This window comes from Poecilia reticulata, chromosome 15, assembly GCF_904066995.2.
Source record: "Poecilia reticulata chromosome 15, P_reticulata-male-v2, whole genome shotgun sequence".
Lineage (NCBI taxonomy): Eukaryota > Metazoa > Chordata > Actinopteri > Cyprinodontiformes > Poeciliidae > Poecilia > Poecilia reticulata.
In genome coordinates, this window is record NC_088844.1 from 1,643,266 (window position 1) to 1,715,354 (window position 72,089).

At 39.6% G+C, this 72,089-nt stretch overlaps 1 protein-coding gene and 2 long non-coding RNA genes across 4 annotated transcripts in view; all 3 read right to left on the minus strand.

Annotated features, from left to right (window-relative positions):
• The window catches only part of LOC145555143 (uncharacterized), a 4,120-nt gene extending 3,343 nt beyond the window's left edge, over nucleotides 1-777 (minus strand). For both annotated transcript variants that reach the window (XR_014091231.1, XR_014091230.1), the window contains exon 1: nucleotides 1-777. This exon is cut by the window's left edge. This is a non-coding gene — a long non-coding RNA (uncharacterized LOC145555143).
• Nucleotides 778-33,256: 32,479 nt separating this feature from the next.
• On the minus strand, nucleotides 33,257-33,992 carry LOC145555152 (uncharacterized). Its single transcript, XR_014091248.1, has 2 exons — nucleotides 33,709-33,992; nucleotides 33,257-33,623 (listed from the first exon to the last, which is right to left on the minus strand). It is a non-coding gene; the product is annotated as an uncharacterized LOC145555152 (long non-coding RNA).
• A 20,601-nt stretch (nucleotides 33,993-54,593) lies between these two features.
• On the minus strand, nucleotides 54,594-58,862 carry LOC145555180 (uncharacterized). Its single transcript, XM_081616603.1, has 12 exons — nucleotides 58,149-58,862; nucleotides 58,002-58,061; nucleotides 57,885-57,920; nucleotides 57,726-57,786; nucleotides 57,533-57,639; nucleotides 57,166-57,438; nucleotides 56,976-57,069; nucleotides 56,728-56,795; nucleotides 56,403-56,645; nucleotides 54,970-55,035; nucleotides 54,748-54,882; nucleotides 54,594-54,662 (listed from the first exon to the last, which is right to left on the minus strand). The coding sequence occupies exons 1-12, from the start codon at nucleotides 58,224-58,226 to the stop codon at nucleotides 54,594-54,596; spliced, it is 1,290 nt and encodes a 429-aa protein (XP_081472729.1). The 5' UTR covers nucleotides 58,227-58,862.
• Nucleotides 58,863-72,089: the final 13,227 nt, after the last annotated feature.

The following is a 72,089-nucleotide window of genomic DNA, read 5'->3' on the forward strand; positions in this document are numbered from 1 at the left end:
GCAAAAATGTGCAAAACGTCAGCAGGGCAAAGACTTGGTTCTGTGATGGCTTGTGATAACAAATCTCTGTCAGCCTGAGACAATTCATCAGTTTTTCCTTTCACCCGAATTCTGTTCAGCATCTCTGCAAACGCAATATCATCTTTTTGCCTCATAATCTCAGTTAGAGAGGTCATTTGAAAATGTTCCTGCCACAAGTCAATATCCGCTGGGTCGTGAACACAAAGAGGTGTAGATTGGCGAATTGGTTTCAGCTGAGCGTAATCGCCGAGCACCAATACAGATACATCTCCAAATGGTTTATGACTTCCTTTGATTTGTTTGAGCCGTGCATCCACATAAGCAAAGAGGGGCTTAGAAACCATTGAGATCTCATCAATGATCAAGATTTGAACGTTGAATAGTTCTGACCTGATTTCATCCAACTGATTGCCAAGACCTTGAATTGGAGGTTTTAACGACCTTGGAAGTTTAAACAAAGAGTGCAGTGTTGTTCCACCGATGTTGAAAGCTGCCGTTCCAGTGAAAGAAGTGAGCAGAACAGTTGGAGCAGAAATATCAGCATCCTCTGAGAAGCGTGGCAGCCTGCTGAGTATTTTGCGTGCCTCTGAGTAAATGCATCGAATCAGATGCGACTTTCCAGTACCTGCCCCACCATTTACGTAAAGAAAAAATGGCTCTGGTTTCAGACCGCACACAAGTTTAAGGCAGAAGTCTCTGATGGCATAGAAGATACAGGCCTGCTTCTGGTTCAGGTTCTGATACATTTGTCTCAGCAAAGTCACCATTAGTGCTTGCCTTCTCTGAACTTACAAACCTGCAGGTAGCAGCGAAATCAGCCAAACACATTTCCTCATATTCGGGTATTTCAGGCCTTGCTTTGTACTTATCCGTCAAACTGGTCATCCATATATTGCAGGAATCCGATGGGATATCCTCCAAGAAAGACAGTGGCTGACTCATCTTTACAGGATTATCGTCTGTGGGTATGAACACAACACTGCGGGAACAGTTTTTCATCTTTAATCCACAGGCACGAGCAACACACTCCTGAGCACTAATTTCTCGCTTTTTAGAGTACGCTTGCATGATCGCTTTCATTTCATCACACTCATTGACTCGGTCCATGTTTGAATTGTCAATCACTGTTTTCAGGTACTCTGACAGTCCACTTTCTTTCTTTGTGATGTATTTTGTTAGATACTGTATGCATGAGTAGGCATTTAGTATAAAAGACACATCAATGTTACTGTCCCAAGCTTTAAGCAGATGTGGATTGTAAGCATTTATCCAGCAATCTTTGGGACCACGCTTCAAGTAGATGGCAGTCTTTTTGTTCATGGTCTGAAGACAAGATTCATACTCTTCTAGTGTCAAGTGACACCGAGAAAGAATCTGCTCTAAACTCATGGAAGCGACTTCAGGTTCGTTCAGGAGTTGCATCAAAGGTCTGAGTTTGGCTTTGGCAGTTTCAGTGTCATTGTTCTCACCTGGTCTGGAGATCATTGTGTTTCTGCAGGGGGGCTTTGGAAAACCAAATCGACAACCAGAGTTCACACTCTTGAAACAAGACCTGGTGTGTTTCTTACTGTGCCTCTGAACTTCAGAAACTTTCCGATACAGTTCTGGTTCTCTGTCTGGATCAGGAAGCTGTGCCGAGATGTATTTATCAACAAAATTACACACAGTTTGATCGTCTGACTCATCCAGCTGTGGAGCTCCTTCAACCCATAGCATCGCATGGATGTGTGGACTTCCTCTGTGCTGAAACTCAACTCTGTAAAAATAGTCAATCACTCTTCCCAAAGGCTGAGCATCTGACAGCAACAAATCTCTGAAAAGTGCCTCAACTCGCTTATCAAATAAACGCATGCAGGTGACAGGATTGGATCGCAGAATCTCAGACTTGGCGGTCCAGTCAAGAGCGTCGACATCAATTTCCTCACCTTGTTGTCTCTTTATGGCTTGAATGATTTCAGGCCATCTGAACTCCGCAGCTGAAAACGTGACAAAAAAACAGGGGGTGCCAATTTGACGAATTATACTGAACAAGTCTTTTGTTGCTTTATTCCAGTATGCTGGAGTTCCTCTCAGAGGTTGCATGAATCTCATGGCGTCTTTATTTCTCACCAGTTTCTCAACCTCTCGTTTGTCCTGCAGCATACCTGAGGTTATTCTGCGACCATCTCTGGTTCTGGTCTTTCCTTTTCGTAGCTGAATTGTCATGCTGTTGTTAGCCAAGTGTATCTCAATCACAAACTGTGCAAAAAACAAATATGTTGGGTCTCTGGCAAAGCGATTATCAACATGAAATAGCCGTGACTTGAAATATCCACTTGGTGTGACTTTAATGAGTCTCTTTGTGTCTAAAGTGTTCTCTGATGTTGGAAATTGTACCGGAAAGCTCATAGATTCCAAATTCGGGGTCTTAAAAAAGCTGACGGGTGAATTTGATTGTGCCGGCGCCAAGCAGTATGTACTTTCAGAGAAACAAAGTATCTCTTCTGATATGTCAGGAGGCTGAAGGCATGATTCTATAGCAAATCCTCCATTTGGCAAATCACCTTCTTCTCCGTCATTTATCTGTTGCTGGAGTTGTTCACAATCACTGTCCTGATCATTTTCAGCCTCACATAAAGCATTTTTCTCATACTCGTCAATTTCCATCAGATCTGCTTCATCATAGTCATCCTCATCCATACTTACTTCGCTATCGTCATCATCATCGTCATCATCATCAGGAAGTGTAGGGTCACAAAGCTCAGCTTCATGTCTAATATTTATGTCCCGATACTCTGGATGAATCTGCTTCAGTTTTAGTAATGCAGAGATTAGTTTAGACCAGGTTACTGTCTGAAAAAGTTGATGACCTCTATAGGACAAACGTCGCTTCAATTTTACTCTCATCACTTGGGACTCACTCCGAAGCCGGGGCAAGGCATTGACTGTCTCTTGGAGCTCTGATGGTACACACACAAAATTGCCCCTTATTAATCTTTGTCTGCCTTTTGGAAGAGGAATGATCTTTGCGAAAGGTATGCACTTAGCAATCAGGTGTCTTTCCAGAATATTCAAATCTGACAGTTCACTGGGAATTTCTGCCAAGTCAAGTTTGTTAGCTGCTGCTAGTGGTGGCATGTATCCTTTCTTTAGATGTCTGTGGCAGGTGTGACAAATCCACTCTTGACTTCTCTCATGAGGTACTGTACACTGTCTATCCGTGCAGCTTTCATCGCAAACATGGACATACTTGCCTGTTAGACACTGTTTAACCACATCTGGTTTCTTTATATAATTCGACCTTTTACAGAGTTCAACTTGGTTGGGAACGAGGACTTGTGACACACAGTGCACACATAAGTAGGGCCAGCCTTTATATTTAATCTGAAAACTGAAATGGCTTCATTAATCAGTCTGTTCTCTGGCGTATCAGTTTGTAAAACATGCATTTTAAGGTTCTCTGTTTCTCTCTGAGGGAATCTTTTCATCTGTCTGTATCTTTTTTTAATTTAATTGCGCATCTGATGTTATGCATTGTCCTAAATGAACTATCACCATGGTATCTGTCTGTCATCAGTTTTTTCATCATCTCTTTGTGTCTCAGCCTGAATTCTTTGTTTTTTGCGTAAAGCTCAGTCACATGAGATCTCTGTCTCTGTCTAAATGTTAGATTTTGGTATGAATTTCTGATGTAGCTTTTCTGTCGTTCCTGAAACGTAGGATTATTTCTATAACAACTTTTGATATAGTCTTTTTGTCGTTGTTTAAAATTTTCATTATCCCTGTATGCTGTCCTGATGCGTGATCTCTGTTTTTCTTTAAACTCAGAACTCTGTCTATACAGATTTTTCATGTACAGGTTTTTCTTTTGTTTTCTTTCAGGGTTATTTTGAAACTTCCTGCGAGAATAAGATCTTTTCTTTGCTCTGAAGGACTCCCTTAACGCATAGTTTTCTCTTTCCTTCCTCTTCTGATTCTCTTTTCTTTGTCTCGGTTTCTCAATCATAAGTAGTCTCATCTTCATCTTTTTTCTCTTCACTTTAGGGCACTTTGACAGTTTCAAAGACATTTCCAAAAGTGCACTTGTTGCATTTCTTTTTTAACTGGTACTGGGTAGTACTGTATTTTCTTGTGTCACAGATGACATAAAACTAATGGCATTTGATGCACCTTCAATTACAGTATCAGAAGGACTACTTGCAACAAGATACGTGACTTCAACATTGATGTTTGACTCAAGAGCAGGAATGTTTTGTGTAAGGGAAGCAGACTCAACCTGATGTTGAACAGCACTTGGTGTCTCAGATTCATATAACAGTGGAGATGTGCCAACTGTGTCTGAAGCACCTCTCTGGTAAAATGAGAGGGGCTGGAGTTCAAATACACAAGATGATGGTATGTTAAGCAATTTGTAAATTGACTTTAATCTGTGAATCATGTCACTAAGATGGTTACATTTTAGCATCACTGCTGTGCCAAAGTTTAAAAGACTGAATGTCATTGGCTTTCCATTTTTGTTCCTTGTGTGCGGGTCAAAGTATCCATATTCGCCAGATCTGCTTCTGAAAACAGCAATGGCTAAGCCTGACATGATCAGCAGCCCATATTGTACATCTGATGACAAATGGTTCAAAGCTTCTTCCAGGCTTGGATAAGCCTGTCCACCTACAAATGTACCACATACTGGCAATGGAGTCATGCCCACCTGATATCTTGACCTGCGTTCAATTACCTCATTTGGTAGTTCATCAGTTGCCAAATGGATGCTACAAGGAAATCTTTCTCTAGCCTGTCTGTACACAGCATCACCTTTATCCAGAACAAGATCAAGATCTGGTCTGGTAATTGTTTCATTTTCGTGGAAACAAGCCAGAAACACCAAACTGTTGGCCATACACTGACTGTTCCTGTATTTTCCATATTTCAACGAATCCTGACTCCGTGAGGCACACACATGTGTCACTGATGGCTGAAGTTCTACATTAACTTGAGACTGCCGAGCTGAACCACATCCCCTTTTCACCGAGTCAGCATAAGAGACCTGTGATGCACTTTGCTTTGTATCTCCTGCATCATGCTGGAAAGCTGTTTTGGTGTCAGATAGTGCTACCACAGAAGATAAACTGTTTTCACTTCTATCATTTACCTGCTGTCTTTCAAAAGACTCCCAACACACATTGCATCTCTAGCAAGCTGTCTCTGTGTAACATCAGCGTACGGTATATTCTGAAACTGCTGGTTGTTGTTCTCAGGGTCAGTACCTGTCACTTGATTACTCTGAGACCATTTCTCCTTCTGCCATCTGAGCTTCTGAGCTTGAGAACGCCGACCCTTTCTAGGCATTGTTGATTCAACTTCTGGACAGGTCAGGCAGAAAACAGCAACTCCAATGGTCCTTACGGATCTTTTTATCTCAAGATAAGCAGATACAATACAAAACTACACCAATGTACATACAATAAATGTATTAGTGTTGAATAGCTAGTCAGTACAAACCTGTGAACAAACCTGAAGTTCAGTCCAACGTCAGTAGCAGTAAGCAGGAACATGAATTAGGCAGCTCAGATAAGAAATGAGCTTTACTTCAGTCCAATTGGAATTTTGTTCAATATTTAGCTCAGTAGATTAATTTTGGATTCTGTTCTTAAATGTATACAGATCAAGTATTTAGCTGATCTGTTTCAGTAATTATTTAAAATAGAAATTATAATCCAATTTTGAAATAGAACTTTTTTCAAACTTCAGGTCCAAATCAGATTACTCAAAAAGACGTCTTAGAAATACCAAACTTCAAAGTTTTTTCTTTTTACCGTTTTCAACTTTATGCCAATAATGGTCTATTTGTCTATTTCGCCAGACAAGACGAGAGCTTTACTTAAGTCCAAATAGAATTGGAGTAATGTATTTCAGTAGAAAACAATTTTTGTTTTCAATCCAGATCAAGTTTTTAGTTGACCTGTTTGAGTAATTATTTATTTTCAGCCAATTTTGAAATGGAAGCTTTTCAAACTTATTAAATTATTACTCAACAAGACGTCTTAGTGTCAAGCTTCCCAGTTATTTACTCTTACAGCGGAGAGAGGTAGATAGGAAAGACAGAGCAGTGAGAGGGGAGATTCTCTCAGGTTCTCAATAGATAGTCAGATGAGTTACTGGTAAACTCAGTTCATGAAATGATTTCACATGACATGAAATGCATTTATGATAGATGCCACGATATGAGATTCAGAAAATGGATGCCACGATATTCAGAAAATGGATGTCACAACTGTTCAGAGGTCACAGGACGTAAGATGTGAGGGGAAAACAGATCTAGTTACTGGTAAACTAGATTAAGAGAGACAGGCAAACATCAATTTGGCAGTAAACTGATGGTTGAAGAAAAAAAGGGAACTCTGGTTACTGGTAAACCGGCTCCTGAATTCGGAAAAACCAGGCCACCTATTGGGATGCTGGTTTGTGGAAATGCTTGTCAGTTTAGAGATGGGATAGAAAAATGCACAGAAAATGGTTTTCCAGATATGTTGGAAGGAAGAGGAAAGGAAAAAACAGTTGGAAAATTAAAATGCTTCCGACAGTGGTTAGAGAAAGAGGGTCCGTGGAACACCTGCGAGACAAAGAACAGCCAATAGACTTCAAAATGAAACATTCTCATAGAGCAGTTTCTGGGTCAGATTTCATCTAAGGTTCAAGCTATGCAGAGATGCATAGCTACTACTATTGGGAATTAAGCTATGTGGTGTGAATTGGGTTGTTGCTGTGTTTTCATTACCTTTATTGAAATAGTTAAATGAATGTAGATTATGATATTACTGATTCAATATGAAATAAGATGTATCCCAGCATACCAACAGATAAAAGAGCCAGCAGCTGCTTTAGAAGAATTTAATGTTGCTTTGGACCTTCTTGATAAGAGCTTAAAGTGAGTGACAGAAAACCTCATCAAGACAGAAAACCTCATCATTAGTCCACAAAACAACTCAGAGGGTTGTTGCTGTACTGAGTCATGCTTCTTACAGGGTTTTGGGCAACAGGGTCCTCATGTGAGCACAACCAACATATCCTGTTTGGATCCAATTTAAAGCAAATGTTTGTAGATATGATTTTATTCAAATTGTGTGTGAGTCAGGTTGGATCAGCTGTGACAGCTCGGCTGATCCACGTTGGAACATCCGCTCACCAGGGAGGAAGGTGTCTAGGTCCACTTCTCTCTGTGAGGGAGTGTAAAAACGTTTTGTTAGTAGCTGATCAGAAAACCTTCAGGAGTCCAGAACACACATATCCGGTAAGGTTCTTTGTTGTCTGTTCACAAGCTGCTTTGATCTAAACATTTCTGGACTTGTCAGCTCATAACGCCCTCTTGGAAGATTAGCGTATCATGTTCAGAACCAGCACCAGGTTCTATTTTTAAGTGACAACATACACCTGTCTGATTAGAGATGTCTAAGTGACATAAATTAGGTTATCATCAGATATTCAAATCAGATCCAAATACAAACATTCCTTTCTCAAACAATTAAAGGGTGTTATTTTTTATGTATTCTTTGCTTACTGTTGACATTCACATTTTTTCATGTGACACAATAAAGAGTATTTCTATTCTTAAAAAAATGAAAATGTTCCATTTAGCTTCTTCAGTTAGTCCTAGTCCCAAAAGACGGATGCTGTGCATCAAACGCAAGTCAAAGCATAGAAATTCTGACCATGAATGAATTCAAACATTCTGATGAGGATCAGACACTGATTTAAATATAGAAACATGGATGTCATTATATCCAGTTGCTGATCTAATGACTTTCAGCAGCTGTCTTACACAGGTTTAAAGATGCTAAATTTAACTACGTACACAACCCTCAGTGTTTTTTATACAATCACTGAGGTGTTCAGTGACAGCTAACTTTTTTAATCAAATAAAGCCACATGTTGCTAGTACTCACCTTAATGAGCAAAATTTGGGGGCAGTGTCTGGGTAGTCTGAAAGGAGGGAAAAAACAGTTGAATTTATTGAATTTATTTGACAGAGGCACATAAACAAAACTGACAAACTTATAAAGCAGCAGTCCTGTCATTCTGCTTCTGCTGTGAGTGTTTGTCCCTAATTGGGCCTTTTCAATAGTGCATCTGAAATTCTATAGCAATGAAGATAAGAGTTGGGAGTGACACTATCAACTTATTTATTTTCTCAGACAGAGTTCTGTCTGAGAAGATTTGCTTTAAATGCATCGAGTCTGGTTTTAAGATGCTTTAAATTAACAGGAAAAAAAGACAAATTTTAGTCTAAGATTTTAATGTAAATGGATTTTAGACAGCCCATAAGATCACCACCACATTACACATTGGTTTACTGCGCAAAGATGGTAGCACAGTACAGAAAAAAATATTTCAACAAAATGTGGAAGTTTGCTAAAAAGCTTTTAAGTTTCTCACGTCAATTTGTGAGATTTCTGTGTTCATGAAATGTTAGTTCAGAAGGAAGCTGTCAAACATTTTCAGGTTTTCCACATTGTCACTATCTGGTTATATTTTCATTCTTTCCAAATAGAGAATGTTGTAATGTAGTTTGCTGATGTGATCTAGAAGCAGTTTATCTTTAAAAAATAATGTACTTACCAGCCAAAGGACGTCAGGACAAGATTCTGTCTGAGAAAAGACACATAGTCAAAGTTATCCAAGGGTCCACAGACACCACCAGTACGACCGGACACATTGGTAAATGGATACTATTCACTATTTGCTGTTTCACTTTGAATATTTACAAGAATTTAAAAAGTAAATATTATTAAGAAACATGTTCATAAATATTATGAATCTGAGTTGCAAATAGATCAATATTATTTAACATATGTATTAGGAGCAGTATAAAATGTCCAGTCTTGCCTTGATTTATTGTTAAAAGCATTTGTGCTCATCAGGCTGCTGAACTTTGCAATGTACTTACCAGCCAAAGAACGTTGGTGAGCAGTTTTCTTTCAGTCTGTGAAAAGACACTGTGTGTTATCTCACAATTATTGACTTGATCTAGAAAAATATACAACACGTTGGAAAGCAGTTCATTATTCGCTTTTTATCTTGGAATATTTACATAAATTAATAATCTCACTACAGAAATCGGGATTACAAACAGATTAATATTCTTTAATGAAATCTATGTTTCTAGCAGTACAGAAAGATGTGTACCCAACTTGACATATCTATTAGGAGCAGTATAAAATGTCCAGTCTTGCCTTGATTTATTGTTAAAGCATTTGTGCTCGACAAATGCTTTTAACCCTGCCACTGCACAAACAGTGGCCGGGTCTTTAAACTCTGATTGGCTACAATTAACTCCGAGGATTACTGCTGGGTTTTCAAATTACGTTGAATAGAAGCTGATCGAGAAGACAAAGAGTAGCATGAATGGTTATGAATTATACTAATTGGATACACATTTCTCATTCTGAATAGAATGGTTTTCAGTCAAGCACCCGTCAATATTAGCCTATCATGCTAACGGACAGTACCCATCAGAAATAGGATGGTTAGCTGTTTACAACTTATGGCAATAGTTAAGATGCGATTATTAACATCTGTAAGAATTAAATTATGTTTCATCCTTTTTTTTCGATTATGGCAGGCCCAGTTAAAACACTGCTCACCTGCAAGGCACAACCCAAGAACAAACTAACGTTTGCCTAATGGCCCAACAGTCCCTTAACGACTGACATTTCCAGGTTAACCGGAAAGTCCAATTAACTGTGACTATTACGGTTCCATTTCTTTTTAACTAGTTAGCTGAGTAGAAGCTGAACATAAAGACAAATGCTAACATATATAGTTAGAAATTAGATTATAAAAATTATACTGCATAAGGTTAATTTGATTATTATACATTCCTCATTCTGAATAGAGTGGTTTTCAGTTAACTCTCCTATTATGTTCGTTTCTGAGGTACAGCAATAATGTTCGTGGGTCAATTTGACCCGGGGAGAGTTTTTATCATTCTATAGTGTCAGGAAACAAAAAAATCCTCCAAAACATTTTTTTATCTGATTATTAACTCTAATACAATCAATCTCAATCAAAATTTGTGCAATTATGTCTTTTATTTCTGAGAAATTAAGGATTAATGACGACAACTTACTCAATTACTCATTTGGACATAAAAAATGGGATTTACATTTTTTATGTCCACTGAAAAAAAACCTAGACACAAAAAAACTATAATTTCCTTGAAAGTGATCTTTGGTAAAAAAATTTTATATTACATTTATTTTATTTTTTTCAAAGGGTGATCTTTATAATTGAACTTGAGACACAAATACTGTTCCGGGTCAAATTGACCCACCAATTAAAATCAAGATAAATGAGTCATGCAGAGAGTATTTATGTTCCCCTCCACTTCTACTGAGTGTCCACTCAGTGTGGGTGGAGTTTGCCCACGGGAACAGAATAGGTTCCCGTCAAAAGTTGTATGAACACCTGCTTTCTTGTAGTTCATTGTGAAGTAAAGAGAGCAGGGAGAAAGTGGGTTTGTGTGTCTGCATGTGTGTGTGTGGTGTGTTGTGTTTGTGTGTGTGTGTGGTGAAATAAGGTTCATAGCTGTAAGGAAACAAATAGAATTGGACATTTTTAATCTTTTTGTGCACTTTAACTTGACCCGAACAGTATTGATGTAACAAGTAGACGCAGGGGGGCTGCAAATGTGTAAAATGAATAAATTTTCAATTTATATGTAGAGTTCACCTATTAAGACAAATAGAAAAAGTTTCATGTAATAAAAATACTTGCAACTATTTTAAAAATATTTTTTAACTTTGAAACGGGTCAATTTGACCAGCAACATAATAGGAGGGTTAAGTTATATAGTAGGCGTCAATGTTAGCATGTCATGCTAACGGTCGGCACCTATAAGAAATAAGATAGTTAGCTGTCTATAACTTCATTATGGTATAGCGATTCGTTAAGAAGCAGTTATTAATATATTTAACAATAAAACCGTCTTTCATCTTTTACATTTTCTGATTACTGCAAGCCACCTCTACAAGGCACAACCCAAGAACAAACCAACGTTTATCTAACGGCCTAACAGCCCCTTAACGGTTGACAGTCCCAGTTTCAGTTGAACAGGAAAGTCTAATTAACTCCGAGATTACGGTTGCAATTTTATACATAGTTAGCTGAATAGAAGCTGACCATGAAGACAAATACTAACATACATGGTTATAAATTAAGTCAATTGGAAATACCCTCTGCAATCTGAATGGACAGGTTTTCATACGAGTGATACCGTCAATTTTAGCATATGCTAATGATTGTTTGCTATCAGAAAAAAACTACATATAACTGTTTTCAACCTTATTAAGTTACAGCCACACTTAAGCAATTATGTAATAACTCTTTGACAACGAAACCGTCTCTCATTGTTTATAATTTTATTATTACAGCAGACCTAATTAAAACACCGCTTACCTGTTGGACACAAACGAAGAAGGGAGAACGTAACGGCAGAGAACGCCAAGCAAAACGTCAGAGACATTCAGGAGCACTCGGATATTTCCACTTTGATTACGACTGTAGATTTTGCAAGCTTGTTAAATCATTTCAAGAAAGATTTGGCACCAGTTTTAAGTCTCGTGTACAACTCGTGTTTTGAAACATACCATTTACAACTGCATTTATTTTTTATCGCCTTAAAATTAATTCTAACATTCAAAATTATATAGACTAATTATTAAGTCCCTTTGTTACTTATGCCTTCCTCTGGCATTTGTTGAAAGTTCAAAATGTATTAGCATAAATTTTTATTAAAAACAATGCTTCTTCATCACTGTCATAAACAAAATATTAAATAGAAAATTTTTAACTTACTGTGGGAGAGGCACCAGGGGCTTGCCCCGCTCAGCAAATGCAGGTGACGTTCAAAGAACGCCACTTAAAGCCACTCAACTGCGCATGTCCAGAAAGCCGTGGCAGGTTTACGCGTTCTTGTTTGTGTTCTTGTTCTCGCCACAGAACACCTAACACACTAAAGCAGGACCTTCAGCAAGGGCGGGCATTGGGAGAAATTATCCACCTCAGAGTCATGGTCGCATCCATACTGAAAGGTCTTTTTTTCCCTTCATCCCGCAGTTAATAAAATTAAGTGAGGGCTAGATTAGGATTACACCCAAATTATCGATTTTACTACGGTGGCCCGAGGTGCAAACCATTTAAGCAAAATTAAAATAATTACATTCAAAATCATATAGACTCCTTATTTCCCTTCGTTACTCATGCCTTACTGTGGTTTTTGTTCAAAGTTCAAAATGTATTAGATTTAACTCTTATTAAATAGCACTTCTTCTTCATCACTGTCATAAACACCGCTCTGTTGATGAGTGACAGCTCTCGTCTAAATCTCAGGCGGCCATCTTGGAGCGGTCCACCCACTCAGCGTTCTGTGTTTAGCAGGCACGATGACGTTTAATCAATCATAACACGCTTTTCAAACATTTCAAACACCATATTCAAACATCTATCAAAGCTACATTTATAAACAATTGTATTTTTTAAGTATGTTTTTATTACATAGTTCAACATATTTAAATATGCTTACTGGCTATAACAATAGGAATGGAATATTCTGATATTGATGTATGATCAGTATATTACAAAGCACACTGCCGTTCAAAATTAAATACATTATTTAGTAATATCAATACATATTTATATAACTATACAAACACAAGTAAATAATGATTAATAATGCCACAAATCAAAAATTATTAATACTGAATAATACATATTGTATTTTTTATGAGCTTCAAGAAGCTGTCTTGAAGAATGGCTATGAGAATTATAAGAATTGCTAACCGACAATGACGGCTGCCGAAAATGCAAGAAAAAGTAGAAAGACTCGTAGGTAGGAAGATTAACGCTTCGAGTCATATATTAACAATAATTATATTGTTTCATTCTTATATCTGCTCTGATGCGTCTCTTCTCCACAGCAACATCCAGAAATGTTAATGATTTTGTCATTTTTAATATGAACCTCTCGCTTGTTTGGGTTGATTTGTAAGTTTACATGTTGTCTTCTGAAAATGACAAAAAGAAAAGCAAAATCAAGAGAACAAATATGAATTAAAATAACAACATGCCTCAGCTTTATCACTTAAGTTTATTTAAAACCTCTTAAGCCCGACTTACACGATCTCCGTAAACAACCGCTACACAGGACTTTTTTAATTATTATTTAATTATTATTTTTATTGCCCGCTAAAGAAGGCTTTCATCATTCGAAAACTATCCCGCATGTTTTGCCCAAAATGTTATGGTTTTACGGCTAATTAAAATCAGATGACGGATTTAAAGGGGTGTGTCCCTTTAAATTCCCTGTCATCAAATACGCGTGGAAATATTGGCTTTGTAACCTGGAGTGATTTTTGGTGCTCTTCAACCCACTCTTCCAAGGGCAGGTCAGGTCCTCCATCACTCTCACCCACACCCACAAATAAATCCACAGGCAACTGTGGTTTTCTACCAAACATCAAAAAGTAAGGCGTCATACCAGTGGATTGATGGACAGTTGTATTATATGCAAAGGTGACTTGGGGAATATGCCGGGGCCACCTGCGTTTCTGTTCAGGTGAAAGAGTTCTTAGCAAATCATGTAAAGTGCGATTAAAACGCTCACACTGCCCATTCCCCTCAGGATGATAAGGAGTGGTGCGGCTTTTCTCAATTTTATAAACTTTGCAGAGCTGATGAACCAACTTACTCTCAAAATTTCTCCCCTGATCAGAATGAATCCGGACAGGGGGCCCAAAAAGTTGAAACCAGTGCTTCACCAGTGCCTCTGCAACAGTACTGGCACGCTGATCTTTTGTGGGGACAGTCTGTGTAAACTTTGAAAAAACATCAGTCATTACAAGGACATTTTCTCTGCCGTCTGTAGCAGGTTCTAAAACTGTAAAATCTATTGCCAGAATCTCATTAGGTCTAGATGCTTTAATTGTTCCCATATAGGTTTTAACTTTGGGCAACACAGCCTTTGACACCACACATCTCTCACAGTTTTTACACCACTGCTCTACATCCGAGTACATATTGGGCCAATAAACCGGGACCGAATTAGCTGCAAAGTCCGTTCCACCCCCTGATGGCCATGCTCATCATGAAGCGAACGGAGGACACCTTCCTGCAAACACTAAGGTAACACCACCTGTTCAACCTCAGTCTGCCCATCAGAGACCTGAACACAGCGATAAAGGATCGATTCTCGCTCCCTAAACCGATTCCACTGCCGAACCAATTTCCGGGTAACTTTATCAAGGTCATTCCTCTCTTTAGCATCAGGCATCCTACCCTCGTCCAAAATTGCATAAAAGAACCGATGTTGGGATCCTTACGCTGCAATGTACACAGGTCAGCACCTGACAAACCAGGTAAGACACTGATCTCTTCCTGTACTCCAGCAAACCCCTCACATATACCAGAGCCAGCCCCTGCTTCTCTATGTGTGGTATGCTGACGGGACAATGCATCTGCATTGGCGTTTTGAGAACCAGGACGATATTTCAAAGTTAAATCGAACGCTGCCAGTTCCGAAACCCACCTCTGCTCTGTTGCTCCGAGCTTTGCTGTAGCCAGATGACTTAATGGATTATTATCTGTAAAAACTGTGCATTTATTACCCAGCAAATACTCTCTGAACTTTTCTGTAACAGCCCACTTAAGCGCAACAAGCTCCAACTTCATGGAGCTGTAGTTATTCATATTCCGCTCGGTGGGCTTCAGACTGCGACTAGCGAACGCTATAGGGCGCAATCTACCTCCATGATCTTGAGAAAGTACTGCTCCTAACCCCGCATGGCTGGCATCTACTTCCAAAACAAATGGCTTCTGGAAGTCTGCATAGGCAAGAACAGGAGTTGTTATTAATGCAGCTTTGAGCTTGTGAAAACTCTGCTCACACTCCTCATCCCAGAAGCCACCCAAGGGCTTCTTGGGGTTTTGCCTTTTTTTCCAGGAGGGAGCATTCTAGCAACAAGACGGTTTAAAGGGGAAGCCATGTTCGAAAAACCACCAATAAACCTCCGATAGTAACTGGCAAATCCCAAAAATGAACGAAGTTCAGCTAAAGTAGCAGGTTGCCTCCAGTCACGTACTGCCGCTACCTTGTCTGGGTCAGTAGAGACCCCCTCTTCTGACACCACATGACCCAAATATCTAACCCTCTTCTGAAAAAATGACATTTTGACAACTTAACCTTTAGCCCCTGGGTTTCTAGTCTGGAAAATACCTGATTTAATCTTTCCAAATGTTGTTCCACTGATGATGAAAAGACAATTACATCATCTAAGTACAGTAGTAATAACTGGTACCAGCAATCTCCAAACAAGCGCTCCATAAGACGTTGAAAAGTACTGGGTGCGTTACACAATCCAAAAGGCATGCGATTAAACTCAAATAATCCAAATGGAGTGCAAAAAGCTGTTTTTTCCTTGTCTTTCTCAGCCATCTCTACCTGACTATACCCACTTGCCAAATCTAGTGTTGTGAACCACTGTGCCCCAGCCAGAGCATCCAAAGATTCATCAATTCTGGGTAAAGGAAATGCATCCTTTCTGGTTTTAGAGTTCGGTTGTCTATAGTCCACACACATGCGCAACGTTCCATCCTTCTTCTGAACTAAAACTATTGGTGAAGCATATGGACTGCTGCTTTCCCTAATAACATGACTTTGTAGTAGCTGTTGAATATGATTGCGAACTAAATCATACTGAGAAGGGACAATGCGTCGATAAGGTTGTCGCACTGGTGTTTCATCCAGCAGGGGGATCTCATGGGTTATTAAGTTTGTACTACCCACATCCAGATCGCTTCTGGCAAATACTTTGTTATATTTTAACAACAATTCCTTCGCCTGTTGTTTCTCTTTACCCTGCAGGTTTTCAAACTCGGGCAAATTCAAGTCTGTGTTAGACACAGTAGTTTCATGACTAGCAATTAATGCCATACAACTGTGAGAGTCAACAGAAACCTGAATCTTAGAATCATCTGTCACCAGAGTAGCAGTTTGAACAGTGGCCACAACTCTACGAGGTGTTAACCACACATCAGATTTTCCTACATTAGTAATGGGAATGAAGGCACCACCCTTTGCCGCCTTCACTAAAGAAGGTGAAACCAACAATCCCTCCGGGAGGCTACCCCCTTCAGGACCCAGAGGTTCAACAAACAAATCGATTGGTTGGTGTAACGGCATCTGTGGGCATGTCACTGGCACATGACAGAGGCTACCAGCTGGAACACAGAAAGGTTTCTTACCCTGCACTCTGACCTGATGAGGGTCAGGGGAGCTGACCATCACTTCCATCATTTGGCAGTATCTCAGCATTCTTCTCCATCCCCGAGGTGCTGACTTGAGTACAGGTGCTTCCCAAAGGTCAGAGCCATACAGCCTATACAGCTCGTGGTAAAGAGGTTCAAACACATTCATCCCCAAAACACCAGGTACATTCAGTTTCTTTTGTCTCATGTAGCTGTCTGTTGGATCCTCAACTATTAATACACCTCGACAAGGAAGCAACACCCCCAACACAACAACATCGAGCTCCACATAGCCATGGTAAGGAATCTTTAACCCATTTGCTGCCTTTAAACCCAACCAACCACAGTCCTTTAGTTCTTTATCAGACAAATGAGAAAATTGTTTTTAAAAACTTTCTGTTACAGTGGTCACCATAGAGCCGCTGTCCAACAAACAATTTATCCTCACCCCAGCAAATTCCACCTCCCCCTGTGGACATTCACCAACTAAATTACATGGACTTGATTCATTGTCAATAGAGCCATGAAAACTGCCCACCAATGTTTGGCTCTGCACACTGGCGGGTTCTAGTTTTCCGTTTGCTTAGGAGGAATAGCTTGTTTAGGCTCAGTGCTAACAAAAGCCGTACAATTTCTGGCAATATGCCCACTTTGTTCGCATCTGAAACAAATTGGTTTTCCATCAGCAGTGCGTCTAGGACGAAAATTGCGAGTTCTAGGGGAGGTAAAGTTTGAGGGGCCAAAGCCTTCATGACCAGTTCTAACTGGGCCTGCTGAGCTTTTAACAAAGTCAACAATTCCCCATATTCAGAAGTGCGAGAGACTGAGCTTTCACAGGAGACAAACCTTTCGTCAAGAATTGGATTATTAGATTTGTGTTTAGATGACTGATTTTCATGTTGTGCCATCCACCTAATGGCCTCTCCTCTAACATCACGAATCGTCCATTCCGGATTAACATGAACCAGATCTCTTAGCCTCATTCTAAGAGCCTGTTCTCTCACACCATCACAGAACTGGTCACGTAGATCTGTAGAGGAGTTTAAGGCTGCTTGTGCATCATTTTTATTATCTGATCCATAAGGTCCATAAGAGCATGAGAATAATCAATCAATGATTCTCCTTCAAATTGTTTACGGTTAAAGAATCTACGCTGAAGTGAAATTCTTGAATGCATACAACCATAAACATCTCTAAGAACATCAAAAATACATTTCACATTCTCCCTTTGAGCTGCTGGTAAGAATTTAATTTCAGTCCGAGCAGCGCCCTCTAGATGTTCATAGATAATCTGCGCACGTTCTTTTTCTGTGTTTCCTCTTGTTTGCACATAGTCTCTCATCAATTCAATCCATTCGTCCAAAGTCAGTGACTCTGCACTATCCAGTTTCCCAGAAAATAGTGACAGTTTCTTATCCTGCTGCACATAAATAACAGGATTGTGCCTTACAGGTTCTGTAGCTCCTGAAGACGTTGACGGTCTTTCCGAGTCCATTGCTGCCAACGTCGCCAGCTGGCGTTCCAGATCCTTTATTCGCTGCGACATGGCCTGCTTATCGCGCTCATCCCCGGCTTCAGCGCCACTTGATACGTCCATGTTGATGCCTTATGTCACCAGCGAGAACTTCACCCCGCTGCCCCCTGCTGTTCCTTAATAACTTAAATCATACAATAAAAAATAAAAAATAACTTCCCGCAATCGTTTGCCAAACAACGCCAAATGTTACGACCACTTGTGGTGCAATAAAACAACCAATATAAAAGGACAATATTTATTAGTACAAATAAGAGGATGTATATTTGCAAACAATAAGTAAACAAAATAAATGAAAAACAATGGAAAAAGGAAATCAAAAGGAACAGCAGGGTGCAGCAACAACTGCAGCGTCGATCAACCACACGCCCAGGTAAAGCACTTGTCAAATTACAACATGTAGTGTGGCCCTGATAACAAACAGTGGAAGGCGTGGGCCAACACACCTGGTCCAACCCAGAGGAGATTGACAATCTGCCACCAGTCCCGACAGCTTCCCTTTTATGGGCGCTCGAGATGTGGAGGCAGCGACCCCTGGTGGTTTCACCTGTTACATTATTTTATTTATTTTTTTTTTTTATTGCCCGTTAAAGAAGGCTTTCATCATTCGAAAACTATCCCAAGTTTTGCCCAAAATGTTTTACGGCTAATTAAAATCAGCTGAAGGATTTAAAGGGGCGTGTCCCTTTAAATTCCCTGTCATCAAATACGCGTGGAAATATTGGCTTTGTAACCTCACTTCAGGGTCGAAATTCACATGAAACCCCATCCCACGCTTTCTGAATGAGTTGTTAGCAGCTCTGAATGAGGTGCTAACGACGGCGCTTTCCTGTTTCAAAGATCACTCGAGCCAAGCTGATTACCCTCCCCGCTATCTTCCTGCTTCGTGTGTGGAAGCGAAAAGCAAAATGGTGCGGAGGGGGATTTCTCCAACCTGGATTTGTGCAGAAAACCCACGTTTTGGGAACTGATAAAATTGGCATTTTTCATTGTAATCTCTTACTTTATAGTAGAATTTATATCATTTTATTGCTTTGAGCGAGGAATCTTAAGTGTTGAGACAGTAGGAATAAAATCTTGCTGCAATTTAGTCTCTGATTTGTGCGTGATTTCGTCACAATGTGACGAGTCATAGAAAGAGCTGTCAGTTCATTATAATGTATGATATATAGTCCACATTGGTACATTTTGCATTTATATGGTGTAAATGAAGCTTTGTATAATTTATGGGCACAACGTCTGCCGCAAATCGGAACTGCCATTTGTTTACATGTTAGCAACTCGCTAACATGCTAGCTCCCTGTTATCAAACAGGATGCCTGTTCTATGTATTTAATGTACTGTGTTTTTATTGTCACCAACTGTGTGTGTAATGTGATTCGTGTACTGATGAGAGATCAGAAACGCAGAGAACAGATTCAACCTGTGGAAGGCAGTTCTTGTGCCTCATGGCTGGGGGCGCTCATTGTGACTGCGTTGGGCTATAGATGGCATGTAAAGAAATAGCCTTCATGCCCTCCTGGATTGCACGCATGCGCGAAATTTCATTATGTAAACAATAGCATGCAGGGTTCCAGATGTGTAAATCCGATTCTGATTAATTATACTTAATCATAATTAAGTATTAAGTCGTTGCCTCAGCAACTATAAACCTCACTGATATATATATATATATATATATATATATATATATATATATATATATATATATATATATATATATATATATATATATATATATATGAGAGAGAGAGAGAGAGAGAGAGAGAGAGAGAGAGAGAGAGAGAAAATCAGTAATGTATATATAATCACCGGCTTCGCTTCTGAGCATTTTAGTGGGAAAATGCAAAAATCCAGCGATTTTTAAGAAAAAATAATCAGAATTAGTTAAGCTAAGTAAAAAATAGCTATTTGAAAATAGCAATGCAATTTAAACGATTTTATTACATTTTATTTTCCATGATGACAGATGGGGCTCGGCTTCACCTGTCTCCTCTGACTACACACGCACACACACATATATACACACACACACACTTGTGAAAAGTTATCCTCTGGGCCCTGACGTCAACAGTTCCTCAATTTGAACACAAATAAGCTGAGCAGTGCTGAGGCATCTCCTGCTGTTTTGGTTGACCATAGTAGGATGGGTGAGCCACCTGCTCATTGCATTGACAAGGTGAGTACTTAAATGCATTGCTCTTTATGTGCGGTAGATAGCTACCAATATTATAATCTAATTTTTTTTTTCTCAGGATATCTGGATACTTATGTTTTTATTAACTGTGTCAGTACCTGGTTTTCTTTCAATACCAATTATTTTTATTCTCTAATTTGCCATTTTTGGGCATGTACTAGAACAAATGTTTTAGCACACTTACCTCTTAAAGATCTAAAATGGAACTTAAATTTTTTCCTGTATATAAGATAATTACACATTTCCCTACGACATGTATGAGTATGAACTCTCTTATTTTTCATTGTTTTATGCATGAAGCAAGGACAGATGACAGTTCAAGTCTCAACAATCTGATGAACAAGTCTGGTTTGCCTCTGGGGATGATTGTGGCACTGCTGGAGATGACGATGAAAAGAAAAAGTCTTCATATAACCAAGAAATCTTAGAAAACCGAACTGTCCTCTTCATAACACTGCTAACCAGTAATAGAGTGTTTTTAGTTGGATGTTTTCAAGAGATATTTCCTACCAAAAGCCATCACTATCTAAAATAACTCTATGAAGAATTAGAATTTATTAGTTATAATAACATTTAATTTTTCTTTGAGAGCAAAGAAATACTTTTAAATTTAAATTTGAATTTCTAAACCAAAAGCTGCAGGTAGTCTTGCTTTTTAACGACGCTGTATTTAAATTTTGAGATTTAAACAAGTTTTTTTATTTTATTTTTTAAGGCAGAAAATAATGTTATGATTTTTAAAATTAACCATTAAAACATAGCTAATACAACACAAATATGATTATGGGTTTTTAGTTTCTTAAATATTTTTATATGAGAAAATCAAATTCTTAATTTAATGCCTGATGTGTGCAGAAGTGAGACAGAATAAAAATATTATGCAACAGCAAATAATCAGCATATTTCAATGGCTGAAGAATGTCATGGATATGAGGTTGAACTTTCAATAAAACCTATTGACTGATTTACAGGTTGTATTCTAATCAGGAACAAATGAGAGAAATCTAGCCAAATTTGGTAAAAAACTGAGAGAAATTTGGGACGCAGTGTAAAGTACATGCTCTTTCAAGTAAAACAAGGGCAATTTTTTGTCAATCAAGCAGTTTTTTAAGTTGGAAAGTTAAAATATGAGCAAATAAATTGCATTTGATAACAAATATATGTTGTTCATTTCCAAATGGTGCACTTCTCTCTAGAAGCAATTTCAATGTATTGCTAAAAAATATAACTCTTTCAAAAGTGAAAAGCATGAAACTTTTAACACCTATGTATGCAAAACAGATGAAGTCATGATTTAAACCCCAAAATGCATTTTAAACACTCATCTTGTTTAATTAGATTAAATATTTAATAATAATAATGATAATAACAATAATAATAACAACAACAATGCATAAATAACAACATTAACAGATTTTTTTGGACTTTGAAGACAAATTATTTCATTGACATTATTTGAATTTCTCTTCCTCTGATTTCAATTTGAGCCTCAATTTTCCCATGCTCCAACACCCCATCAAAAGGCTGCCATACTGCAGCTGACACGAGTAGAGTGATGTCATCCTCTAGGAGGACTTCCTTCATATTCGTGTCATCCGTGTCCATGACACCAATTATGATGACTTCCATGTTCTCCTCCTTTTGAGCCTGTGAATACAGTACAAACAAATATTATTTTATATTATAAATATAATCCTGTTTGTGAGTTTTCATGTTGTCATCTAAAGACGAGAAAAAAACAAAACAAACAAGATCAAGACTAAATGTAAAAGAAGAAAATAACAACTTGATAATATGTACTGTTTACTTCTGATTTACATTTTATAAGTTCATTTGTTTTGTGCATTTCAGGAATCAGAAAGTTCAAAGTGCTTCTTATATTTAAAATATTATACAGTCCCCAAAGGCAAATCAAGCTACAATAAACATAGCATTTTGTCACATGACATTATAAAAATCATTTTGGTTGCAGATCTACAGTACATTTATGTTAATTGTTGTTTCTCGTTTCTTTAAGTGTTGTTTTTGAAATGCATAATAGACTTGAGCTAGAAAATATTGAATGGTTAACTGGATGTTAATATATATTGGCAATAAGGCATTCACTGACTTTGAAACTGACAAATAATTTTTAGGTGTAACTCAGAGTAGTAGCACATCAAACTTTGTGTATATCTCAAAAGTTTCTAAATAGGTTAAATTAGAAGCCTTCAATTTTAAAAAATGTCAGTTAAATTTTCTAAATCAACTTAAAATGAAGTTTACTTCTTCAGGAATTGACAACATACCTCTACTTTTGTGTGTGCCGTGCTTTGCAGCTGTGGGCCATATCCATAATCTTGGCACGTCATGTGCAAAACATGGACATGTTGCCCCACTTGGAGTTCCACCATCACTGCCTCTCTCCACAATGACAGCTGCATTGTGCAGCTGACCTGCAATTACAAACATGACTGCCAAATTAGACATGTATCATGAAGTTCTCTAATGCCAATAAATAGATAAAACCCATTAAGGTACTTTGTCTGACCACAGGCTGCACAACAACATACAAGCTAGTTTTGCATCATCAACTTGACATTTTTCAGATTAGTTTGTAGATAACTCTACAACATTATGCTTTGTACATTTTTGTGTAAATATTTATGTCTATACTGTAGATCCATCACATATCAACACATCTGATATATCAATATCGGTTCATATAGTATCGGTTGATTTACATTCTTGCCATGTGCCTTTGCATATGGAAAGTGTATTTTTGCACTGCCATGTACAAAATTACATGGCAGTGCAATGGTCTCAGCACTGTCAATCATTAGTGTACATGCTGCTCATTTCCATCCAACACTGTGCAAAGGAGTGTTACTTCAATGTTAAGTGAATCTTCCATATTAAGTGCAAATGGCATTAAGAACCTACATTTTATTTCCCACAGATTATCTGTTTTTGTAAAAGCTGAGAACTGCAGCTTTGAAAAATCTTAAAACAAGTTATCAAACCTCTTTCAGCCTGGCAGTACGGATTGGTACCTCGCCTCTCCCAGATTTAACCAGTCTCACTGCAGCAAACTGAAAAGTACCCAAAAAAATAAAAAATTTAGAGTTCACATATTGTTATGTAATGGGAAATTCCAGGTTATCTTGTAGTTATTTGATATCTACAGCTGGCAAATTAAGTCTGAGATTAAATTATAAAATTATAAGAAATATCAAAATTCATACCTCGACAATTTCTCCTTTTGTACTTATCAGACCACCCTCCACTGTTATGTTTTCTAAACAAGTCTAGGGGGCTGGCGGATCTAACAGGGCCTTTCCCCTCGCTGTAATCTCCACAGTAATGGACACCTTCGGACCTTTAAAAAACTGAGTTGTCGGGAGGACATGTAGAAATAAATGGGGCTCATTCCCTCTCAGAGAATATCCTCTCAAAATATACGATTCATCCTCTAAGATGTTTTTCTTATTTCCCTCAAATATCGTCAATTTTGTGACTGAATTTCCATCAGTAACCACAGCCACTTGATTTTTTTTGCTCAGTAGGACTTTTGCCTTCCCATTTTCGAGCCCCCAGCTGATGACCCTTTCCTCTTCCTTTATGTGCAGGATCCTAATATTCACTGGGGGTGGTCTAAAAAATGGTGTGTCCGGTTTTTGTGACAGTATTTTAGTTAAAGCCATCCTAAGGGGAAAGAAAAAGAGAGAAACTTAATTTCAATAAATGTCCATTAGAAACCCCATCAACAGTCAACTGTGCCATCTGCTGAACTCCACACTTTAATGGGGGCCCATAATTCTAACTTGCAGTTTACCTGATGTTGAACGGCAGGTAAACTGCTGTTCAGCGACTGTTAAACTGATCACTTAACAGCTGTGTTAGTTTACCAGCCGTTTACCTGCTGCTGCTATTTCGGTAGTAGCTGGTAAACAGCTGCTGTTGAAATATTAAATATTAAATATATTTAACGGTATTTCAGTTCAACAGTGCAGGCCGCCTCCGCCCAACAGAAGCTTTAACGTTGGACTTTAACTTGCCGTTGAAACCGGTGTGTCCGTTAAAGCTGAAATACCGTTAAAATGTACAAGACATTTCTACAAATGCAGAAGTTAGTTATTGGATTCATTAATTGTGCGGCAAAGCTAAAGATGTTTGAGGGCCGCACTGGGATAACTCGGGGAATTCTAAAATGTCCGACGCGTGCTTCAAATAAGTCCAAGCCGCTTCTTTGTTGTTGCAATCAACTATTTATTTCACTTTGATTGTCTTACTTCAGATCTTGCACTGACTGACCAGGCCAAACCATCCAATAGTGCCAACAATAAACGGCATTAAACACGGTCAACAGAAATTATGACCACCCGGTGCACCCACTTCCTCAAACATAATAAGCCAGCACGCCAGTATGGCTCCCATTCATACCTTCAGTGACAGCCACGCCCACCTCGACACACCCACCACCCAAGTGTCAAAGGCATGCGCTCCCGTCACCTCAATAATCATTCATTTTATTCATATGGCTCTTACATTCCGGCCCCTAATTATTACAAAATAATTATCTGAAATGTTAACATGTAAGAGACAAATAATCATAAATTGTTCAATATTAACTTATCTAAATCTATCTTTAAGAATAAGCAATCAACCAGAGAAAAGGAAGTCACTAGTAATGAGAAAGCAGAGAAAAAAGTTGTTAAAATGTTCATGTTGTCTCCGCCTCCTGAAGCAGGCACAACTTGGTAATGGGTCTTTCCAGGTAGTTTGTCTTTGTCTTGATGCGAACTGACCGCACCAGTCCTCCTTTGTCAGGAACAATGTTCACAACTCTACCCATTAACCAAGAGTTGCGTGGAGCAGAGTCATCCACGATGAGAACGACATCTCCTGGAAGAAAGTTCCGTCTTGTCCTTTGCCATTTCTGACGCTCTTGTAGTTGAGGTAAGTATTCCTTTAACCAACGCTTCCAGAAGAGATCCGCCATATATTGCACTTGTCTCCATCTTCGCCGAGCGTAGATATCACTCTTGGAAAACACTCCTGGTGGCAATGAAGGCATGGTCTTTAACAGAAGAAGATGATTTGGAGTTAGTGCTTCCAGGTCGTGGGCATCAGTAGAGGCTTTGGTTATAGGTCGACTGTTTATGATGGCCTCAACTTCGCAGAAAACCGTGTGAAGACTTTCTTCATCAAGACTCTGTGTTCTCAGAACAGAATTTAACACTTTCCGGACAGATTTAATAAGGCTTTCCCATGCACCTCCATGGTGTGAACCAGTAGGGGGATTGAAAGACCATTTTATTCCTTTCTGAAGGAGAGTGTTACTGATGAGAGTTTGATTCCATCTTTCAATTTCTTCTCTTAACTCTCGTTCAGCTCCCACAAAGTTGGTTCCATTGTCTGAACGTAGCTCCAGCACTTGACCACGTCTGGCAATAAATCTTCGAAGACCATTGATGAAGGAATCAGTATCCAGTGACGACAGCATCTCCAGGTGAACTGCTCTTATTGCCATGCAGGTAAAGATGACTCCATATCGTTTTAATAGGTTTCTGCCACGTTTTATTTCAAAGGGACCAAAACAATCCACACCCACACAAGTAAATGGGGGTTTGTCTGGATACACTCGTTCCTGTGGAAGGTCTGCCATCCTTTGACTTCCTGGTGCAGCATGGAGTCATCGACATGTCATGCATTTAGATAGGATCTTCCTAATTGCAACACTGGCACCAGGGATCCAATACCTTTGACGTAGTTCAGCAAGCATATGATTACGTCCACCATGGCCTGTCTGATGATGTATGTGGCGCAGTAGGATTTCAGAGATGTAAAGGTCTTTAGCCAATATGGCTGGATATTTAGCTTCAGCAGGCATAGCTGCTTTGCTTAGCCTTCCACCAACTCTTAGTACACCACCCTCAAGAACCGGATCAAGCTTATAGAGCTGGCTTGTTTTCTTCACACGTTCATGTTTCTGTAAACTCATCATTTCCTCTGGATATCGCCTTTTTTGACAATAGCAGATGATGGCACTCTCAGCTTTTCCAAACTCCTCCACTGATAAGGCTCCCAATGCAACCTTTTTCTTGTACACATTCATTTCTTTCTTCAGCCTTTCTTGAAGTGTAACGTCATCAAGATCAGAGTCGGCAAAATCCAACTTTAGTTGTGCTCTCTTTTGAGCTAGTTTGGACAGCAATTGTTTAAACCTGAGTAGCCACCCTACCATTGTTTTCAGTTTGGCCCAAGAAGAAAATGAATGAATGAATTTCATAATTGGGTCCATTTGTTCATTGGTGCATGTCACATTAATGGAAACCAATGTCTTGACTTCTGGATCCTCCAGAGCAAAATGACTTATGTCCTCAGGATTTGCAGGCCTTTTCCTTTCAGGGTCATGAAGAAACTTTGGTCCAGACACCCAGGTATCAGCCTTCAAAAAAGACTTCACACTTGTTCCTCTGGATGCCAAATCTGCTGGATTAATACTGGTAGCAACGTACCTCCACTGTGAGGGATTTGACAAACTGAGTATCTCTCCAACTCTATTTGTCACAAAGGTCTTAAACCTCAATCTTTCATTCTTGAGGTACTTCAAAACTGAAGTACTATCAGTCCAAAATACTGAGTCTTGCAGTTCCGTCCTTAACTCCTTCCTCAACAGCTTATCCATACGGCTGGCAACCACTGCAGCAGTCAACTCCATGCGAGGGATGATGGTGGATTTCAGTGGAGCTACACGGGCTTTACCCATTATAAATGCACAATGCACTTGTCCATCAGCATTATACTGCAACAGGTAGCTCACAGTTCCATATCCATTCTCGCTTGCATCACTAAAATGATGAAGCTGCAAACTTGTGGCTTGTCCAAAGTCCTGTGGTTTCAGACATCTGCTAACTCCAAACCGTTCAAGCTGATGAAGTTCTTCCAGCCAGTTTTTCCACTTCTGGGAAGCATCATGTGGCAAGGGATCATCCCAGCCAACGTGTCTTCTGCTTAGATCTTGCAGAATCCCTTTTGCGACCAAAACAACTGGAGCCAGAAATCCAAGAGGATCGTAGATGGAACTTACGATGGACAAGACTCCTCGTCTTGTCAGAGGTCTGTCTTTGAGGATGATCTTGAATTTCAGCAGGTCTGATTGTACACACCACTGTACACCCAACACACGTTCCATTGGTAGATCATCATTATCCATATCGAGGTTCTTCACCTCAATGGACTTTTCATGCTGTGGTATTGCAGTAAGAACACTGCGTCGGTTACTTATCCATTTGAGAAGTTGAAATCCGCCTTTCTTACACAAAGCACGGAGTCCTTGGTATAATGACTTAGCTTCCTCTTCTGTGCTTACAGAAACCAAACAGTCATCCACATAAAAGTTGTGAAGCACAGCATTTATGACATTTGGTGTAAACAGTTGTTGATTGTCCTCTGCACACCTTCTCAGTGCAAAACATGCACAGTTTGGAGATGATGTAGCTCCAAAAAGGTGTGCAACCATTCGGTATTCCACCAGATGCTGCTCATACTCTCCATTTGGCCACCAGAGAAATCTCAACAGATCAGAGTCAGATGGTGGTACTCGGACCTGATGAAACATGGCCTCAATGTCCGCTGTGATGACAACAGGTTCTTTTCTGAATCTAGTGATGACACCAACCAATAAACTGGTGAGGTTTGGACCTTGTAAGAGTTGAGTGTTTAAAGATTTTCCTCCAAATGTTGCACCACAGTCAAACACGACTCTTATCTTCTTCTTATGAGGATGATATACTCCATGGTGTGGTATATACCAAACCCTCCCATCACACCGTTCAAGATTTTCAACTGAGACTCTCTCTGCGTAGCCCTTGGAAATGATGTCATTCATGAAGTTAGTGTAGTCAGAATGGAATTGATGGTTTTTGGTAAATTTCCTTCTGAGATTCAACACACGCTGTTCAGCCACTTGTGTCTCAGAGGTAAAGCGATGGTGTAATGTCCATCTTTCAACTTAACTGATTCTGTAACCAGCTCCATGAACTGATCATCTTCTCTGGAACATTCAGGAAAATCAACCTTCATTTGTTGTTGCCACAAGTCCTCAAGTTTTGACACAGAAATCCTGTTTACAGTAACAGTTGGTTGTAGCTCTCTTGTGTCGACATCATAGTCTCCTCTAAGAGGTCCATTCACTGTCCATCCAAGGATCGTCTTGACTGCGTAGGGGCCTCCATTTTGACTTTGGATAACATCCCATGGCTCCAGCGCTTTAGGCACATTTGTCCCAATGAGCAAATCAACTCCTGAATTGATTTAGATAATCTTCAAATTTTTCAGATGTGGCCATCTTTCGAGGTCTTCTTGGTGTGGAATGTTGCTATAATGAACAGTGTTAAGGAAGAATTTTATATTACTGGTAAATTTAGCAAAACTCTGGCTCTAATACTTCCTTTTGATCCCGGGTTTTCTCGCGTGGCCACGTGCGGGGACAAAAACACAACAATGCGTGTTGACGTCACAGAATTACAGAATTTAATCCAATCAGAAGAAAATATAAGATCGTACAGGAAACTGAAGAAACACAGATACAAACATTGTTACCTGAGACAAGAAGACAAAGAAATATCAAGGACGTCCTTGGAGAAAGAGCTGGTGCAGAAGTAAAATAAATCAGCTTTTTTCTGAATTGTTTCCCTTGTGCACAAACTTTTATACCTGTAGGTGTGTTTACCTCTTTAATGTATTCAAATAAGGCGTATCTCTACTTGACCAATTGGAAGGCATCTCTGGCCCTTTTAAATTTAGAAAAAGTCCCGCAGTTTGGTCGCAAGATCAAACACCTTTTGTTAAATAAGGTGGAAGCAGACTCTCCGAATTCATGGTGGTTTATGGCTTTCACAGATCAGTGTGAAAAGCTAGAACTTCCTACTGATTGTTTCCCAACAGACAAAGAGCAGATCAGAAGATCTTGGCAAACAATCTGCTTTAACTACAGTAAAATATATCAATAGGTCAGAATATGTTATAAATTTTAAAACTATAATTATGGTATTTCAATCAAGTCATAATAAATTCTAAAACTAACTTATTTTAAATTTATTTTCTTAACAGTATCTAGCCTCCTGTGGCTCTACAGCCATCTGGGCAAAAAGAAACAGATGCAGGAACCTCACAGGTAGCTGTGAAATTCTGGTTCTCTTCTGCTCTGCCAGGAACAAACCTTTAATACTGTATTTTAATTCAATGCAAAGTTCTCCAAAAACCCAATTTGTTCTTCTGCACTCAGCATCTCCAAAGTTTAGTCCTGATATCAAACCAAAAGCAATAGATAATATCAACAGAAAATAATGAAGTACAATTCCTGTTTCTAATTAGGAATTAGAAACAAATAAGAATTAAGACATTCATTCACCATAAACCTAAGTATTTTCTAATACTAAACAAAACATTTTCATGTGAATCTAATATAGTCAGAAATATTACAATTTCAAATACATCCATCATTAACTAGATTAATTCTAAAACAAGATAATAGAATTTTAGTCAAAACATGTTATTAATAACTAAGAAAAATGTCTTACAAGTTAAATGTTAGTGATTTAAAACATTTTATGTTATATTCAGTTTTTTTCACCATGTCAGATGTAGTTTTGGAAGACTTCTCATCCTGGTTACGTGAACCAACCAAAGTTCCCTTTCTCAGAGTAATTCAAGTGATAATGTCCTCCACCTTCCTGCATATGTTAATTTATGACCTCCTGTCTTTAATGATAAGACTCCAGGGGTCTGAGCCAAAATTCTCTTGCAGATCCTCTATTCTCCTTTGTACTAATTCTTCGGGTTTTAAATCACTAACACAAACCTGTTCAAACTTAAGAAATTCGTTCTAAAAGGTTTAAACTATGTTAAACACTCAAAATAATACTTTTTCTCAACAACAGGCATGCTTCTCTGTGTGAATACGTCAGGTAATTCACAAAAGATGTCTTCATTTAGCCCAGCAATCTCCAAATCTGACACAATGTTGCTTCCAACCACCTTCTCTTGACCCATTGTTCGCAGAAGGATGCTTGTATGTCTCCCACTAACATTTAATCTGTTCATCAATTCTTCAGTACAGAAAGATGCAGAGCTTCCTGGGTCTAAAAAAGCATATGTTATTATTGTCTTCTGGCTCTTTGTAGACTTCACTCTGACTGGTAAAATAGAGAGAGTACAGCTATGCTCACCGGCCCCAGTTAGACCACTGGACTGAGCTGAGATGGAGGCACTTCCACTTGTTGTCTCCACTTTCTTCTTATGGACTGGAGCAATTTCCTTTTCTTTGGAGAAGACATGAAGCATAGTGGGATGTCTTAAGCCACACACTTTACAGTGATGTCGCCTTTTACAGTCTTTGCTGATGTGCCCAGTGCATAAACAGCCAAAACACACCCCATTTTCTTTCAGAAATGTCAACTTCTCCCCATGTGACCTCCTTTCCAATAGAGGGCATGTGTCCAAGGAATGTCCAGCTCCACAAAATAAATAACTCTTTATGACAGTCGTCTCTCTTCCTTTCTTTACTTCAGAGTCAGTTTTCTTCTGCATATCTCCAACAACAGTAGCAAAACTACTTCCTTTTATCTTTCATCGCTGTTGTGATTTATAGATTCCAACATCCTTCTTTGGTCTAGATGTAGAATCTTGGATATCACCAAAAAGTGGATCACTGGCGATCTTCACTTGCCTTTCTACAAACCAGACAATGTCACTGAAGGTGGCTCTTCTTTTGAACTTCTCCTGTAAATCACACACATCATTTCTCCATCTGTCTCGCAGTTTAAAAGGCAGTTTTTTGATAATTGTTTGCATATTGGTAGGAACATCCAACTCATGCATACATCCATTGTTTTCCATCACATTACAGCATTCCCTGAGCAGAAAGCTGAATGCTTGTAAAGCCTTTACATCTTCTGCTTGCAAAGCAGGCCATGATAAAACTTTATTCATGTATGCAGCAATGATCTTCAATGAACAACCAAATGTTCTTGAAGCAAAGATTTAGCTTTAGCATATCCAGAATCAATAGGCATATGAACACAGCTTCTCACTAGGTCACGAGGCTGACCTCTAGTGAACTGCTCCAGAAAGTATAGACAGTCTTTGGCACTGTGAGCTTTTGTTTCAATGCTGTGTTCAAACGCTGTCATGAATGTTTTAAACTGGAGTGGATCACCATCGAATATTGGTATGTCCCGTTTTGGCAGAAAGAATAAAGATTGTTGATTTACAAGCAAGCTTGTAATTTCATTCTGTCTTTCCAACACATTCAACAGCTGTTTATTTTGATCAACTGACAATGAATGTTTCTGATGTGATGATTGTGGCTGTGGCTGATGAAACATTTGGTCTGTTGGAACTTCAACTTGTGTTGTTTTTGTCTTCACCTGGTCAGTCAATGTGTCTGGATTTTGTTTAACTTTTGTTTCTTTAGGTCGTGCTCCCAAATAAGAATAGGACTGAAAGGTTGGAGCTTTATCATGACATTCAGTTTCAGCTGCTGTAGGTACAAATGTCTCTGCATCAACATTCAATATTTGAGATCTTTTATTTTCACGCTCAAAATATGAATTCATGCCATCAGACTTAATCTGAGCAGCACTGCTTACTTGAGAACAGACAGAGCCCTGCAACACTTTAACTTTAGCCATTGAAGCTGCAATTTCAATCTCCAAATCCAGTTCTTCTTTCTTTTTTCTTAGTTGTTCCTCCTGCTCCTCTAAAGCATGTTTTTGTTTCAACAACTTGTGTCGTGCCTTTAATGCAGCCATGTCTGCTTCTGCTTTAACACGAGCTGAAGATGTAGAAGACAGAGAGGACTTAGTTCTTGATGAACGACATCCTCTAGACCTTCTGCTGTCAACATTAGAAACACTGTCACTTGGCTTAACATCATCCTGAACATCAGCATTTTCATCACACTCTGAATGCTGAGAAACAAAAGGTGCATTAAGCTCTTTATTCACACAGGGTTCAGCTCTGGACATTTGAGCCTGATTTAAATCAGCTTCTTCACCTATTTGAGCTTCATTGTTCAGTTGCTCTGCATCTAAAAGCCATTTTTCAACTTCTTGTATAAATTCAGAATTATATTTACACAAGCTTGAAAACCAAGTGTTTTGTCTTTCTTGTTCTTCAGTAGGAAACAGAGGAATAAAAGACTCATACAGCTGATTTGCATTTTCAAGCGATAATTTTAAATCGTCACAATGAGACTGAACACTCTTGAGATTCCCTTCATTTTTCATAAGCTCTTTAATAATGTTTATCTCTCCTTTAATTTTATGAACTCTTGCCATGAGATCCTTTTGAAGCTTCTCAATTTTATTTTGTAATGCTTTAACAGTTAATTTTGATCGTCTTTTTTCTTCTTTACCGCTTACAACCGAGCTTGATTTAGATCCAGCTGACTCCATTTTCCGTTGTTTTTCCTTAACAATTCCTCTTCAGACAAAGCGAGTCAGTGTGCGTGTTTGTGTTTCCATACCTCAGTTCCAGCGGACTTGATTGAGCTGCAGTGAAGGAATCTCATTCAATTAACTGATGACGCTGCAATGCGCTCGATGCGCCATAGCCGCTTCCAAACTGTTCCAAGCATAAACGAATCCAGACTTGCCTATCCAATGAACCGCTCATCGATTGTCATTTCTGTTGACGATAATTGTGCGGCAAAGCTAAAGATGTTTGAGGGCCGCACTGGGATAACTCGGGGAATTCTAAAATGTCCGACGCGTGCTTCAAATAAGTCCAAGCCGCTTCTTTGTTGTTGCAATCAACTATTTATTTCACTTTGATTGTCTTACTTCAGATCTTGCACTGACTGACCAGGCCAAACCATCCAATAGTGCCAACAATAAACGGCATTAAACACGGTCAACAGAAATTATGACCACCCGGTGCACCCACTTCCTCAAACATAATAAGCCAGCACGCCAGTATGGCTCCCATTCATACCTTCAGTGACAGCCACGCCCAACCTCGACACACCCACCACCCAAGTGTCAAAGGCATGCGCTCCCGTCACCTCAATAATCATTCATTTTATTAATATGGCTCTTACATTTGTAACACGAGGGAAAGAACCCGGATTGTGACTGAGGACGTGGCTCTAAAGCCAACTGGTAGACCACTAAAATATCAAGTGGCCTAGAGTTTCCCTATTAATAATACCCAGGTAGGTCTGGCTGAGAATGATGAAACAGAAATAGTATACAAAATATATTTTTATTTATACATTCTCTTACAATATTAAAAGTAGACTTTATTATTCTAATTAAAAACTCAAAGCTCAACCCCAGGACAAGACTAGAAGCAATTGGAATCAAAACAAATACAAACCAAATTAGTAGAAACACAAAATAATGTTAGACAAAAGAAAAACAAATCCCACATTTCCCCAACCCAGTCCTAAGGCTGTGCCCAATAATCTAATAAAAATAAGGAGCTATAAACTATTCTGGTTCTGCACTGTTCGTGCTACAACTCCATCCCTAAAAGATGACCTATTCTTTAAGAGCATCTAACTACAAAACCCGTGCACTTGGTGGGAGCACAATAGGCAACAGCAGCAATCTGCAATACCAAAAGAAAACAATAACGCATCTGCTGACAATAATAGACAGGCAGGGTAGTGACATCAATAATCCATGTGTCCTACCAGTATCAAATGTCCACGATCCGAACACTCTCCAGCAACCCGATGAGCACGGCGCCAGCGCTCATCTGACTGAGAGCCAACTGCAACACAACGGACCCGACAAACACACTCAGATTGGCGTGCACACCCGGTGCCTATATACACTAATGAGCCCGGCAAGGCTGCAACCGGAAGTGAAGGTGGGGAGCGTGGCCCAGATGTGTTCAAGGGCCAAAAACGGGTGGGAATTTACAACCAATGGAAGTAAACTATGTTTTCCAGTAAAACCACCCGGTTACATCCTACCCCCCTCTATGAATCGGTGGCCCACCGATTAAGTAAAACTATGACCAAGGTCGAAAAATGGCTGTAGCCACGCTGCTGACACCTGGAACCAGAGCAGCAGCAGCCCTTCTGTCTTCACTCATAGCTGGTCTCGGGAGATGCTGAGGATTGGAATGCTTGCCTGCGGTTTTACGAGTAGACTTCCTAGGGCCAGTTCTAGTGCCTTGAGGAATTTGCGAAGCTGATGGCACCTGAACAGGTGTTTGAGCTGGAGGTCTTTCTGATGGTTCTGGAACCACAGGCCTGGATGGATTTTCAACAGCCTCTCGGCACACCAGCCAAGACCCCGACTCCACGTCCTCCTCATCAATGTTCTCCTCAAGTACCCTCTGTGGCCAGTCATCATAGCAGATCTCTGAAGGTGACAGGGCAGGCTTTATGGAGGTACGGTGCACTTGTCTAACAAGGTGAGGCTTATCAACTGGAGCAATTGAATATACAACACCACCTGGACTCGGCGCCCGCAGTACTTGGTACACTGTAGACCCCCATGCATCCTGGATCTTTCTGCGCCCTGGGCCAACATCACGCAGATACACTCTTTGTCCAACTTGAAGTGGCTCACACTGGACTTTCTCATCATGCCTCACTTTTCTCCTGTGGGCTGCCAACTCCACTCTGCCTTTAACAACATCAATGGCCACATTTAGGCGTCTCCTGTGCTCTGCCACCCAATCACACACTTTAGCTCCTGTGGGCTCAGGAAGATGGCCAAGCAGAAAATCCACTGGCAAGTGAGGTTCTTGTCCAAACATGAGGAAGTGAGGAGATTCACCAGTTGACTGATGGGCAGTGGTGTTATAGTGGAAGACCAGCTGTGGGAGATGTTCTGGCCAATTCCGCTTTTCATCTGGAGCTAGGGAACGAAGCAGATTGAACATAGTTCGATTAAAACGTTCACATTGTCCATTTCCCTGCGGGTGGTAGGGCGTGGTGCGACTTTTCTGAACTCCGTACAACTCACATAACTGTTGTACTAGGACACCTTCAAAGTTCCTCCCCTGGTCAGAGTGGATACGGGCCGGCACTCCAAACCGGTAAAACCACTCACGAACCAGGACTTTTGCCACCGTTGTCGCTTTCTGATCACGAGTGGGGACAGCTTGGGTGAACTTTGAAAATACATCTGTCATCACCATCACAAGCTCCCTTCCATCACGGGCTGGTTCCAAAAGTGTAAAATCAATGGCCAACAGCTGATTTGGTCTTGAAGCAAGAAGGTGACCCATAGGAGCTCGAGCTCTTGGCTGGGTGTTCTTAGCAAGGGTACACCTCTCACACTGTTGGCACCAATCCTTTACATCTTTATCCACTCCTGGCCAAAAACACCTCTGCTTCACTACGTCAGTCGTCCTCTCGACCCCCTGATGGCCATGATGTTGATGAAGCTCCTGCAACACCTCTGCTTTTAGGCTCTCTGGGAGAAGAAACTGAAGAACTTCTTCTCCACCATCGGGTCTCCAGGTGCACCGGTACAAAATGCCTTCCTTCTGGACAATTCGGTCCCACTGCTTCAGAAGTCCACGGGCACCCGGCCCTAGACGCTCCTTCTCAGCCCGGCTTGGCATTCTTTGCTGCTGCCAAAACTCCAGGAAGGCTGAAATGGACGGATCAGCCCCTTGAAGCAGGCACAGATCTTCTCTGCTGCGGGATGGAAGGACAGTGATTGCCAACTGCACAGCATCCTCTTGCACTCCCCCAGACATCTCACAGATTAGTTCTGGAATGGCTGTCCCTGGGAGGTGGTGCTGTAGTTGTGTTCCGTTCTCACTTGTTAATTGCCTTGAGAGGGCGTCAGCATTCTTATTCACACGGCCTGGACGATATCTGACTGTATAGTCAAATGCAGAAAGTTCAGCAACCCATCGATGCTCCGTGGCACCCAATTTGGCAGTGTCCAAGTGGCTCAGTGGGTTGTTGTCAGTCCAGACGACACATCGGTGGCCCCACAGGTACTCCTTGAACTTTTCAGCCATAGCCCACTTCATGGCCAACATCTCAAGTTTCATGGAGCTATAACTTTTCTCAGCAGCATGCAAGCTGCGGCTGGCATATGCCACTGGTCGTACTCTGCCACTCTGTTCCTGAGACAACACAGCTCCTAGTCCACTGTGGCTGGCGTCAACGTCTAAAACAAAAGGCAGTGAGAAATCGGCAAAAGCAAGAGTGGGAGCACTTACAAGCTTGGCCTTGAGCTCCTGGAAGCTCCTTTCACAGTCTTCTGACCATGCTCCTTCCAATAGCTTTCCTCGTCCTCGACACATCTTCGACCCAGCATATTCTGAAACAAGACGATGGAGCGGGCCAGCCAGTTGAGAGAAACCTTCTACGAACCTCCGATAGTAATTTGCGAACCCCAGGAATGACCGCAGCTCTGAGACGTTGGTAGGGTGAGGCCAGTTTGACACTGCTGCAATCTTCCCTGGGTCCGTGGCCACGCCGTCCGCCGAGATGAGATGGCCCAGGTACTGCACCTGCTTTTTAAAGAAGTCACATTTTTCCAACTTGACCTTCAATCCCTCTTGTTTTAGGCGACTTAACACCACCTCCAGCCGTGCCAGGTGCTGATCCACACTGGAAGAGAACACAACAATATCATCCAGGTATAGCAAGAGTGACTGACCATGCTGAGCCCCAAACATCCTCTCCATTAAACGTTGAAAAGTTCCTGGTGCATTACACAACCCGAATGGCATGCGATTGAATTCAAACAGGCCAAAAGGCGTGCAAAAGGCGGTTTTTGGGCGATCATTCCCTGCAACTGGAACCTGGTTATAGCCACAAGCAAGGTCCATGGTTGTGAACCAGCGGGCGCCTGATAGAGAGTCCAATGTTTCCTCTATTCGGGGCAGTGGAAAAGCATCTTTTCTGGTCTTTTTATTAAGCTGTCTGTAGTCCACACATAGGCGAAGACTGCCATCCTTCTTTCGGACCAGGACAATTGGCGATGCATAAGGGCTACTGCTCTCTCTGATAACCTGGGTTGCCAGCAGCTGGTTAATATGAGACTTAACTGCCTCATATTCAGATGGAGGGATACGCCGATACCTCTGCCGCACAGGAACATTGTCTAACAATGGAATGCTATGCTCAATTAAATTGGTAACACCAAGGTCGCCATCAAAAGCAGAGAACACAGACTCATACTTTAGCAACAATGTTCTCACCTTATGCTGCTCTTCTCTGTCCAGCATAGAGAGATTAAGTGATGTTATCTTCTCTCCAACCGAACCAGTCTCAGCAGTATGGGACCTGACTGCAGCCACGACTTGCTCCTGTGCATAAGGAACTTCCTGCAACTCTGACGGTAAGCTGACCACTTTTACAGGAGACAAAAGACCAAGAGCACAACGGGGTCTTAGTGTGACTGTACACACCCCAACATTCACCACAGGAACATAAACAGTTCCCCGAAAAACTTGCAAGAGGGAAGGGGACACCAACAAACCCTCAGGTAAGCTAAACTTTACATCCAAAGGCTCAATTAATGCTGCCCCAGCCAGCGCCAACATAGCCGAACATGTGGCAGGCACAAACTTAGTAGTGCCTGCAGGGACTACAACAGGTCTTTTACCCCGAAGCTTTGCAACACTGGTTTGAATATGGCCTTCTTGAACCTCAGTCTGCTGACATAGCTGAAAGGCAGAAAACCAGGAAGACGGTGCCCCCAGAACAGATGGGAGTTTAAACAAATCAGGGCCATACTGGTCAAATAGCTGAAGATAGTAGGCCTTTATCACATTCATCCCAATTATGCCTGGTGTTTGAGAACTGGCCTGTCCTGGAGGGTCCCTAACAACAAGGATCCCTCTTCTGGGGATTACCACCCCACACACCTCAATATCAGGCTCGAGATAACCCAAGTAAGGAATATTCAAACCATTTGCAGCTCTCAACTCTAACCAATGGCATACCTTTAACTTATCTGGAAAATGCTTTTTAAAGAAGCTTTCTGAAATTGTAGAAACCATAGAACCAGTGTCAAGAATACAGTGGACTAGAACTCCAGATAGTTTTACAGTGACTTGGGGGCATGATGCAATTAAACACTCCTTCGCCTCTTCTATTTGGGGACCCATTGAGCCTGAACAACCCCCTCCTAATGTCTGGCTCCCAACACTAGGGGGAGTTAGTTTTCCGACCGCTGATGGCTAGGGGTGGATTGATCCTGAGGGGTACCACTTGTGTGTGAAGACTTAAAACGGCCACGAGTGGTACAATACCGGGCAATGTGGCCTGGTTGCTGACATTTGTGACAAATCACACTACTAGAACTGGGAGGCCTAGCCACAGGGGACTGCTGCATAGCTGCTAGGGATTGAGTAATCTGATCCAACTGTTCCTGTTGTTTTTGTACAATTGCAGTAAGGGTAACAAGTTGAGAGGCAACAGAACTAGGAGAGTCAATTTGGGGAGGGGACACACTGGCACTCTGTACAGCGCAAAAAGAGGGGACAACACCATTTTTATTTTCCACCCCGCCCTCACGCTCCCACGTAATGGCCTCAGCTCTAACCTCCAGTAATGTACACCTTGGATTATCACGAGCATAACGTTTTAGCTCTCTACGCAGGTCAGAATTACTAACATTTTGAATAAATTGATCACGAAGTAAAATGTCAGCATTTGCCATAGCATGAGGAGAATTGGATTTAACTTTGTCCATCAAGCAAAACAATGAATGAGAGAATTCCTGTAAAGATTCACCATCTAATTGTCTCCGTGAAAAGAAGTCCTCCTGTAATGAGACATATGACTGTTGGCAACCATACAGTTCTTTTAAAATGGTGAAAACAGTTTCTGGATTCTCACGTTCAGCTGACGATCTATATTTAATCTCATCTCGAGCTTCACCTTCAAGATGGTCAAAAATAAAAGCAGCCCGATCTGTGGGTCCAACATGGCGGACTCGCATGCTGGTGCGAACCTCTTCTATCCACTCCTCCACCCCGACACCATGAGTTCCTCGAAAGATTGGACACTTCCGCTCCCTCGGCAGGTAGATTATGCGATCAGTTGTCCCAGTGTTCATTGGAGCTCCACTTGTACTCGGGTCAGCTTGTTCATCATCCTGTTGATTTGAATTTGCTCGTGCAGAATCCCTCTCCTGCTGCAGGCGGCTCCTTTCGGCCTCCAACTGCTGGACTCGAGCCCGGAGTTCTTGAAGTTCCTCAGCCATCGCACCGGGAACGTTGATCCTTGTTCACAGCTGGAAATATCCAGCCAGGTCCCACGATGTGCCTACTGTTGCACTATTATGCTCCCACCCTCCAAGCGCTCCAAAAAATGAATAAATACAGCAATAATGCTCTCTACTAAAGCAGCACCACCACAGAACCAATACTATCAATATCAGAAAGAAATGTAAAAATATGTATACCATCTGTTCCAACAGCCAGATCCTGCCAACAACGCCAGAAAATTGTAACACGGGGGAAAGAACCCGGATTGTGACTGAGGACGTGGCTCTAAAGCCAACTGGTAGACCACTGAAATATCAAGTGGCCTAGAGTTTCCTTATTAATAATACCCAGGTAGGTCTGGCTGAGAATGATGAAACAGAAATAGTATACAAAATATATTTTTATTTACACATTCTCTTACAATATTAAAAGTAGACTTTATTATTCTAATTAAAAACTCAAAGCTCAACCCCAGGACAAGACTAGAAGCAATTGGAATCAAAACAAATACAAACCAAATTAGTAGAAACACAAAATAATGTTAGACAAAAGAAAAACAAATCCCACATTTCCCCAACCCAGTCCTAAGGCTGTGCCCAATAATCTAATAAAAATAAGGAGCTATAAACTATTCTGGTTCTGCACTGTTCGTGCTACAACTCCATCCCTAAAAGATGACCTATTCTTTAAGAGCATCTAACTACAAAACCCGTGCACTTGGTGGGAGCACAATAGGCAACAGCAGCAATCTGCAATACCAAAAGAAAACAATAACGCATCTGCTGACAATAATAGACAGGCAGGGTAGTGACATCAATAATCCATGTGTCCTACCAGTATCAAATGTCCACGATCCGAACACTCTCCAGCAACCCGATGAGCACGGCGCCAGCGCTCATCTGACTGAGAGCCAACTGCAACACAACGGACCCGACAAACACACTCAGATTGGCGTGCACACCCGGTGCCTATATACACTAATGAGCCCGGCAAGGCTGCAACCGGAAGTGAAGGTGGGGAGCGTGGCCCAGATGTGTTCAAGGGCCAAAAACGGGTGGGAATTTACAACCAATGGAAGTAAACTATGTTTTCCAGTAAAACCACCCGGTTACACATTTATTATTATTATTATTATTATTATTATTATTATTATTATTATTATTATTATTATTATTATTATTATTTCACCAATTTAAAAGCGCCTATTAAATCTCACCCGGGTGGCCGTTACAGTTTGCCCAGCAGTTAACCACATTTAAATGCGCCCAACGCGGACCTCAAGTGTGCGGTTCCCGGTTCCACAATTAGAAAAATACTGTAATATCCAAGTCTTTAAAAGGAAACATTTCCAGAATTTCAAAGGGAAAAAAGTACAAATTTGTCAGGAGAAAAAAAAAATCCATTAACTGACTAACATTTCTTTGAAACATCATGAAACAAAAATGAATACATTGTAACATTCTACTGCCGTTGAATAGTTATTAATTTTTTATTGTTACATTTACATGAAGCTCGAAACAGAGAAATTAAGCTGGAAATTAAGAATTTTCATCAAACTTACTTCTTCACCAACTCCACAGAGAATGACTAACGGCTACTTGGATCGAATGTATTTATAGATACTGCGCTCGCGCGCGTCTTCACAGCCCGCGAAATAACGTCTAGAACGTTACAGTCACGAGCCAGATTATATACCCAGTTCTGATTAATATCCCTGCCAGCATGCCTAGGTGAACCCCGTATGGGTAAAAGGAGGCCATCTGGGTCCCCAGATGGGTCCCATATGGGTTTTTCCGCGGGTTCCATGTGTTTGCCCATTTAGGGTTAGCCCCCATGTTTCCAGCTGATTAAAAAAATCTGTAAATATTTGTGGAACACATAAATCAAGAGGATGTTTCTAGCTGCTGGCACAATATATATTTCTAAACATTCTTTTATTGTCATAATTTATTGACGTTGTTTCCACATATCAACTGCAATCCTCCCTCTCCAATGTCCACCGGACTCTCGGTTGCTGTCAGCTGTTCTTTGTGTAACACGGGGGAAAGAACCCGGATTGTGACTGAGGACGTGGCTCTAAAGCCAAGTGGTAGACCACTGAAATATCAAGTGGCCTAGAGTTTCCTTATTAATAATACCCAGGTAGGTCTGGCTGAGAATGATGAAACAGAAATAGTATACAAAATATCTTTTTATTTATACATTCTCTTACCATATTAAAAGTAGACATTTATTATTCTAATTAAAACTCAAAGCTCAACCCCAGGACAAGATTAGAAGCAATTGGAATCACAAACAAATACACCCCAAATTAGTAGAAACACAAAATAATGTTAGACAAAAGAAAAACAAATCCCACATTTCCCCAACCCAGTCCTAAGGCTGTGCCCAATAATCTAATAAAAATAAGGAGCTATAAACTATTCTGGTTCTGCACTGTTCGTGCTACAACTCCATCTCTAAAAGATGACCTATTCTTTAAGAGCATCTAACTACAAAACCCATGCACTTGGTGGGAGCACAATAGGCAACAGCAGCAATCTGCAATACCAAAAGAAAACAATAACGCATCTGCTGACAATAATAGACAGGTAGGGTAGTGACATTCATAATCCATGTATCCTACCAGTATCAAATGTCCACGATCCGAACACTCTCCAGCAACCCGATGAGCACGGCGCCAGCGCTCATCTGACTGAGAGCCAACTGCAACACAACGGACCCGACAAACACACTCAGATTGGCGTGCACACCCGGTGCCTATATACACTAATGAGCCCGGCAAGGCTGCAACCGGAAGTGAAGGTGGGGAGCGTGGCCCAGATGTGTTCAAGGGCCAAAAACGGGTGGGAATTTACAACCAATGGAAGTAAACTATGTTTTCCAGTAAAACCACCCGGTTACATTTGTATGGGATTCCCTTCCGTGCTAATGACTCCGTGATTCCTGATTGGCTGCCTGCAACGGACAGGAGAATTCCCGACACACCAAGTCTGCATAGGAAGGCATTTGCAGAAATTGTCCGCCTCAGAGTCATGGTCACATCTGTACTGACAGCTCTTTTAATTCTTTTTTCCGCACTTATTAACATTAAGTGAGGGCTAAAAAGAGTACAGTCAAGTTTTCTATTTCTATCAAAGCACAGCAATGCTAGCATGTCATAAGCAGTTTTTCCGAGCCGCCTACTCGAGCGCTAAAACGGTCCGGAGTTTCATGCAGGAATCCACTTAAGTCAAAGTGGGAAGTGTTAAACTATGAATACATTTAAAACAACCACAGGTGATACAAAGTGCTGTACATTAAAATATAATATAACGATAATAAAAAAATTAAAACTCTTACAGTTTAAAAACAAACAAACATACAATTTAAGACTAGATCCTGCTGGAGTTAAAAGCCAAGTAATATAGTTGGGTTTTAAGACAAATTTTAAAATATTTATATGATATTATAAATATTTATATCTACAAATATTTGTGGAACACATAAATCAAGGGAATGTTTCAAATTGGCGGCACAATATATATTTCTAAACAATTTTTTTATTGTCATCATTTATTGACGTTGTTTCCACATATCAACTGCAATCCTCCCTCTCCAATGTCCACCGGACTCTCGGTTGCTGTCAGCTGTTCTTTGTATGGGATTCCCTTCCGTGCTAATGACTCCGTGATTCCTGATTGGCTGCCTGCAACAGACAGGAGTAGGCAACAGTGATATATTGCACGCGCGTACGCGCACATCACACACACCTACCTACCTACCTACCTACCTACCTACCTACCTACCTAGATAGATAGATAGATAGATAGATAGATAGATAGATAGATAGATAGGTAGGTAGGTAGGTAGGTAGGTAGGTAGGTAGGTAGATAGATAGATAGATAGATAGATAGATAGATAGATAGATAGATAGATAGATAGATAGATAGATAGATAGATAGATAGATAGATAGATAGATAGATAGATAGATAGATAGATAGATAGATAGATAGATAGATAGATAGATAGATAGATAGATAGATAGATAGATAGATAGATAGATAGATAGATAGATAGATAGATAGATAGATAGATAGACAACCTCACTTGGGATTGAGCAAACTCGCGTACTACACCGGTTTCTATTTTTTGAGAGCAGGCGCCTCCTGTCTGTACGTCGCCAATAGAATGGTTATAAACATTAAATGTATAAACAGATTTTCCATAATTTAGCTTATGTGTTTAATATACTGTGTTTCTATTGTCACTAAGTGTGTGTGTAACTTGTTTCGTGTGCTGAGGATTGATCAGAAACCGCAGAGAACAGATTTGAAATGAGGCAGGCAGTTCTCGTGTATCATCGCTGGGGGCGCTCATGATCTCAGACATTGTAACTCCACAAATGCAGAGTAAGAGACAGTAAACAAAGAACTAGCCACACAGTAGGTACGCTGATACATAGAGCGAGACAGACGTGGTTTTCAGTTGTACTTTAACGGTTTCTCCCTTTGCTGTTAAGCACAGCACAGCACAGTCATATCTACATGTCTAAGGTTCATTGACATAATAGAATTATTCTGCGGCGACGGCGGGCTATAGATGGCATGTAAAGGAATAGCCTTAATGCCCTCCTGGATTGTACGCATGCGCGAAATGTTAATAGTTTTCTCATTTTCAATAAAGCCTCTCGCTTGTTTGGGTTGTCATTTTCCATTTGAGCAATAATCACAGGTTTGGTGATTTGAATTAAGGTAGGCGTTACGGTAGTAAAACCAGTGGAAGTAGAAAGGATACAGAAAAGTAGACAAGTTAAAGATAGTAAACCAGTGGAAGTGGAAGGCATACAGAAAAGCAAACAAGTTAAAAGATAAACAACGAGCTAGCCACACAGCTGCCTTAATATGTTATCAGTCTGCATCTCATTTCTCCCTTTGCTGTTAAGCACAGCACAAAAGCCTGACTGGCTATGAACCTCACCGCACGTCACTGACAAATTGCACACACACTCTCAGAAGAAGCAGGAGTTTGTGTGCAACCTGAATTATTTGAAAAAGTCAAAAAGTGAAACAGAGTTTAAGAAAGAGCATAATTGAAACAACAGGAAATTAGTGCAATCCCAGGAATAGTTGAAACAATTGAATAGTGAAAGTAATAAGTATAAAAAATTAGTGGAAACAGTAAACCAGAAATATTTGAAGGAGTAAAACAGAGGAAAACCTAAAGCAAAAGGATCATAAGAAGCAGAAATGTTTGATATATGAATTTATAAAATTGATTAAAGATAGTAGAAGATCTTAAAAGATAGTAAAACCAGTAGAACCAGAAGGCAAACAGAAAAGTAGACAAGCAGAATGCATAGACACAGATAAAAACAGACCACAAGAAGAAAATACATTGAAAGAATAGGAGAAAGTGTGACAAGGTTGTACTCCAGAGGAGTTTAACAGAAAACAGTAAAACCTGTAACAATGACAGTAATAATTCCATAAAGTAGACACTAGTGGCTACATTTTAAAGCATAAAATATTTCTCTACAGTGAAAAATGAATGAACAGCATAATTTTGTTTCTAAAATAGCAGAAAAAGTACAAAAACGGCAGTTACTAGAGTGGCCACTGTTGTTGCGCAACACCTCCCCCCCCCTTCTCTCTCACTCTACTTCCCCTTCTCAGAGGAGGGAGATGTGCAGCCAGCTCTCCATCTAACGGGTAATTTGAGTTTTCTAAATCTGATGGGATTTTACCCTGTTCAGAACTGAGTAAACTCTGTTTAAGCTGGCATCGAGAAAGACTCGCCTGGTTTCTAACGACCTCCCCCTCCAGATGTCCCACCCTTTTTCACCCTGTGAATTAGCCAGATTGAGTAGCTTGCAACCAACTAGCTTCACAGAGCACACCTGTTAACGGTCGCTCTTTCTCTTTTTTACAACTTGCACTTGTTACTGAACCAGGTTGGTTTTAGTGACTCGGGCGAGTCCCAAGGGTGTTGTTTTAGTTTTGGCTAAAAGCAACCTATAAAACATTTCTACTTTTTCCTCCCAGAATCAAACTTCATAGCTATTTCACAACCATCAAAGAACTTTAAGGTGACTCATTAATTGAATGTCCACAACTTCTTTTAGATTTTCTTAAATGCTAATTATTTTATTAGTAAGGCAATTTGCAAGGGTCAGTACAGCTTAATTCACTAGCAGAAATAATCAAATGAGTAAAATCAATAATCTAGCCTATCTTTCCCTAATGCTGACACTGAGAACTAAAAAAGGGAAACTTTGAGAGAGACGGACAGAGTTTGGCATTTTGAACCCCAGAACTGGCCTGATGATGAAGAAGGTGTTGCAGCAGCAGGAGGTTCCCAGTACAGGAAGAGTACTGACTTAGAGCGGCAGGTCTCGGGCCTCAGGGTGACTTCCGCAGCTCTGTAGCTCCCTTCTCCTTGTCTCACGATCTTTCTGGTCCCACGGAAGGAACACACCAGTTCTTCCTCTTTGCCTTTGTTCTTTGTCTTTATCTTCATCTTTGCCTTGGTCTTTGGGGGTCTAAACCCAGCTGTTGAGAGAAGTGCGATTTGAAGCCACATGTTGCGGGGCTAACGGGTTGGTCCCCATGTGCAGAACAGTCTTCGGTTCTGTGGCCCCGGCTCTTCTTCAGCTGCAGAGTTCTTTGTCCATCTCCGTCTTGGCTCGAAGCTGCCTGAAGGATCCAACCAATGATTCCTCTTTTGCACCCACCTTATAAAGGGTTTATCCACTCTTTTGGTGCGTTTACATTGGCTAGCTTTGTTGCTGTGCCTGTCTCATTGGCTGACTGCTTGGACAGATGATCTCATATCCGTCACCCTGGAGACCTCATGACCTGATGTCTGTTCTAATGTCCCCAAGTTGCTCAACAGTTCCTCCTACCTCTGTTTCCTGCCCAACCTTTTCTTAGGAAAGTTCAAGTTTAGCAATAAGGCCTTAGTCACCTCCGCTCACCTATCAGTTCCTATTTTCCCCTGACCTTTCACCTCCCATCTACCTTCAACACAACATCAGTGACCTTTAATTACAGTTACAAGATTTTACCTCTTTTCAAGTTCAATGTCAAAATCACATTTATAACCTTTTTGTTTCTCTGATTTAACATTCACTTATAATGTTATAATAACCATAACTTATTAGTTACTCTTATTACAATCATAATGTGAGTTATTACAGACATTTCTGAAAAGAACCCAATAATAATCCATTATTGTAATTATCTGATACCAAATTACAGTTACTTGTTTCACCTTTAAGTACTTCCACAAGTGTAAGAGTAAGTGTAAATATTCTTATAATCAAACCAACATCAACCACTGGTTAAACCAATATTAATTATTGGCATAATTATAAGTCATTATTTTAAGTATTTTACTCTGGGTTTTATCCAATCTCTCAAATGTTTAGATTTTATTCTTTAAAAACCTTTAATGCTTTAAAATAAGGAATGGTCTGAACTATTTTTAGCCTGATGCAAGAAAGAAACTTCCCCTTTATTAAGGAAACCAGCTTCCTGTTTCATGACTCTCTTTCTGCCTGACTTTGATTTTTATGATTAAATAGAATAAAGTAGAATTAAACAAAGTTTGCAGGACACAATAACAACACACACAACCAGATTCATTTTATTACAGTCTGACTCTATTGTTGGGTCTTGATGTCACCTGTGTAATTAATTCTAAGGTGATTTTATTTATTATTACTATTAAACTAAAATCTCCAGCATGGGGAAGTGGGATGAGCTCGACTTTTCTCGACACCACTCAAGTAACTGAAATCAGTTAGAGAGTTCCACCATAGGAAATAATGGGGCAAAAGATTTGCACAAAAGGGCAATTATTTCAAAAAGTATAATAGTGAAGTTTACCAAAAGTCATAGCTCCATTCTCCTGAAGAAGCTGAACGTTTTGATATATAAATTAGTACAATTAGTGAAAGATAGTGAAAGTAGTTAAACGACAAAAAACGTACGGAAGACAGAATAATAATAACTAGAAAAATAGCTGTTCCTAGCGAAACAGCCGTGAGAATGCATATTTGCAGAATGTCTGCTGCAGAAATGCCAGAAAAAGTAGAGAAAATCTTAAGAAGTAGAAGAAAGCGGAAGAAAGCGGAAGAAATTGAAATAGTTGAATAAGTTGAATAGTGAATATACTATTTAATAATATAATAGTGAATTAATAGTGAATTATACTGTATAAATTATATAAATTATATAATATATAAATTATAGCAGAATTCAGCAGAAGCAGGAGTTTGATACATGTTTGTATCAAACTAAAAGCCAAGTAATATAGTTGGGTTTTAAGACAAATTTTAAAATATTTATATTATTTTATAAATATTTATATCTACAAATATTTGTGGAACACATAAATCAAGGGAATGTTTAAAATTGGAGGCACAATATATATTTCTAAACAATTTTTTATTGTCATCATTTATTCACGTTGTTTCCACATGTCAACTTCAATCCTCCCTCTCCAATGTCCACCGGACTCTCGGTTGCTGTCAGCTGTTCTTTGTATGGGATTCCCTTCCGTGCTAATGACTCCGTGATTCCTGACTGGCTGCCTGCAACAGACAGGAGTAGGCAACAGTGATATATTGCACGCGCGCACACGCGTGCACATACACATATACACACACACGCACACACACACACACCCACACCCACACACCCCCACCCACACACACACACACACACCTATCTATCTATCTATCTATCTATCTATCTATCTATCTATCTATCTATCTATCTATCTATCTATCTATCTATCTATCTATCTATCTATCTATCTATCTATCTATCTATCTATCTATCTATCTATCTATCTATCTATCTATCTATCTATCAACAGATTTTCCATAATTTAGCTTATGTGTTTAATATACTGTGTTTCTATTGTCACTAAGTGTGTGTGTGACTTGTTTCGTGTGCTGAGGATTGATCAGAAACCGCAGAGAACAGATTCGAAATGAGGCAGGCAGTTCTCGTGTATCATCGCTGGGGGCGCTCATGATCTCAGACATTGTAACTCCACAAATGCAGAGTAAGAGACAGTAAACAAAGAAATAGCCACACAGTAGCTACGCTGATACATAGAGCGAGACAGACGTGGTTTTCAGTTGTACTTTAACGGTTTCTCCCTTTGCTGTTAAGCACAGCACGGAATTAGTCATATCTACATGTCTAAGTTTCATTGACATAACAGAATTATTCTGCGGCGACGGAGGGCTATAGATGGCATGTAAAGGAATAGCCTTAATGCCCTCCTGGATTGTACGCATGCGCGAAATGTTAATAGTTTTCTCAGTTTCAATGAAACCTCTCACTTGTTTGGGTTGTCATTTTCCATTTGAGCAATAATCACAGGTTTGGTGATTTGAATTAGGGTAGGGGTTACGGTAGTAAAACCAGTGGAAGTAGAAAGGATACAGAAAAGTAGACAAGTTAAAGATAGTAAAACCAGTAGAAGTGGAAGGCATACAGAAAAGCAGACAAGCTAAAAGATAAACAACGAGCTAGCCACACAGCTGCCTTAATATGTTATCAGTCTGCATCTCATTTCTCCCTTTGCTGTTAAGTACAGCACAAAAGCCTCACTGGCTATGAACCTCACCGCACGTCGCTGACAAATTGCACACACACTCTAATATATATATATATATATATATATATATATATTATATATATATATATATATATATATATATATATATATATAATGTATTAGTGAAACTTAGTGAAGGTGTACCAGAATTCAGCTGAAGTAGCAGAAGTTTGTGTACAACCTGAATTATTTGAAAAAGTCAGAAAGTGAAACAGAGTTTAAGAAAGAGCATAAGTGAAACAAAAGGAAATTAGTGCAAACCCAGGAATAGTTGAAACAATTGAATAGTGAATATACTATATTAATAGTATAATAGTGAATTAAAAGTGAATTAATAGTAAATTATATTGTAAAAATTATATATATTATATAAATTATAGCAGATTTCAGCAGAAGAAGCAGGAGTTTTTGTGCAACCTGAATTATTTGAAAAAGTCAAAAAGTGAAACAGAGTTGAAGAAAGAGCATAACTAAAACAACAGGAAATTAGTGCAATCCCAGGAATAGTTGAAAAAATTGAATAGTGAAACAGTAATAAGTAAAAAAAATTAGTGGAAACAGTAAACCAGAAATATTTGAAGGAGTAAAACAGAGCAAAACCTAAAGCAAAAAGGATCATAAGAAGCAGAAATGTTTGATATATGAATTTATAAAATTGATTAAAGATTGTAGAAGATCTTAAAAGATAGTAAAACAAGAAGGCAAACAGAAAAGTAGACAAGCAGAATGCATAGAAACAGAGAAAAACAGAGCACAATAAAAAAATACATTGAAAGAATAGGAGAAAGTGTGACAAGGTTGTACTCTAGAGGAGTTTAACAGAAAACAGTAAATCTTGTAGCAATGATAGTAATAATTCCATAAAGTAGACACTAGTGGCTACATTTTAAAGCATAAAATATTTCTATACAGTGAAAAATGAATGAACAGCATAATTTTGATTGTAAAAGAGCAGAAAAAGTTCAAAAACGGCAGTTACTAGAGTGGCCACTCAAGTAACTGAAATCAGTTAGAGAGTTCCACCATAGGAAATAATGGGGCAAAAGATTTGCACAAAAGGGCAATTATTTCAAAAAGTATAATAGTGAAGTTTACCAAAAGATATAGCTCCATTCTCCTGAAGAAGCTGAACGTTTTGATATATAAATTAGTACAATTAGTGAAAGATAGTGAAAGTAGTTGAACGACAAAAAACGTACGGAAGACAGAATAATAATAATAAAGAGAAACAGAAACACCTCACTGACTAGAAAATTCCTGCAGAAATTTTAAAGGGGCATGCCAAAGTGTGCCCGTCGGCTTTGACCCAGCGTTATGATGTTAAAAATTAGCATTAATGCTAAAGAAAGCTGCAACGTAGTCAATTAACTGTGGAGAGGAAGAAGCATGTTGACTAAGCTGTAGTTGTACCATTCATTATGTTAAAATTGATGCATGAGCTAAAATTAGCCAATATGCTAATGTTAGCTTAAATGCTGGCAGTAGCATGTGGAGCAACAGAAACATGTTGTTTAATTTTACTACTCCATTCAGTATACTAAACATGTCTATTAAATGAAAAAATTAGCTAATAGCTAACTTTAGGTAAAAGTGCTAGTACACTAGTCAAAGGAAGTGAAATGCTAATGTTTGTGCTAATGTTAATGATCCTGAGAAATAAATAACAAAAAAAGCTTATATTATACACGAGAGGAATGTGAAGACTATTATTTTGAAACTTTCAGTTAGCGTCTTTTAACTACCACACCAATTCATTGTGTAACTGTAGTTTGTTTAAACCAGTCACATAAAGCACAAAAGAGTAATGACCTGATGTGAAAAATGTCAAGGCTTTTATTTTGAAACTTTCAGTAAGCTTTATTTACAATAGCTTTACAATAGCTTTTTTATTTACAGTGGATTACACACTAATCCAATGTGTAACTGTGGTTTGGTTAATCCAGCTATATAAAGTCCCATACAGCAAGCAGATCTAAGAGCCAGCTCATCCCTATGTGACATTTGGGAGTTCCGCCATGTTGTAGTTCTGACCTTCAGTCATTGTAGTTCTAAAGAGCAGCTCAACTATCGTGTGAGTGAGACACAAAGGGATAAACAGATTCTAACGGTTTGAAGCAGTTAGTTTATCTGAACAAAGCAGTCCAAACATCTCCATCCTATTCAGGATCTTTTAGAGTGATCCGAAAACCGTGTGAAGCATATAGTCAAGGGGCTCAAATGCTAATGTTTGTGCTAATGTTAATGAACTGCCTTGCTGCGCAAGGCAGTTCACTATCCTGAGAAATAAATAACATAAAAAAGGCTAATATTATTTCGGCGGTGCACTAACACTAGAGGAATAGGCAGACTTTAATTTGAAACTTTCAGTAAGCTTCATTTTAATGACCATGCTAATTCAATGTGCAACTCTGGTTTGTTTAAACCAGTCCCATAAAGCCCAAAAGAGCAATAACCTGATGTGAAAATGTCAGGACTTTTATTTTGAAATTTTCAGTAAGCTTCATTTTAAATAGACACACTAATCCAATGTGTAACAGTGGTTTGGTTAATCCACCAATATAATGCCCAAAACAGCAAGTAGCTCTACATTCCAGCTCAGCCCTCCTCTGTAATAACTGAATGATCTGCCATGTTGTAGTTCTGACCTTCTGCTCTGCCCTCTGTATTAAGGTGTTACACTTAAGGTGTTACACTCCTATGTCAGGAGGCTGCATGCAAGTGTCCAAGATCAGACCTGGTCGAAGTGCCTGATGCTCTGCCCCTATGTGGTCAGGTTGCTGGTCTGCTGCATCCATTTCAGTCTCCTCTGCTTTCGTATCCAAGTCCTCAACTGGCTGGTCCTCCTGGAAACCCTCAAATGTGGCACTTTCATTTATACTTACGTCTTTGTAATCCGGATGACTCTCTTTAAGCTTGCCCAGTCCAGCTAACACATTTTTCATGTTGACCGTGTAAAAGTATTGATGGCCTTTGTACTTGGTTTTCCTCTTCAGCTTCACCTGTAAAAGCTGTGCTTCCGCACGGGGCCTCGGAAGACTGTTGACAACAGTTTCCATGTCAGAAGGAACACAGACAACTGCTCCATGTATTGCCCTTTGCTGTCCCTTGGGCAAAGAAACAATTTTTGCAAAAGGCAGAATTTTTGCAATTAATTGTCTTTCAAGAACATTCAATTCCACAAGCTCTGAGGGAACAGGAGCTAAGCAAAGATTATTTGCAACAGCAATTGATGGCATCTTTCCCCTGCTTAGATGGCTGTCACACGTGTAGCAGATCCATTCCCCCATCCTCTCTTTGGGTACAGAACATGGGGTTGAGCAAGCAGATCCACACACATGGACATACGTACCTGTTAGACAATCAGCTACTACACACATATTCTTGGTATATTTATCTCTTTTACAGTGCTTCACTTGATTGGGGAAAAGAGCTCTGTGACACACAGTGCAAACATATGTGGGTCCATTTTGAATGTTCTTATAAAAGTTTTGTATTGCAGCTTTCATTTCGTCACTCATCAGGGGGCGTGGCGTTTGAAGGTGGAGGTGGAAGCCTACGTTTCTTTTGTACTTCCTTCTGATTCGCAAAGCATGCTGCAATATGAAATTTTTTGAAAGTGCTTTTCTTGATAGTCTGACTCTTCTGTCAGCAACACATTTTTTATTATGTTTGACCCGATAACCAGGCTCACTATACTTCGCCTTACTATATTCACGCATTGTTTTTTTGTGTTTGCTTCTGAAGTCTGGATTGTTTCTGAACCGATTCCTGATGTATGATTTTTGTCTGCTTCTAAAGACAAAATCATCTCTGAACCGCTTCCTTATATACTCAGCCATGTAGGCTTTATGACTGGCTCTGAAGCTGCGGTCAAAGTTGAATCTGTACTTTACGTAATTTATTTGTCTCTTCCGGAAAGATGCATCTGTCCTGTATCTATTTTTTATCTGATCCTTCCTTTCTGCCTGTTTAAGAATGTATGTTTTTTTCAGGGCCTGCAGTTTTTTGGTCTTAAATGTTGGAGATGTTACATATCTGTCTTTTTCATATGCACTTTTCTTTATTTTTCTTTCTACATTCTGTCTCTGCTGCATTTTAACCCTGTCCCTAATCTTTCTTCTCTTAGCTTTTGGTGCTTTTGATACATTTGGAACGGTTTGAACCGTCTCCTCTAATATGTTTGCAACATCCCTAAGCCAAGGAGGAATTTCCTCTTCAGAGGTGCTCTTTGTTTTGAAACAGTTGGACTTACTTTTGTGCCTCCAGGTGGAATGTTCTGAAAAGCTGAATCCTGAGAAAGCTGTCATTTTCCCTGACAAAACCTACCGGCACAAACTCATAGGTGGCATTGGGGCCGCGGTTACGAAACAACTTGTGGAGATGGTTGACCATGTCAGACAGATTGCAGAAAGTCATCATTACTGCAGTTCCACTGGGGTGCGGCAGGCCTGCTGAATTTCTTGAGTGGGAATCGAAAACTCCAAACCGACCGCTTCTGTCCCTGAAAACTGCAATGCACTCTGGAGTCACCAAGAGAAAAGCATGGCTGACATTTTCCAACAGACATTCTAGTTGCAGGGCAAGAGGCAAACCCAATTGTCGAGATCCTTGTGGGCTCCCGCTCCGAGCAAAAACATGAGAAACTCTCTAACCAGTGGTGTGTACTGCATAGATGTTCCATCTGTCAGTACATGGTCAGGCATCTCTTCAAAAGTCAAGTGATCATCACGAAATGTTCTGTCACTGATCAGTTGCTGTTTAACGCCAGTATAAAGTTGGTCTCTTTTTCAATCACTCTATCAAGCAACACTGTGTCAAACTGCAACCCCTCATTGTGGTAAGCTAAAATGTGAGTGCCATGCATGTGCACTGGTGATTACGGGAAAATGCAGCATACCTCCTGTCAGCCTGGGAATGTGAAGCACTTACCAACAGGACCGGTGGACCACTGATCCCGGGTTCCAGCGCAGAAGCCTGTAACATTAAAAAAAAAAAAAAGTATTTATACAAATATTCAACTAATGACTACCAACCACCACATTAGCCCTGTTGTAAACAAGTTTTTTGCAGTTTAGAAATCAATTATTCTGATGATCAATAGATTAATTGAAATAAAATTTTAATAAAGTAACATATTGATAAATACCGTCATTACAGCAGTTTCAGATCGGATTACAAAATAAATCCATATGTTCATATTTGTACATCTCAAATAAACTTTTCTGTACTTTAGAAATTAATCTGTAACTTTGCCTAAGTTTTTTAGCCAATCAGAAAAACAAAAACCAATTTTTTTTAAATTTATTTGATTCAATAAAATTAAAAAGGCACAAAAAATGAAACATCATAACCACAAAGTCAAAAACTTGCAAGTATAATTTTTTTAGATACATACTCACTATTCACAACCATTTGTAGCTTTTTTTCTCATGTGAGTGACAGGATCTTTTGCACCTTTGTCATACACAGAACCACGTAGGCCAACTTTTTACACATATCGCAATGTTCCACCCATTTGTTGTGACTGAGATGGTAGGAAGGAGTTACCTGGCAGCTCCCATCCCGGACATGGTCCTCTGGTGGCACGGGAGAGGACTCGGCAGGGGCCTCGACGTCCATCGGGGGGACCGGTCTCCGTGCCTCGCGACGAGCTGGGCTGGTGGTCTCTCTCGGCGCTCCTCCATCTATAAATCAACAGAAGCCATCAACTTGGTGCAAAGTGAACATACATCTTAAAATCTATAATGTTTTCTGAAACTGTGTCACACCTGCTGCTCCACCGGACTCAGCTTGGAGGGATCAGAAACTGGACGACGCCTCGGACTCGCCTTCTAATAAAAAAATATATATAATTTTTAAAACCAATTGTGGCACATCAAAATCACCTGGTTATTTTAAAAAAGTAGAATAAAATACCTTCTTCCCCTTCGGAGAACATGTAGGCAGCGGAGCGTCAAGGCCAGACGCAGGAACGATCCGGTCCATCTCCTCCAGCAACGCTGGGCTGAACCACACAGGATTCGGGGGGATGGAAGAGTCCAACAGGTCTCCCTATAAAATAAAAGAAATAGCTTAAAATAGATTCATTTGTACATTGAGGACACAACAAGTTTTGCTTTGAGGTGAAGAAAAGCGTACCTGATGGTCAACCATCCTCCCAGTGATGTGTGGACAGCCATCACCACCCTGGACCTCACGCGATGTCTGTAAACATGGAAAAATTATTTTCAGTGGCAGCAAACCCTCTGGGTCCAGGGTATACATGTATAGTAATTGTAATTACACAACCTTAAGGGTGTAATGTTACAAATTCTTTTTTCATTTGGAAACACTTATTTCACAAACACAAGTTACATAAATTTCAAGTTGGAAATTTTTTTATTTTTTTATTGTGAGCTCACAAAGGTTTACTACCTTAACTCCTGGAGCTCACCACAACTGGATGCTGCTTACTAGCTGCTTGGGGAGTGGCTCTTCTTCATCCCCTGGTGATCAACTCCTTAATGCTGCGCAGCGCCGCCATTCCTCAGGTTGGATCTCTGAGTATCTGCCTCTAAGCCTGTCTTGACCTCATCTTACCCTATATGCCTATAATTCTCTAGATTTCTAATACAAATGCCATCGTCGTTATCATCATCTTCACAATCTTCACTGGGCCTCAGACTCTTTTTGCAAGTTTCACTTTTTTGTCTTGCAGTTAAAAACAGACCACCCCTGTATGCTGCACATTTATTAGTCACATAATTCTTTATGTACAATAACCAACTCTGAGTGTCTAAGTTTTTTTTCGACTCGTTTATAGATTAGTACATATTCATGTGCACTCTAGTCATTTCATTTATTAATTTTTTATTTAGTAAAAAATTTTTAACTACTTAACAGTTATGTATGCATTCCTATAAATTTTATATATTTATGGTTTCATTTCTATTTAATAATATAAACACCCTGGACAAACTACTTTTTCAGCAAATAAGCAATTTCCACTTGGGCATTAATAAACTACATTTTATTCCATAAACTACTAAACTACATATTACAAAATGTGTTTGACAGACTTCTGTCACACCAATCAATATCACAATCTCGCCATTTTTGCTGTTACTCCGGTCCAACTTGTCATAGTCGCTCTTTTCGTAGTTACTTGGACAACTTTCCCAAGTTACTTAAAAATGCCCAATTATTTTTTGAAGATGTGAAATTTCACATAACAGAGGAACATCATGTAGCACTTCATATTTTATGTTTGCAGCTAATTCCCTTTCACATTTTCAAAATGCCGGTTTTTAAGATTTACCTGATCTTCTGGGGAAAAAAGGCTCAATTATTTTAGCATATTTCCAGTTTTTCTTCTCAACACAATTAAAAATAAAAAATAAAATAAAAAAGTAATGTAGCTTCTAATCAGCACTTTAAACAAAAGTTGAAATGAACACTCAAGGAGGCGGACTCTTGCTACTACCCCATCACAAAACAGACATGTTAAAAATACAAATATACACATTCGTGGACTTTTAAAGAGTTAAACATGCAAAAACATTGCTTAAATCAATTAAGTATGTATCCAGTACCTTCCGGCCACCAACCACAGTCCAGTCGAAGGGGTCCGAACGACGGGGAGCAGCCACCTCACCAACCACAACCAGCCGGGGCAGGGGACGTCTCACCGCAGGGGGGGAAGCCGTCCCAGGAGGGGGAGGAGCCAACGTCACGGGAGCTGGAGATTTCGGTGCACTTAACTCAAGTTGCGAGCAGACCGCCGCCTGAAGCAACTGAGCAAGGACCTCCATCCCAGGATGGTCGCTCAGGTGAACCTATAACAGTTAAAGACATTTTATAAAATACAGTACACCTAAATAATATTTTTAAAATTACAAAAAAATCTATTTAACTTACGCCATCCCTGCTCCACAAGTGCAGGCTGCTCAACGGGAAATGTTCAGTAACAGGCAGGTACCGAACACCTGGACAGAAAAAAAAAAATTTAATTCTTAATGTCCGTCACACTAACAATGTAGTAATTTGAGATAAAGTAGATACGAAAGGAAAAATAAGTACATTTTTCATTCATCTGAACCCTGAATACCATAAAATGTTAATTTGCTGAAGTTTTAGTATAAACACAAATTGAGTCTGTCACTTACTTCTCTGAGCAGCCACACGGCGATACTCCTGCCGCAGCAGATGTTGCGCACTTTGGTCCACGACAAGTCGCGGAGGAAAGTCCACAACAACCACCTGTCAATTTCAATCAAAATAAAAAAACCAAATTAACATTCGACAAGTTTTCAGATGTATTTGATCATGAATAAATGCAGTGGATATTATACTTACATTAGCAGAGAGTTCGCAGACAGTACGCAACAACCTGGCAAAGTCCCGTCCGGCCTCCACGAAGGTCCTGCTGGCGGTCAAGTTGTTGCTTGGGGCCAGAAGACAGATCACCTCGGGGGGCCGAGGCAGAAGTGTATTCAGGACCTCAAGCCGCAACTCTTCCGCAGAGGCTCCAGGGGATGCAAGCAACCCTAAGGAGAAGTCGCCCTTTGGCATGGTAGAATACCCATCCACGATAGCACGCAGATGAGAATCACCAACCAAAAGAGCAAACTGAAGAAAAAAAAGAATGAAAAACCATTAAAGTTTGATGATTGATTTCATCATCCAAACCAAGATTTGCATATGAAATTGGCAAAAAAAGTACCTTCTTCTCCAGAGCCTCGGCAGTAGGCAGAACCAACTTGCAGCTCCGTCTGGTCACCCGGGAAGCTGGCCACGTCTCCACCCGATGGCGACGCCCCGTCCCACGGCCTGTTTAGAGACATGCAATCATCAAGATTAGACTTTCATGCCTCTGAAAATTTAACAACAAAACAACACAAATTTTATACACATACGTGACCCAGAAGAGGTCGATGGCGCACGGGGATCCTCCTGGCGGACCACGGCAGGCGACATCTACAAAAAAATAATTTAAAATTTTTTTTAGATTAACCACAAACATAACTGGATTGGGTTATTGTAAATAAATGATCCTGAACTTGTCATGAACTTACCTGGTCGGGCAGGCCACCCTCCAGCAGTCGCGACGTCTAAAGACATAAATGGAATGAGTAAAGCAAAAGACTTTATCATCTAACAATTAGTTAATAAAAGTAAAATGGTAGCTATACCTTCTTCGGCGGAGACTCGGTGGTGGTCCAAGCCCGAGACGTGAGCGCTGATGTCCCCGGCTGTCAACACAGAAACAATTATGATCACGCTTAAAGTCAAAACTACTGTTAGACAAAAACAATTAATGCGATGTGTAATTTATATACCTTGGCGACGTCCGGCACACTCTCCAGCTTCCTCCATCTCACCTTAGCAGACTCGGACCGACGACCTCGACGTGGCATCCTGTAAGACCAGAATAAAAAAAAAAAAGATACCTGGGGGGGGAAACCTGGTTATTTACAAATAATATCTAAAATTAAACAGTATTTGTAGGACTATGTGTGAATGTTACTATGTGCAAAAAACTTATTTCAATATGTAGATAAAGTATGTGTAGGATTAAGAGTTATATGTATGTAGAAGGATTAAGCTGATGGTGTGGTGATGCAGAGGTTAGGATCTCAGCAAGCAGCAGCAGAAAACTTCCAAATCTCAGTCTCGCACAAGTGAAAAGCTGTAATGAGAAGCAAAATAAATGGCCATTAAAAAAGAGGTGTATAAATACATTTTTAAAATAATTTTTAAAAACTTTTTATTAGTTCTGAGGCTTGTAAGCAGGACCGAGATATTTTTCACAACTGTTGCAAACATCTATAGATTTTACAACTTGGTTCAAAATATAATGATAAAGAAGAGATTAAACAAATAAATCTAAAGGGTTTTAAATATATAAATTGAAAAAATAAATTGCAACCAAATGAACCAAGTCTTTTACTGTATGAGTAAATGAGGACTATAACAATAAGTCACTTCAGGCTGCAGGGTGAACGCACCCAAAAACACCCGAAAGGCTTCAACTGCGAACCACCATCTTCGCGAAACGTCGCTACATAAGCTTTGAATATAAACCAGACGCCCTTAATACTCAAATCGATCAGTGTGGACTCACGAAGTCATTGTGATCTGCCCACTTCTGTGCTTCTAACACAAGCAAAATAAAAACCGCACCTTCCCAGGTGGAAAAATATCTCACATAATGCCGGTATATGACTATATATCACATATAAAGATACGAAAGAAATTACATGATAATTAAAAACACCACAGCAATTTATGCTTTAGCGTTTTGTGGGCGTACAAACATTTAGCTTCCCGTATAAATCCAGAAAAATCCAGTTCCATCAAGCTAGCTAGTACGGAATCAGAGCCACAACGAAATATCCCACAGCAATTAAACTTTTAAAATCGACCAACTTTCTCAAACAACACATTAAATCTAACAGCTGTAAGCAGTTACAATAATATTCTAATCAAATTAAAAATTAAAATTCTATATTTTATGGAGAAAACACAAACACGTCTTACCTTGACCGTAGCAGACTCGGAAGCAGAGAGTGCCAGAAAGTTCCAGAAGCTTCAGCGGCTTGGGAATTCATGTCAGCCAATCAGAGATTGGCATTTTCCAGCGTCTATGACGTGTCCTACAGCTGACCAGTCAGCTTAGCAAAACAACAATTTTAAAAAATGCAACAAAAAAGCTTTTTTGAGACTGTCAACACAGCTGGCTGGCAGATTTAGCACCTAATGTCACAGGCGTAGAAACAAGATGTTAGGTGTCAGCCAATCAGAGATTGGCATTTTCCAGCGACCATGACATACTCTTCTGTTGACCGGTCAGCTTTGCTAAACAACAAATGTTAAAAAAGCAACAACAATAGTTAAAATGCTTATTTTAAAAAAGACTGAGCAAGGCAGTCCACTAACCTGAGGGGAAAAATAGCTGAAATGCTTATTTAACCCTTTAGTGCATGAATTTGATCATGCACTAATGAATTGTGATCATTTGTGTCAGTATTTTTTCCCAATGTTTTATTTTTGTTTTCTTGACGCATAAAAAAGGAAGGAAATATTTTTTGTAAAAAAAAAAAGAAAAAATGGATTTTATTATATTTTTTTGATGATTAATTGTAATTTTCTCCAAATAAAAAGTTGTTATTTCAAAAATGCATCAGTAGTATTGTTCTTTAGGGGTTATATGATGTAACAATATTTTTTTTACCTGCAGGAGTTTTCTTCAGCAGAAGAAAGAACCAATCAGCATGCTTTTTTGTCTGCCAGCAATATTGGATTTTTAAAAATTTTTTCTTGCATTTGCAGGTGATGGCAAGTGATTGATATTGTATTTTATGATGCATTAGTGTCCACTTCAGTGGTCTGTGTGCATTGACAGCAAAAATAGCTAAAATTCTCATTTTAAGAAAGACTGATGTAAATGTACATCACTACCCTGAGAGAAAAAAATAGCTATAATGCTCATTTTTTTAAAAATGAGGTAAATGTACTGCCTTGCTTGAAGCAGTCCTACCTGAGAGAAAAAATAGCTATAATGCTCATTTTTTAAAATGAGTAAATGTACTGCTTGCTTCGCAATCAGTCCACTAACCTGAGAGGAAAAAATAGCTATAATGCCATTTTTTAAAAATAGGTAAATGAACTCCTTGTTCGCAAGTCACTAAGAAAAAATTAATTCTTTTTTAAAATAGTAAATGACTTTGCTTGCAAGCATCCACATAGTAGATTTAAAAAATGCTAACTTGAGGTCATACTATTAGCTATTTTTTTAAAATGAGGTAAATGTACTGCCTTGCTTCGCAAATCAGTCCACTAACCTGAGAGAAAAGAAGAACTAAAATGCTCATTGTAGGAAAGACTGATGTAAATGTACATCACACTATGGTGTGCACTAAGCTGAGTAATTTTTCAAAAATCTATATAAAACACTGGGGATAGGTTTCAAAAACCTATATTAAACACTGAGGAGGAGCGTCAGTTGGTCATGTCCCATCACTTTGCTCTGAAGCACCTGGACAGAAAACCGTAAGCCCTAGAGAAATTTTGAAAACATTTTACCGGAGCAGACATGCGGTGCTATTTCCTGACCAACTTTCATACCAATAGAGCGATTTTTATAGGCATGAGAGCGATTTCAAAATGATTTTGGGGTCATAATTCCACCCTGTTTCTCACTCTAAAAAAGCGGCAGTTGGTGTCAGTTACACTCTAGGGTTCGGCAGTTGGAAATTTCGCTCGTTTTTCGCTTTTTACGTCGCCGTTGTAAGTCCGATCCCCTATAAAAGTAATAGCTCCCTTCTCGGCATCGAGCCGCACGATTTGATACCACTTTTGTGGGTGGGCACGCAGCGGTACGAGCCGCATTAACGGTGATGGAAGAATAATAAATAATACTAGAAAATTCCTGCAGAAATTTTAAAGGGGCATGCCAAAGTGTGCCCGTCGGCTTTGACGCAGCGTTATGATGTTAAAAATTAGCATTAATGCTAAAGAAAGCTGCAACGTAGTCAATAACCTGTGGAGAGGCAGAAGCATGTTGACTAAGCTGTACTTGTACCATTCATTATGTTAAAATTGATGCATAAGCTAAAATTAGCCAATATGCTAATGTTAGCTTAAATGCTGGCAGTAGCATGTGGAGCAACAGGACCATGTTGTTTTAATTTTACTACTCCATTCAGTATACTAAACATGTCTAATTAATGAGAAAATTTGCTAAAAGCTAGCTATAGGTAAAAGTGCAGCTAGTACACGAAGGATAGACTTTTATTTTTTTCTAGTTCATTGGTAACACTAGCAGAATACTATTGTAATTTTCTCCAAATAAAAGTTTTATTTCAAAAATGCATCAGTAGTATTGTTCTTTAGGGGTTATATGATGTAACAATATTTTTTTTACCTGCAGGAGTTTTCTTCAGCAGAAGAAAGAACCAATCAGCATGCTTTTTTGTCTGCCAGCAATATTGGATTTTTAAAAAATTTTTCTTGCATTTGCAGGTGATGGCAAGTGATTGATATTGTATTTTATGATGCATTAGTGTCCACTTCAGTGGTCTGTGTGCATTGACAGCAAAAATAGCTAAAATTCTCATTTTAAGAAAGACTGATGTAAATGTACATCACTACCCTGAGAGAAAAAAATAGCTATAATGCTCATTTTTTTTAAAAATGAGGTAAATGTACTGCCTTGCTTCGCAAGGCAGTCCACTACCCTGAGAGAAAAAATAGCTATAATGCTCATTTTTTTAAAAATGAGGTAAATGTACTGCCTTGCTTCGCAAATCAGTCCACTAACCTGAGAGGAAAAAATAGCTATAATGCTCATTTTTTTAAAAATGAGGTAAATGAACTGCCTTGCTTCGCAAGGCAGTCCACTACCCTGAGAGAAAAAAATAGCTATAATGCTCATTTTTTTTTAAAAATGAGGTAAATGTACTGCCTTGCTTCGCAAGGCAGTCCACTACCCTGAGAGAAAAAAATAGCTATAATGCTCATTTTTTTAAAAATGAGGTAAATGTACTGCCTTCCACTAACCTGAGAGAAAAAATAGCTATAATGCTCATTTTTTTAAAAATGAGGTAAATGTACTGCCTTGCTTCGCAAATCAGTCCACTAACCTGAGAGGAAAAAAGAACTAAAATGCTCATTGTAGGAAAGACTGATGTAAATGTACATCACACTATGGTGTGCACTAAGCTGAGTAATTTTTCAAAAATCTATATAAAACACTGGGGAGGAGCGTCAGTTGGTCATGTCCCATCACTTTGCTCTGAAGCACCTGGACAGAAAACCGTAAGCCCTAGAGAATTTTGAAAACTTTTACCGGAGCAGACATGCGGTGCTATTTCCTGACCAACTTTATACCAATAGAGCGATTTTTATAGGCATGAGAGCGATTTCAAAATTATTTTGGGGTCATAATTCCACCCTGTTTCTCACTCTAAAAAAGGGCAGTTGGTTTCAGTTACACTCTAGGGTTCGGCAGTTGGAATTTCGCTCGTTTTTCGCTTTTTACGTCGCCGTTGTAAGTCCGATCCCCTATAAAGTAATAGCTCCCTTCTCGGCATCGAGCCGCACGATTTGATACCACTTTGTGGGTGGGCACGCAGCGGTACGAGCCGCATTAACGGTGATGGAAGAATAATAAATATACTAGAAAATTCCTGCAGATATTTTAAGGGGCATGCCAAAGTGTGCCCGTCGGCTTTGACGCAGCGTTATGATGTTAAAAATTAGCATTATGCTAAGAAAGCTGCAACGTAGTCAATAACCTGTGGAGAGGCAGAAGCATGTTGACTAAGCTGTACTTGTACCATTCATTATGTTAAAATTGATGATAAGCTAAAATTAGCCAATATGCTAATGTTAGCTTAAATGCTGGCAGTAGCATGTGGAGCAAAAGGACCATGTTGTTTGTAATTTTACTACTCCATTCAGTATACTAACATGTCTAATTAATGAGAAAATTTGCTAAAAGTAGCTATAGGTAAAAGTGCTAGTACACTAGTACACGAGAGGAACATGCAGACTTTATTTTGAAACTTTCGGTAAACTTCATTTTAACTACCACACCAATTCATTGTGTTACAGTAGTTTGTTTAAACCAGTCACATAAAGGCCAAAAAGTAATGACCTGATGTGAAAAATGTCAAGGCTTTTATTTTTGAAACTTTCAGTAAGCTTTATTTACAATAGCTTTACAATAGCTTTTTTATTTACAGTGGATTACACACTAATCCAATGTGTAACTGTGGTTTGGTTAATCCAGCTAATAATGCCCATAGAGCAAGCAGATCTAAGAGCCAGCTCATCACTATGTGCTATTTGAGAGTTCCGCCATGTTGTAGTTCTGACCTTCAGTCATTGTAATTCTAAAGAGCAGCTCAACTATCGTGTGAGTGAGACACAAAGGGATAAACAGATTCTAACGGTTTGAGCAGTTAGTTTATCTGAACAAAGCAGTCCAAACATCTCCATCCTATACAGGATCTTTTAGAGTGATCCGAAAACCGTGTGAAGCATGTAGTCAAGGGGGCTCAAATGCTAATGTTTGTGCTAATGTTAATGAACTGCCTTGCTGCGCAGGCAGTTCACTATCCTGAGAACAAATAACATAAAAAAGGCTAATATTATTGCACCGCCTTCGGCGGTGCACTAACACTAGAGGAGTAGGCAGACTTTTAATTTGAAACTTTCAGTAAGCTTCATTTTAATGACCACGCTAATTCAATGTGCAACTCTGGTTTGTTTAAACCAGTCCCATAAAGCCCAAAAGACCAATAACCTGATGTGAAAAATGTCAGGGCTTTTATTTTGAAATTTTCAGTAAGCTTCATTTTAAATAGACACACTAATCCATTGTGTAACAGTGGTTTGGTTAATCCACCAATATAATGGCCAAAACAGCAAGTAGCTCTACAGTCCAGCTCAGCCTCCTCTGTAATAACTGAATGATCCGCCATGTTGTAGTTCTGACCTTCTGCTCTGCCCTCTGTATTAAGGTGTTCATGTTTAGAACTACAGAGACCTTGTAGGCCAAACCAGCAGTTACCATAGCGATCAAGCCTCTGCCAACTGCTGTGTGTGTGTGAGAGACACTTCATGTAACTTTGAGAACACCCAGTCACTTTTAATGAAAAAAGCAGTCTGAACGACCCTTCCCGTTCGGGAACCGTTATGCCGATCCAAAATCCGTTTGAAGCATATGAGAGGGCTACTTGTCGTCTCTGATAGTCCCGTGATTCATATCTGTAGGTTATCACAATAATTGCACTGATGAGAGAAAAATGGTGTGTGGTGAGCTCAGTAATTTTTCAAAACCTATATTAAACACTGAGGAGGAGCGTCAGTTGGTCATGTCCCGTCACTTTGCTCTGAAGCACCTGGACAGAAAACCGTAAGCCCTAGAGAAATTTCGAAAACATTTTACCGGAGCAGACATGCGGTGCTATTTCCTGACCAACTTTCATACAATAGCACAAGTTTTACGGCCATGAGAGCGATTTCAAAATTATTTTTGGGTCAAAATTACACTCTGTTTCTCATCTAAAAAGCGGCAGTTGGTTTCATTACACTCTAACGTTTCGGCAGTTGGAAATTTCGCTCGTTTTTCGCTTTTTACGTCGCTGTCGTAACTCCGATCCCCTATAAAAGTAATAGCTCCCTTCTCGGCATCGAGCCGCACGATTTGATACCACTTTTGTGGGTGGCCACGCAGCGGTACGAGCCGCATTAACGGTGACGGAAGAATAAATATATAATAATAATAATAAAGAGGCGTTCTATTAGGTGTAGAACAATAGGTGCCTGCCATGCAATGCATGGAGGCAGTACTGACTTGCTTCGCAAGTCAGTACTGCTCTCCTTATGCATTGCTATGGCATGCCCCTAACTAGAAAATTCCTGCAGAAATTTTAAAGGGGCATGCCAAAGTGTGCCCGTCGGCTTTGAGCCAGCGTTACGATGCTAAAAATTAGCATTAATGCTAAAGAAAGCTGCAATGTAGTCACTAACCTGTGGAGAGGCAGAAGCATGTGGACTAAGCCCTACCTGCACCATAAATATGTTAAAATGAATGCATATGCTAAATAAATGCTAATATTAGCCTGAAGAATGCACATCACTCACATGTTGTCCATCATTGACTTACTCCATTCAGCAGTAGTTCTAAATGCCAGCTCAGCCCTGCTCTGTAATATTGAACACTGCATCTGTCATTCAAGTTAGACACAGGTGGAGACAAAATTATCTCTTAATTCCTTTTGAAATCAATAAAATATTTGTAAATGTATTTATCAGTGAATATGGTCATGTATAAAGGTATGTTAATGGACTTCATGACTGTGACAAAAATTTTAATAAAAAAAACCACACAAACAGGTCACAGTTTAAAAATATATATATATTGAGCTAAAGATTTCTACAAACTTTTACAGGTGAAGATTACAGTGAACAAAAATTACAACATTTAAAGAATACAACAAATTAAATTGAAATTGGATGCCTCTGCAATAAAAATATTTTGCTATCTTTTTATTTTACATGTGTCCTGTCCGGCCTTGTGGCACTCAGGGTTGTTTTCTGAGTGTCAAGATGAGACCCAACAGTTTTACTTTCACAAGCGAAACATTATGGCTTCTGCCATAATGTTTCGCTTGTTATAAATATGAAACTATTAAACATATACATATATGAAAAAGTATTTGAAACAATAAAAAAAATGTTTTACGTCTCTTTTTAAGCTACTTGATTTGATTAATTTCTATTTTCAGACATCCAATCTAATTTTACATATTGATGTTTCTCCAGTATAAATGAAACTATTTAAATATATACATACATGAAAAACTATTTGAAACAATATAAAAAACTGCTTCTTCTCCAAAGCTCTTTATTTGGCCAAGTAGTTCTTCGGCATCCAATCTGGAGTGACACATCACGGACTCTGTAGTAAAAAAACAAAAAAAAGACGAAACAAAAAAAGACAAAAAAACAAATTAATATACATGACATTTTTAAACATCTATTGATTTATGAATGATAAAGTAAAAATGAAACTTTGTTTAAACAAAGGTTCAGATGATTAACATAGATAACAAGGTCACCCAAGAAAAAAAGAGCAGACACACTGGATTCCTCCTATCAAAACTACATATACAACATCATTAATCTCAAGTTAAAATAAACAAAATCTGCAAATATATTAGCCTTAATTAGTCATGTACTTATCTGGTCAGATTGCACCACCTGGGACATCTAAAGAAACAAGAACTCCATCTTCTCCTCAGATTGGGTGAGTGTCCAAGCCCATGAGGTAGGCGAGAGTGTCTTGGACTAAAAATACACAGTCATTCCATCAATAGACAGGCATCATCAACAACAACGAAAAAAGTAACTACTTTTGAGGTTGCTACAATTTAGATACATTTGCTACATTTCATGGGCCTAACCTCCAGGTCTCATTTCCTCTCTCTCTTCTTGGGCAGCCTCCATAGGATCATTTTGCTTGAAACTATCTGCAAAACAACCTGCTAAAACAGACTAAAACTGGGAGAAAAAGGGTTAACTCCACCAAAACCAGACAAATTCTCACGATGTGGAGGGAGTCTAACAGGACAAATGTGAGTTTAACTTTTGTTCTGCTAGAGAAGTGAAGGTAACCACTAGGAGGCTGCAGCAGTATAGAGTGCAGTGTGATTGGGGAGCGATGAAAAAAGGAGAGCTTTAATTAAATGACGCAAATAGTGACGAATAAAAAAGGAGTTTCACAAAAAATTATCAAAGAAGGGCAACAGGTACTCTAACTGGATTAGAAAAATAAGGAAAAGGTGGGCCACATTGAAGACCTATTTAAAATTATTTTTATTTCAAAACAGAACAGAATATAAATGTAGTAGCTGATTGTTTTATCTACTTCTCCCTGGTGAAATATTTCCAGCAACTCCTCTGACAGAGAATCGATGAGTGTTTCAAGATCAGCCACTTTCGTATTCTCAAAGCTCAAACTTTCATGTGCACATACAAACCCTATTACGAAGCCTCCTTCTATGGAACTAAATAAGTACTGAAAAGATCACAAAGTGTACAAGAATATTTGTAAGCCTACAGCAAAATCCACAAGCATACACCATAATTCACAAATGTGCACAATGAATAAACATATATCAAACCCACTGCAACAATGATTAAGAAAATCCACAATGCCTTCTGATTGTCACATGTACGAAGGAAACAGATAAAGTGACATTAAAAATGAAGTGAGATCTTAACATTTTCTCCAAAAAGAATCCCATGTTATGAATTCAGGGTTAAGATGTACAGTGCTTACAAAGTAATTATACCCCTTGAATTGTTCCATACTGAGACATTACAACCACAAATATATTCATCGGAATGTAATATGAAAGACCAAACTGAATCCCTCTTATGATGAGTGAGACCGTTTGATTCAGTGCTCCCTCACTCAGACACAGGTCACCGGAGAACACCCTACCGTGCCTTTTTTCAAAAAGGGGGAACCGGATGGTGTGATCCGAATAAGCCTCCCTGGCAAGGTCTATTTGGGGGTCCTGGAGAGGAGGCTCTGTCGGATAGTCACCAGGGCGAAAACCACACTGGGAGTATGGAGCACCGGGCCCTATTTTAGAGGCTGTTAGGTTCCTGTGTGACCGGTAGCAGGGTCTGGTGTGCATTGCCAGCAGAGTCAGACTCGTTTACTTGGTGGAGTCCCAACTCTCAGCAGAAATGAACCAAACTTACTGTCAACAATGCAGACCAAACTCTGGCAACAGTCACACAGAAACCTTACAACCCGTATCAAAAGACGTTGGATGCCATACTCCCAGAGAACCCCCCCACAAGGTTCCCAGAGGGACACTCTCAAATGCCTACTCCAAGTCCACAAAACACATGTAGATTGTTTGGACAAACCCCCATGCATTCTCCAGGACTTTACAGACCCTCCTTTCCAGGACCCCAGAAAAGACTACCAGGGAAAAATCAACAGTGTTGTCTTGTGGATCAAAAGCGACCCATTGGCATGTTTAGCTGTAGAAAAAATATCTTAACCCTGGTGCGATAGTAACTCCTCTTGTCCTACGGGTCAAAAATGACCCACCCTAACAAAAGCCCATAAATAAAACAAATTGATACAATTTTAAATCCAAAATTTATTTTGCATGATGACACAATCTGTTATTTATTAATTCAATTAAGTTTATTTTTTTTTATCATGTAAAATTGTCTTTGAACAGCATTACACCTTTTTTCTTTTTACCACAAACCAATGTCATAAGTTTTCTTTTACACAGTAAAGATTTATTATCGAAATTATTAAATCTGAAGTTATTACTTCTGGATTAATTATAATGAAAGGGAAAAGTCAAATTTGGATTTTTTTGTCAACAGTTCACTCTTTTATAATTTATAATGTTGAAGGACGTTTTATGAGAGAAGTATTTTCAATTGATGTCCTAAACTATATAAAAGAATGAACTGTTGACAAAAAGTTAGATTGTTGACTTTTTACCTTTCAGTATAGTTAATTCAGAAGTAATTACTTCACATTATTAATTCTAATAATAAACCTTTACAGTGTAAAAGAAACCTTATGGCAGCTGGTTGGTCGTAAAAGAAAGTTTAATACTGTTGGTTGTCTTTTTATGTTGTGTACAAAAAAACACACTATAAAATGAATTAAACTTAATTTAATTGATAACAGATTGTTTATCATGCAAAATAGATTTTGGATATCAAATTCAAGTTGCTTTATTTTGGGGCTTTTTTACCCATTTTTTGACCCGCTTTTTGACCCATAGGACAAGGGGAGTAAACAGAATGTTACGATCGCACCAGGGTTAAATACTAGTTTCCCCCACTGTATTTTTACATTTGTGGTTGTAATGTGATAAAATATGAAAAACTTCAAGGACATGACTACTTTTGCAACCACTGTAGAGCAGCTTATACTAAAGTCAACACACAATATATAGGATTGTGGTAACTGTAGTAAGTCTGCAAGACACCCGACTGGACACAGTATTCTGGATGGGAGATGTAAATGTGATCAAGAAGAGTGCGTTTTTCTGTAGTTGGATCAGAGATAAGTTGAATAAAGCCTTTTGCTCTGAACAACTCATTGATGGATTTTTTACCAGGAGGAATAAGGTCCTCATTAAAGTCTCCTAATATAACAGTGGGCTTAATATCATTGAATTCAGGCCATCCAAGAGGTTTTGAAGATTTCTTAAAATGTTCCAAGATCATAACTTGGTGGCCTGTAAACGGTCGCGATGAGGGCTGTGATTGGGGAGTCCACTTTGACAACGTTGAACTCAAGATCTGTAACCTCGTTAAAGAATCTCCGTTCCTGCGGTTGGAGAAGACTCCGGCAGTAAGTCGCTACTCCCGCACCCTCTTTGGTAGCAATGTCGACTCTGTTTGAGTAGGAGACATGTCTGTTCCGTGAAAAGAAACAATAGCCCTCCAGTTGGCAAGAAGCTGGAACAGAAGATCCAAATAAATGAGTCTCCGTTAGGCATAAGATATCTGCCAACATGAGTTCATGATGTTGTTTCATGTCCTCAGAGTGACAGACAAGACCTTCGACATTGTGGTGGACAATTGTTAAAGTTGGACCCTGATGACCCGACTGAAAATTCAAGAGTGGTCTGGTGTGCAAGAACGATGCTGATCTCATTGATTCCATAGCTGCTCTGATGTTTTCATCAGCGTAGATCTTACCTTCATCGAAATCAATGATTTTAAGTCCTTCAAGAGAAGTTGTGCGACTGAGGGCCACATATGCCATTCCGGGTTCAAAAATCCGCTTCAAGGAAATTACCGCAGACTTCATGGTCATCCCTTGCACTTTGTGTGCTGTACATCCAAAGGCCAACTTCATTGGAAATTGCCGTCGTACCACTCCCCTTACGCTAGTCTGTTCCTCAAATCTTTCAATGTAAACAATGCCGTCTGGTTTACCTCGAATCTTTTTTGTGTGTCCAGCTGTGGGATTATCCAGTTTGAGTCCAATTAACTTTACACTAGTCGCTCCATCTTTGGTACTGGTAACAATATCAGCAATGGTGCCAAATGTTCCATTTACAAGACCATCCTCTACATCCAAATTTCTTATAATCATTACCCTAAAACCCAAACCAGCCTGTATGCTGTTAGACAAGTCTCGTTTGTTACCCGCTATGCAACAGCCCAAGTTAATCATGTTTCCCGTCTTTGTAACCCTTTTGTAGTCCTCTGCCGGAATGTCAACTGTTACTGCACCTAAAGAGGCCACAACTGCTGCGTTATGGGTGTCCACCTGTTTGTTTGTAGCAAAAATATGTAGGACATCCATTGGACACTCTTTGGGGTCAGTAACAGCTTGGATCAAAAGAGCCCTGTCATCCTCACTGAGCAAATCCTTTTTACCTTTAACTCTAATCCGGTTCAGGAGCTCTGCAAATGCCCTGTCGTCTTTCTGCCGCATGATTTCCGTTAGGCTGACCATCTGGAAATTCTCATTCCAGATATCAAGCATGCCATCCTCAGTGACACAAAGAGGTTTTGCTCGTCCAAGGGGTGGCAACTGGAAGAAGTCTCCCACGGCCAAAACCGAAACCCCCCCCATAAACCTTGTGTTTCCCTTGATTTGTTGAAATCTCCAGTGAACATATGCAAGTAGGTCTTTGGAGACCATGGAGATTTCGTCAATGATTAAGATTTCCACATTGGAAAGAACTGCCCGCACTTCATCCAATGAATTTCCAAGTCCCTTGTACGGTGGTTTTAAACTCTTGGGCAGTTTCAAGATGGAATGTAAAGTCTTCCCCGATATGTTGTACGCTGCAGTACCAGTAAAAGCTGTGAGGAGCACAGTGGGCTTGGACATGTCACCAATATCAAGAAGTCTAGGAAGCTGGCGCAAGAGCTTGGTTGCCTCCTGGTAAACACATTTGATGACATGAGATTTGCCACAGCCAGCTCCTCCCGTCAAGAAATAAAAGAATGGTTCTGGGTCGTCACCCCAGACGCGCTTCTGGCACCAATCACGAATGGCGTAAAACACAGACGCTTGAGTCTCATTTAAACTCCTGTACATTTGTCTGATGAAATCAGGGCTCAATTTAGGAGCTTCAATTTTTGGCATGTCTCCACTGTTGACATCAATTTCATAATCTGGAATAGGGTCTTGTTCTTCTTCCTCCTCCATTGGTGGTCTTTCAGCAGCGCATTCCAAACGGTCCAACTCAACCTCAGGTGCAAAAGTGTTCCAAGCGTTACGAACCGGGCCTTGCTTTTTCAGTTCTTCCATAATCTTGTCAATTTTCTTACCTTGCCCTTCATACCTTTTGCGGTTGAAATCCACATACCGTTTTACCTGATACCTACCTCGGGAACCATTGTTGTAAAAGGCTTCGTAGGTTGTGTGTTCCTCGTTTCTAAGGTCCTCATCTCTTCTGTGTGGAAAATACAACTTCAGAAGTCGTCTGTAAAACTTTTCGGGGGTTTTTTTCTCAGAGAAACGAGTAAATCTAATGACTGCAGGTTTGCCCATAGTTCTTTTCTGGATGTATCCTGCATCATTAAGGAGGGGAATTGCATTTGGCCCTTCAATTTGATTACCATATAAAATCCTGTATTCTGACGCAAATTCTGCCAGGCACATGTGTTCAAATTCCAGCGTTTGTGGTCTGTTGAGATATTTTTCTGGCAATCCTGTCATCCAAACATTCTCCTCATCTGGGGACATGTTC

Bases quoted from the DNA above. Each gene is read 5' to 3' on its own strand.
- LOC145555180 (XM_081616603.1), bottom strand. From the start codon at position 58,226: ATGCCACGTCGAGGTCGTCGGTCCGAGTCTGCTAAGGTGAGATGGAGG. The intron at 57,787-57,884 runs GTAAGTTCATGA...ATTTTTTTGTAG, and splicing joins AGGGTGGCCTGCCCGACCAG to ATGTCGCCTGCCGTGGTCCG. The intron at 57,439-57,532 runs GTACTTTTTTTG...TTTTTTCTTCAG, and splicing joins CCGAGGCTCTGGAGAAGAAG to TTTGCTCTTTTGGTTGGTGA.